Here is a 63,234-nt window from a genome sequence, read left to right as displayed (position 1 = left end):
TGGGGGTATCGCCTAGAAGCCAATCACCTTCGAGGAATTTAACAGTGCCCAATGGCAGTGCCAATGCCATGGGCATGCTGAATTTGCATGCGTAACTCCGCCCCACCTCGTGGGTATATAAGGAAGTACGCTGGCAACATCGCATTATGTATCTGCTGCGGAGCCAAGATCTGAACTCCGCGTTCCATCAGCACAGCTGACGTGGCAGAGGAACGTACGTCTCCGTTCCCTCCTCAGGGAACGAGGGTTACATACGTAACCGAGACGTTCCCTTTCGTTCAGTCACTACGACGTACGTTAGTGACTAACGAATGGGGGTTCCAATATAACAGCGCCACTCAGCTGTCATCCAGTGCCCTGCGTAAGTGTGAGATCTCGCCACTTAAGGCCATAGGACTCCCACTTAAAGGTCCTGTTCTTCGTGATCCCATTTTTCAAACTTTAGTTAGTGTGTAATGTTGCTGTTAGAGCATATATAATACCTGTAAAATTATAAAGCTCAAAGTTCAATGCCAAGCGAGATATTTTATTTAACAGAAGTTCCCTTTCAAAGCCTACAGCGAACGGCCGGTTGGGACTACATCTCTGTACATCCTGCTTTAATTACGTCAGTAGAGCAGTTTGTCGACTAACCTCCGCCCACAATAGTACGCGAAAAAGGGGGCGTGGTCTTGTTGCTCCCGCGTGGATAAGAGGAAGTGTTGCGTTCGGTTGCGTTTGTGTAGTTTGTTTGTCGCCATGTCGTCGAGACGCTGTTATTTTCATCCCGGAGTCAAGTCACCTTTGTTTGGCTTTCCCAGGGCAGCTGTACTTAGAGATCATTGAGCGCATGCATCCCCGTTATGGTGAGAGGCGTGACCTTTCCGGTAACGTGCGCTCTGCGTGCGCTAAGCTGCTGTCGAATCACAACACGGGAACCGCTGACACAATCAGAACTCGTTACGTATTTCTGAAGGAGGGACTTCATAGAACAGGGAAATCTTTCAAGCCGTTTTGAGGACAGTGAAAACAGCAGGATACAGATAAGTAAATTGTGTGAAAAATACTGTTTTTTTACACGCGAAACATGAACACGTTATATTGCACACTGTAAACACAATCAAAGCTTCAAAAAAACACGAAAAACGGGACCTTTAACACAGGAATACCAAGGTACACTGGGAAGCATATCCCAGTGAGGGAATGCCAAAATGCCTACCCGTGGGGAGGACTTAGAGAGTACACATATGACCCGCTGAGGGCTGCATAAGGGAAACTCTAGGGTACCAGCCGAAGGTGGATTTTTAACCCTAGGGGAGGCAGGGACTTGCCAAGGGAATGACACCTGCTCACTGAGGAGGCTTACGGTGGAAATACTCGTGTGGGGGTCGCCGGAGGGGAACCATGCACACGGGGCACCTGGCCGGACATGAGGGTCTGGGCTCGAGAGACATCCTGAAAAGGACGTGCCACGTGTAAGCTCTTTTAGGAGAGGAAGCTTCGCAGAGACGCCGAAGAGCCCAGGGACCACACATCAGCTGTCAGACGGACCACTGCGCAGATCAGCAGGCAGGCAGTATGCGATCACTGGAACGCGCCGTAGACACCAACGCCTCTGGAAAGCTGTTCGTCTCGAAGGCTGACAAAGACTCAGTTAGCAGGCTTGAAGGAGTGAAGAGGTACTCTTGGCTCCAAAGCAGAAACATAATGCGATGTTGCCAGCGTACTTCCTTATATACCCACGAGGTGGGGTGGAGTTACGCATGCAAATTCCGCATGCCCATGGCATTGGCACTGCCATTGGGCGCTGTTAAATTCCTCGAAGGTGATTGGCTTCTAGGCGAAACCCCCATTCGTTAGTCCCTAACGTACGTCGTAGTGACTGAACGAAAGGGAACTCACTTTCAGTGGACTCATAGTAGTAGACTGTGGACTGTGTAGTAGATTATGTAGGGAAGGGGCAGGTCCCCTACATACCATCTGCTAAATTAAATAATTTCTGCAAAGAATAGCCTCAACAGTATGATTTTGTGTTATGTTCAGTATGTTTTAAATAGTTCTATTCAATAAAAGTAAATATATCTAAATATATATATATATGTATGTATATTGTAATATTGAATGATGTTGAAAAGTCTGTCTATTAAAATTGAAGCAGTTAATAGAGATGTAGGTTAGAACATTACATTCGTTCATTAATAAGGAGTTCATCTTTGTGGCATAAAAACTCATATGATAGCATATACTGTACAGTATTTGCCTACAAACCAAAACAGTTTAAACTAGTACTTATTTTGCTTCACTGTGTATAGTCTTGCATGCTGTAATACAACATGTATGCAGCACAGGCCCAAAGCCTGGGGCCACAGTGATTTTGAGTCCAGGGGGGCTCACCCTTAGCATGGCAAAGCCAACACATTTATTGGCTTCTGTTCAGGCACTCTTTAACTCACTAAACACCCTTATGATTGGTTTAGGCTGCCTTTTTTCACTGACAAAAGCATTATATTACACTTCCACATGATCTCTTGTGAAAAATTAACCATGGTTTTGCTACACTAACCATAGTTTAACCATAGTATTTGTGTTAAAACTGTGGTTATACAAATGGAAATCAATCCACCAAAAAAAAAATATTGCTACACTTTTACTATAATAAAACCATGGTTAATTTAAGGGATATTGTATTTTATGGATCATGTCATGTATTGCTGCTTGTTATATCACTAACAAAAAAGTACCAAAAAAATATGGTAAATCCATACTGTGGTACTATTGTAATTTACTCCATGTTACCTCTATATTTTTTTGTAAGGGAATGTATTCTTAGTTATTCTGTTTATTATTCGTATTATTATTATTATTATTATTATTTTAATGCAACATGTTTAAATCAGTGTTGATTTATTGTGTTATGGACTCATGAGGTTCTATTTACATATTGTGTAATCATAACTGTTACTGTTATTGCTATGTATTCAATTATAATTTAATTCAAAATGACACTTAATTTGTTCATATACACATGTAGATTGTGAATTATATTGTATTTTACCACCATGTGCATTTTTGCAATTGTGTAGCCTAGATAATATGAGCGACACTCCTAAAAGATTAAACAAAATCATTAAGCTCATAATTTGATTTGCTACACAGCAGTTAACATTAAGCCAGCTTGTGAAATACAGACTGTGGCACAGTGATTTTATGGCTGGTGCATTAATGGTTTCCATTCATAGGTTGAATTGCCTTCATCGCCAGGCAACACGACTCTTAATCCCTTAGAATTAGACAACGATGCCCCTGGTTACTTGGTTACGTCATGTATTCATGTACTGATAGGTATGTAATAATAGGCATGATGCTGGATCATTAAATAAACATAATTGCACTGTCAGAAGCCTGATATTATACAAAAGGTAAATTATATCACAAATATGTAACCATAATATCATATTGTTGATTGTTCTGCCTTGATGTTTTCTTTAATGCATTTGCCTACACATCAAGACCATACAAACATAACATTTCTATGGACATAATCAATAACAGCAGTCCAGTGAGGCTGGTTGGAATGGTTAGGGGACCAGTTTTCCCATTTTTTCCATCATGCATGCCTCTGTTTTAGTATCTCTCTGAAGGTCTAACCCCGGCCTACTTTAAATACATATGCTTGCGCTGCACCATAACTATGAGCTGTATCACTGATTGTTTTGTTTTTCTCAATAAAAACAACGAAAAAAGCATTTTGTTCCTGTTTCTTTTTAAACCTTTCACTAAAAATGTTTGATTTTTTTTTTTTACTGAAAGTATTAGCCTAATAAATATTTTAAATGTTATAAGTCCCCTCAAAAAGGAACATTCTGTCATCATTTACTCACCCATAATGTTCAAATCCACATGGCTTTCTTTCCTCTTGAGAAAACGCATGAAGATGACCCATTCCTTTAAAGAAATATCAAATATTACAATTACTCTATTAAGATATTGATTATTTTTTTATTTTATTACAGCCAACTGAGCTACTTACAGCTATGTTGTCTAAAACAGCAAATGTTGGCAATATGCATTACATGGAGATATGGAGCAGGTAAGCAGGGCAGGTGTTTTTAAATAGGTTATATAGAGAGAGGCTGGCAGAGGGGGTTGAGGGGACAGCATCTCTGCAGTGTGATTAACTCTATAGCTACTGCTGGAGAAAATTGCTGCACAGGCAAAAGTGTATGCAAATATACACCACAGATATTTATCAAAGTGCCAAAATCAGCCAGACTACAACATTGTGGCAACTTGAACATTAATACTGAAAATAATATAATTATCAAGCATTCTGATAATCTGCCAACAAATTAAGTTAAACAGACCACCATGTATTAGATGTGTGCATCTTTTGATCAGGACTAATACTCCAATCCAGATAAATAAAGTTATGTTTTAATGTTTAAACGTAGGCTATTGTATTTAAATGAATCAGAGGTGAATTTGGGGGTGCTGCCACTACAGTGAGTCAGTAAGACGGATGTAAATTCAAACATATGGTATAAAACCCCTTCGGCAATTAAATCGTGCTGTAATTAGTCCGTTTTTAGATGTGCTTGTTTTTCATTTTCTTATTTCTATTGGAAATTATGTGTATACTCAAATTATGTATGTACAGTGTGCCCACTCTTACCTACTTATTCTGACTCGTATGTGTTCTTTTTTGGAAAAGAGCAGATAGTATGTGTGTACAGATATATTTCACAATTAATTTCAATGTTTCTTTTCTCATCAATTTCCCATTGTATAACTCTTTCCATAAGGATTCCTCTTTAGTTCTTTAGTCATACAAGAGTAAATGTAGAAATGTTTCTGCAATGCTTGGATTCGTGCTGGTGATGTCATTTTATCATTTTTTTTTTTTTAAAGCTACACTGTGTAACTTTTTTAGTCTATTCTTAGCTAAAAACACTTACTTCTTTCAAAAATATATGTGCTCATTAATGTATATTTACTTCTTTCAAGTAATAAAGTATTCTCGTAAGTTTATAATATGCCATTGAAAATACATAAGGTAATGGGATCTAACGGTGGTCGCCATGTTGCCCCTCCATCTTGAAAGTACATTAGCCAAAGAGGGACATACCCGTAAATTCAAGCTTCGCCTTTGGCGTTTTAACACTCGATGGCACTGTACAAAATTCCCTGCCTCGCGCATGTGCGCGTCAACTTGTTCAGACTTGTCTGGTGCATGCGCAGAGAGCTTTCATCTCAGCAGCGTCCAGTAACAGAGTTATACGGAGTTTTCCTGGCTTGTTTATTCCTCAAAAGTCTGTTTTTCCTTGTGTGGTATTTCTGTGCGCTAATAACTCCGTAAGTAATAATAGTTATTGTCATTGTAGATGTGTTTCAGAGTGTGTCATCGCGTAATTCAGTTGATGTCACCTCAGAAGTATTTTTGTGTCAACATACAATAGCGTAATGCTCACCTATTTGAATAATCATTCAGTTATTTTGTTATCAACAATGTTTATTCGTTTATAGAAAATATTTGCTTGTAATGTATGTTGATGGAAATATGTATCAGGTCTGATCGGCATATTAACAATTGTTATACAGAGCACTGCAGTGCTAACGTTAAAGCGGCGCACACACTTTAGTAACCGGACACCGCTTGCTAGCAGCGGCAGCTCCGCTCCTTTTAATGCAGCTGCATTTAGCGCCTATATATGGTGCAATAAGCTCTGGTTTACGGTTACATTATACAAATGTAACTTATAAGTATAGTTATACAGTTCTTAACTGTGTATGTATATTTACCATCCTTACTTGTTCTCTCACAGAAACCACATTTATGTACATATCCACGCAAACCTGTTTATGCCTTGCAATTGGATGACTGAATAAACATTACTATCATCAAAGTTCACTCTGGATTAGCTGCAGTTCTTTCTAGCCGAATAATTAGGCCAGTTGAGTTCCAACCATCCCACTGCGCACAGAATATCCCACAGGCACCGTGTCCAATGTGGACGAGGTCGAACTGGAAGCCATGTTAATCTTGGACTAAATCGGCCACCGTAGGAGTTGAAACGAAATCGGAATTGAGAGGAACAAAAACTAAAATTCACTGGATGGTCATATACCTTTTCACCACTAGATGGGGGAAAATATCACACAGTGTAGCTTTAAGTAGTTTTGTCCGTTCTCTCTTTTTGTCCCTTTCAATTAATTTATAATTAATCAAGATGCCTGAAGTTCCATTTTGAATGGGACGCTAGGATGTTAATGGAGAACACCGCAGCATGACTGGTGTCTGAAGCACGTGTTTAAATGCAAAGGGCTTCTAGAGAACATGGCTGGATTTCTTAAGTTATACCTTAAGGTGTATCTTAACATTAATACGTGTTTCCAGAAACGATCTTAGTTAAGAATACCTTCTGTAAGTCATTCTTTCGTAAGGTTGGTCTGGACCACTCTTAGCTATCACTATTGACAGTTCATTCCGGTAGAGGCCACCACTGTTTCTTTACATCTCAGTCTATACGAATATAATTCTGCGAATTGCTTCCATGTTTCATGTACAATTATCATTACACTGATAGTTGTTAGCTTTTTAATTATATTATCCAAAGGTACATCAGCTGGAAAACCATTATGGAGTCTATTTAAAGGGAATTATTGTGGAGGGGAGTTTGTTCAAACTATGGCAGCGATACAGCAAATAGTTGGGCTAAATAAAAAAGACGGCGCCGTCCGCGGAGCCATTTCTATGTGCACTATTTATGTGCACTAACTTCCTAAGATGTAGTTCGGGGAACAAACCTAGAAATGGTATACCTTTAGAGTCTTCGTAGCGCGCTAAGAGACAACGTTATCGGGAAATGCAACCCATATCATCTTCATCTTCAGTTTTTGTTTGAGCAGTAAGAAAGCATTTACTATGGCTTGTGAAGTTTTAAGAAGTGTATGGATCTGTGACCAAGATATTTGTGGACAACTTGTGTGTTATTTGTTTGGGCGAGGAGCTCAGTCTTCGAGGGGGCAGTTTGCGTGCACTGTGAGCGTCATTCTTTGAAAAGCTTGCTGAGGAGTTTGAGAGAGGTATAAATATGTCGCACTCCTGAGCGGCTGACGAGAGTGAGCTGCTGGAGGAAGATATGTTATCTCTCACATCTCATTGATGGACCTTTTCTGCTAGAGTTCTTGAGTCGCTATTGAGTTTTTGGTCCACTTTGGGCCTCCTTGACAAGCAGATTTCAGGTTGAGCTTGTTGAAGTACATCCCCTATTTTAGGGGTCATTATGTTAAGTACTCTGCTCCCTAGAACTCTGCAGATTGGAATCAAGTTATAGGACTCTTCAGGAGCCTCCTTGATAACTTTTTCCAGAGCTTGGCCAGTACTCCCCTTGGTCTAGAGCAGTGGTTCCCAAACCAGCCCTGCACATTTTGTCTGTTTCCCTCATCAGACATACCCAATTCAAGTCTTGCAGGCTCTACTAATGAGCTGATGAGTTGATTCAGGTGTGTTAGATGAGGGAGACATGGTGCACTGGTGGAGGGCAGGTTTGAGAACCACTGGTCTAGAGGGTAGTTATGTAGAGTACACCACTCCTTTAGCTATGTTGAGGCTTGTTGTAAAACAAACTGAGCCTCTTTGACAAGCTGTCTTTGTGATCGAGCTTATATAGTACTCCTTTCGTTTGAGAGGGTCGGAATGCAGAGTACTTTGCTCCCCGGGGCTGGGAACAGTAGGCTTTCTTATGGCCTCCTTTATAAGTAAAATGAGCATCACGTTGAGGGATTCTCTGTAAGCCTCCTTGATAGACTGATTTTAGTAAGATCTTGGTTAGTACTCCCCTTGTTTGAGGGTCGCTATGCAGAGTAGCCTACTCAGCTCCCCCAGAGCTATTTTTAATGCTCTGTAGGTCCTGAAGGACCCTTTTGGGTTAAGCAGTGTCACTCCCGTTGCTTGGAGTGTTATTATGTTGAGTCTTGCTTGTTTAAATTATTCCAAGCCTTTGAGCTCTGCCTTGGGTCAAGTCCTTACATTTGACCTTGCAAGGTGAATGGTAAGAGTGAACTTACTCATTGAGGCATGTAGCTTGGGCAGTGGTCGTAGGAAGTAATGTCACAGACAGCGAAATACAGGTGTATACCTTTGGGGAATTTGACTTTGATAGTTAGGTAATTTGAGTCTTTAGAGCTTAGTCAAAGCTAATCTGGCATGCATTGCCCTCAGCATAGTGGAGTGGGCATTTGTTCCCCATTAGCGTCCTGCGGGTTCCCAATCGAAAAGGGAACATCTCTGGTTACAAATGTAACCTTGGTTCCCTGAGAGACTGCGTCTCATTGCCATGCTTCTGGGCTGACTGCATGGTCCCTTCAGACGAAGAAGTGGATGACATGTTTTCAAGGTGCCCTTCTTATACCTCACGGTTGCACTAATAGTGACTTCATAGGCTGTTGCCGGCCAACACAATTGTTACATTTAGCACAATTAAACATGTGCTTCAGACACCGGTCATGCTGAGGCGTTCCCCATTAGAGTCTTAGGACGCAGTCCTAACTTCTCAGGGAACAAAGGTTACATTTGTAACCCGAGACGTTAGTCTTTTTTCATGCGCAGAAAGAAATGTGACTATCACATAAGTGTAAGAACACCATTCGAGGCTTGTCTATATCAAGCTTAAACTGAAGCAATTTATGTTTTACACAATTTTTTTTTTTTTATTATAATTGTTTTGCATCCTACAAGTACATTGTACTTCAGTAATGCATTTTATATATTTTTCAGATTTAACTTTGGTTATGCACAGATTACAATAATTGCAATACCAAAAATCACATTAAAATCACATTTTTAAATAAACTAAATAAATAATAATGTCAATTGAAACTCTTATTTGATGAGAGTTTTAGTACGCAAAATAATCTCTTGTACACTGATATTTTGCAAGACAAGCTTTGTCACATCAAAGCCTCCCCTTCAACTCTCAGTACAAGTGTATTTGTTTGTGTAATAATAATAATTTATTCTATAATATAACCATGCTAAATTTCCCAAATTGTAAGTGTAAAGAATTGTAAAGGTGTATATATATGTAATTTACGAAGTTCTGTCTGGAAACCTAAAAATGTGCTTCACTTGGTAACATCTAAATTAGTAACATCTAATTTATTTAACGTCACTGAATCACACGTTACACCAACACACGTCATTTTTAAGTTTCAGATCAGGTACAAATAGTTCCTTAAGGAAACAACTTCACAACTTTTTATAGCACTAAAATAAATGATAATGTACACTGACACAACACATTTACATAGATATTGGTATTAGTGAAGAGAGTTTAAAGAGATTCAGATACATTTATTCACAGTACAGCAAGATAAAATTACTTACTTACCCAGTTATGAACCATCGAACAAGAAGTATCTGCTCTTAAATTGTAAAGTACATTTCTGTAAGTGAATCCTGTCCTGCCCACAAGTCCAAACTTATCCTCTGCTCTCGGGCCTCAGAGTCACTGTTCACATTCCACGCATCATAAAATTGTAGAGAAAGAGGGAGGAAGAGAGAAACGGAGGTAGAGAGTGCTGCATCCTCCTGCAGACCCTCTTGTAGTTGTTCCTGGGACGCTAAAGGTCTGAAGAAATGCAGCATTGTACTTTAATGCAGAGTGAGTGAGTAAGAGAGAGAGTCTGGGAGAGAAACACATAGAGGGAGATTCTAAGGTCACTGTATGCACTTCAAATGCAGAGACTCTCTTACTCTCTACCTCTCCGGCTTGCTTTCTCCCTCCTCCTGCTGTCCTCCACACCTCTTCTACTCCACCCCTCCCCATTCCTCTCTGCCTTTCCCGTCTGGCGAAGTTTTGCAACATCATGCTCCCCTTGCTGGTGCAGTCCAGGGAGTCCAGCATCTTCGCTATCACGTTTGTTTTCCATTGACAACGTTTCACCTTGAGGATGCTTTCCAGTACTTGCATATCATTTGTTTTATATAACTCGGCGTATGGCGTCACGTATGTGACTTCCAGGTGAAATCCATCCATCCATATTAAGGTCACATTAATAGAACATTCTTTTCTATTGAATGGCCATTCTCAATCCGAAGCCAATGATAGTGTTTCTTGCTCCAAAGTGCCACCAAACTCCGTCTTGTTAATACCTTCCTCCATACTTCAACTATGAATGGATCTCTCTTGTCCAATCTCTCTCTCTCTCTCTCTCTCTCTCTCTCTCTCTCTCTCTCTCTCTCTCTCTCTCTCTCTTTCCCTCTCTCTCATTCTTACTGGTTCTATACAGTAAGAGTAAAGTGCAAAATGGGAATTGCTCTCTCTCTCTCTCACTCTCTCTCTCTCTGAAACTCCACCCTCACACAAGCACACACACATATGCTGTGATATGGACTCCCAAGGTCACATTGTCCTAAGTGTGTGTGTGTGTGTGTGTGTGTGTGTGTGTGTGTGTGTGTGTGTGTGTGTGTGTGTGTGTGTGTGTGTGTGTGTGTGTGTGTGTGTGTGTGTGTGTGTGTGTGTGTGTGTGTGTGTGTGTGTACAAGTGTAACCACAGGGGGTTGATATCGAGTGCTATCCTATAAATCACAACGGCCCCCACAGGACGACATTCTGTCAGTCAGATATTGCCCTGTGCGTGTGTGTGTGTGTAAACGTCTCCGTATCAGATGTCTGTGAAACAGCTGCTGTCTCTTTTTGGTATCACATCTGCATCGAGCAATGATGCTGTTCATCCGCAAATGTTCCCAATCAAACCTAAAGATTTACTAGCCTGACGTCGTCATACTCAATTCTAGTCAGAATATGAGTCTGATACTGCTGATACTGGACTGTGATTATGGGGCGTGTTTCAACCGAACAAGGAAAGACCTCAATTGGATAGACCTACAACCAATCAGAGCAACGGAGCGACACATAGTTGTCAACAGAACTCAACTGCATGCACGCTGGAAGAAGTAGAAGAAAATGAGTATAAACGATCTTTGCCAGTGTTGTAAAAAAGAATTTAAGGATACTTACCAACACGATCATCATTTTTGAGAGAAATAGTAAAGGTGAATGCATATACGAACAAGTTCTCTGTTTAGGATTAGAACGAATTCAACCCAAGCGCTCTTTGGTGACGTGAATGATTACTGTTGATCATCTGTCCATCATCGTATAAAGCCCCCCCTGACAATTTCATTGGTCCGAACGCTTCTATTCGCAACGGATAAAGTCCAGACCGAATTTCCTGAACTCAAATGTTGTGGGCGGGGCTAGATTTGGCTGGCATCCAGGCTTGTTATATTATAAAAATGTTATATTATAAACCAAACCCATAGGACACTCAGAATATATGTACTCTTACCTATATGAAGGGGGTGCTATCCTGTTTGGTGCTGTGATTTTTTTTATTCCATTAGATATAAAATATCAAAGCAAGAAATATTTTGTTAAAAGTAAAAAGCAATTTTTAAGCAAAACATTTCAATACAATTAGTTTGTTAGGTTTTAAATAAAAAAAATAAAGTTCTGGCATGAACCTCTAGATGGCACAGGCTGATAGGTATTTAAGGTACTCTGTTAAAGGTTGCTGTTACATCAGGGGCCAATGAGCTGCGGCTCAACATTCAAACAAATACAGGTAATGTTGTTGTTAGCAGTCTGCAGCGCACTTTCAGAAACCCTCCACCTTCCCCAGCTCCACCTGTATAGATCTGCTGCGGAGGTTAATTCATGTATGTTACATGTGCAGCAGCAGCAGCATGTCTTACATGCTCACAGCAATGTCTGTAAATGTACTGGCAGTAGCAAGTGTCTGTACTTGCTCTGCAGCAGCGTAGCAGATCTACTCTGTCAATACCAAATACATTAACATTGCCATATCCATTACCATGCCAATCTCTATTATCATACCAATCTCAACGAGATGACAGAGATACTGGTCAAAATTGAAGGTGCGGTATGTAGGATTGAAATGGGTACTGCAGTCCAAATTCAAAATATTTGAGAGAGTTATTTCCCCCGCCCCCTCCTCCTCAGACTCGCCGCTCACGCAGGTTGCCAGATTGAGGACACGCAACAGGAACGAGCGCAATTGACAATGAAAGCCACACTGTAAGTTGATGAGTTGATTTATCCCTATTTTAATATGCTCTCATTCATAGAGATTTTTAGATGGATGCTGAGGCTTTTTAGGTCGGATAGGTCTGCGATCTCTGACCCAGTTTTTTTGCTGGCTTCCATTGCAGTAATTTGTTTTCCGCCAACTGTCTACCTGTGGTGTCTAAATACTATTGGGTAAACTGGCAATGTGCAGTATCAAAACAAACCAAAACCAAAGTATTTGGTCACAGACCAAAACAAAAACAGAGATTCCAACACGGAACGCACATTTCAAAGTAGAAGTAGGCTGTAGCATTGTTTTTCTGAGAAACAAGTAGATGAATTTAGCATGTTTACTACATACTGTTTCTGCAAACATATTGTGACTCATTTTTCATATTGTGACTCAAGTGAAAAACTTACATACAGCACCTTTAAGTAAACAATTTGGGCACCTCGTAATGTCTTGAAGCTCTAGCATTTACAGACCACGCTTGATAAGTTGTATCTAATGTAATACAAATAATAAATAAAATTTGGGGCTGTATGACTTACTCGTTTGACAGGTGAGTCATAACTGATATGTTGCTGCCCCTTTAGACCACAAGTCTAAACCTCATATGCCTTGAATGACCAAAGCAATTGACTAGTCAAGTGTCATATTCCATAAAACTCTGACCACAAGGTCCCCTGACCACTTCCCCATGTATTAAGCTTTCCATTTTAACAGCTGCACGGCTGACTCAATCCAATTGTTACAATTCTGGGGAGATGAGACCCAAATAATCAAATAATCTATGGGATATCATGCTTCTGTAAATTTCCATCCATTAGCACAAAAACCGAAAACTAATGACGTGGTCAAAAGGAATTCTGCGTGAAAGCCTTTTCAGCCTTTCGGTGAAGTTCTTTTAATTTATTGATATCTCATTTTAAATCTGACTCCATTAATAATTTTATCTGACTCCAATTCTATCTGACTCCATAAAGTGTATTACATTTAGAGTTTATCAGCTGATTTGAAGATTAGTTGCGATTTAATTTAGATCAATGATTTTTCGTAGTATCACTTATTTTCAAATATTAATATCCTCCATGGGACACGGAGTCGCAAATAGGCTAAGCGTCCGGATTTCGCTTGCTCTAACGGTCACAGATTAGTCAGTTCTGATATTACAGAGGATTGCAGGGTGAACTATCTTACCTCTAAGTGAGTCACACATGTGCACTAATACTAAAACATGTAATTTTAGTGATAGTCACGGAAACTGCAACTTATAATAACAGTGGCAGGTCAGAAATCAGGTTTTCCCTCATGCATGGCTCAATGCTCCCGCTATGGAGTTCCCAGTATGGCCTGCCCTGGCAGAGAGATCTGCGGTAACCCCTACAAAACCCCGCATGGACATGAATAAAATAATGATTTCAGAAAGATACAGAATAAATCAAGATTAACATTTATTTTGGCCAGACCGGAAAAGTAAATAAGTAAACAAGAATCCATGGTACACAACTGATCAGCGTAAAAACATAAAACACAATTGCAAAGCAATATGAAAATAATTTAAAAGAGTCATCATGTCTGGCACATCTACATGCAGTTTGCACGGGGGGTCTGATTGCAGAATATTCCCCCAGAGAGTTAGAACATCCAGCCTTAAATACTCCAACTAGAACAAAAGGGCTGCAAATATTTGCAACACCCCCACCTGGTTTTGGGGGAGTGGATCAGATATCTTTGAAGAGACTACTCAAAGGAGAACTGAATTCTCATTAGTTTTCCAATCTTTCTAATACTACCAGTGACTGCAGTGAAACTGAGACCATTTTACCAAGACCTTTGAGACCTACCTGAGACCTTTAAAAAGACATCAAACATGAAAAGGACAAAACAATAAATTTACAAATAACATCATCACTGATATATCTGCATTTGGTGACTTGAAACCAGGACAAGGAGAGGGCAAAATGGGGAGGGGGGAGGAATGTTTGTCAGGGTGTTGTCACAGTTCCTGTGAGATCTTTTCCTCAAGATTAGTGACTTTTATTGTCCAATTGCTGAGGTATGTATCTCAGCTTTGTCTTAGCACCAAAACCGACTCTTACACTTCAGATAGATTTACAGAGCCAGGCTTATTCCACTGATGACATTCTGGACAAGAACCAACAATTCAGTTAGGAAGACATGTGGATGGCATGTAAAGCAACCAACCACAACACTAACAATCAGAGGTGGACAGTAACGAAGTACATTTACTTGAGTACTGTACTTTAGTACACTTTTTGAGTATCTGTACTTTACTGGAGTAGTATTTTTTAGGGATACTTTTACTTTAACTTCACTACATTTGAAAGACAAATATCGTACTTTTTACTCCACTACATTTCTATCAAGATCCTCAAAGTCAAAAGTCGTTTCTGTAGCAGCTTTAAAAGTCAGTGGATGATTTTTTTTCTTCTTTAAAAGTGTTTTTTTTTTTTTTTTTGTGCAAAATGTAAATGTCTGGGATAAAGAGAAGCGCAGATATATGGATGAATCTGAAAAAGCCTGATGAAAGAGCTCAGTTCAGTCTGTTTTTTGTGCCTCTGAGATGAGCACGAGTACTGAATAGAGCTTTCTTTTGTGTTTTTTTCGCACTTAAACAGACCAATACACACAAAATGTAAATTTTCATTTTGGAAAGTATTCTCGTAAACAAAGTTGATTATGTCTTAAGTGAACGTAAACATTTGGGGGAATATCGGATGTGTATCAGTGTGTAGGATTTGTATAATCTGCCTTAAAGTGACAGCAGCTTTGTAAAAAGCTTTGTAACTTTTAAGTATTTAAATTAGTTCAAGGTGGTCGTATGCTAACATGTCGGATGGAGCATCGCTGACTGGCATAAACTACCATGCATTTATACAACAATGCAACAATAATAAAATAATGCATTGACAAAAAAAAAGGAAATTTACTTTTGATACTTAAGTACTTTTAAAAGCGAGTACTTCTGTACTTTTACTTAAGTAAAAATAGTTTTTAACAACTTTCACTTGTAACAGAGTAATATTTGACCAGTAGTACTTTTACTTTCACTCGAGTAATGGAGTTGTGTACTTTGTCCACCTCTGCTAACAATACCACAAAAACAGACATCTTCCAATGGTTACCAATGATGGCTAATAATAATAATGGGGAAAAAAACACCAAAGATCAAAAAATCTGTCTGCACTAATATAATAAGTACTTAATATTTCATTCAAAACAATTCACAATATAAAGTTCTCATGGATATCTATTTAGTATGCATCTATCCCTCAAAGATTTGATGACACCAACCTTACAAATGTTAATGAGCACCCTCACTCGGGACAAAGTTTGCTTAGCATCCAGCCAATCAGAGCTAGTGATTTCAGCCAGCTTTTGCCATGTTTGTGTGCAATATGCATGAGACTAAATGAAAAGACTGCGGTCTGTGGGTGTGTTGTATAAAGCTGAGGCTACAGAATGCTTATTTTCTTAAGCTCGGACTATCTAGTTTGTAGCTTGTGGTATTCGTTTAAAATATTAAAAGTTAATTGAAGCATATATTCATTTTTAGCTAAAATAAACAATAGCCATTCACCTAAGCAAAAAAAGTGGCATGGTATTTTATTCATGAATGTTTTTTAATAAATAACATTCATGAATGCAATCTAAATTATTATTATGGGGACCAAGATATAAATACTATCATAGAGGGAAGATCTGCACAAATCAGCCAATCGAGTGTTCACAGGATAAAATAGCCACTATGGAGAACAAAACAGTTTAGATGCATTACAACAGATTAAAACGGCATCATAAATTATGCACATAATATATTTGATATCCTGAATGAGCGCAGCTGGGAAACTCACAAGTGTCCACTGTCCATTACTCCATTTATCATGCATATTTAGTCTTTCAGTCAATCGAGGCAGTGTTCGATTTAGCTTCTCTTCCTGGAACTTTAATCATTAATCCAGCCCTGCATTGTAGGGTGGTTTTCTGGCTGGTTTTACTCCAGACCTGGCGAAGCTCCAAAGAGAGAAACGGACTGAGAGAGGTAGACATCTATAGGAGGGAGGAAAATCACAAAGGGAATCTTTTTGATATATTAGTTGTTTTCCTGATAACAATTAGATTAAATGGAGATGTCTCCAGCTTCTCATATGTTTTCTCATTAGAAAAACACCCTATAGCAAGCTTATCTTACTGCATCTGTCTCCTTCAGAGTCTCAAAAATGTCTCAAACTATGCACTGATTTTCCAAGAAGTCATTATCTGGGCAATTCCATCCCTATTAATTTGCTAGCTCCATACTATTACTGTATGTTGACAATTGTCTCATATGAGCATTTGAATTTCTCTGATGTAATTTTATCGGAGGCAAACTGCCCAGAGCATCATCAGAAATTTACCTTTTTATTAAAGGGTCGACCTTTCCCCTATGGAACCCCACACTGACAGCACTGCTGGGCCAAATTGCTCACTTGTTCAATCAATCACTATTCAATGAATGCTACATAAAGAGTAAGGACCAATCTCAGAAATAGCTCTTTTCCACATGCTCTAAGTGGACATGTTTCTAATTTTGACATGCAGCCCATCTACTCTAACCATTTTAGTATTGCCATTTATTAAACCATTTATTATTGCTATGACTGAAATAAATTTGCAAATATAAAAATACATTATACTTATAATAATGAAAGGCTTAGAATACAACTTGAAACTGAAAACTGGAATATATTTTAAATGATATATAACAGATAAATAAAAGGGAATTCATCACAGGGACATTTTGACCCTGTTTTAAATATCTGGACCATTTTTGTCACTTTTAGTGGCATTTTTGCCCCAAAACATGCTTAATTTCTGACTTTGCTGTGAAAGAGCAACCTCTGAGCAATAAAATATTCTTGTTGGCAATGTAACACGCTCAGACAGAAAAAGTGAGGAAGATGAAATACGGAAGGCGGCAGTAAATGAACAATAATTCTAGCGTACGCAGATATAAAAAACAGAAATGGGGCAGAAAGAAAGAGTCCTAGGTGCTCACAGGCACGGGCTATAACTGGACACACTGAAGGTTTTACGATCTCCACAGATGTGATTAGTCTAAAAGACACCCCCCCAACCCCTCCACCCACCCCACAACACACACGCATACCCACCTCGTATACTCTCCCACCCTCCCTTATTTCTCTCCTTCTTTCTCTCTCTCTCCCTCTCGCTCGTCCCATACCTCTGCAGTGGCTTATTCTTTCCTGCGCCGGCTACAGACACACACCGCCCCCCTCCACCCCTCCTCTGGCCACTCATCCCAGCATGCGGAACCTATTCAGGGGTAAGACCGACAGCCTCTTTCCCAGACTGAAAGTGGATCTCTGCGCTGCAGCTGCTGCTAAATGAATGCAGCATTTCCTGCGTCTACAAACACACTGAGTGAGAGAGAGTGTCAGCGAGACACTGCCGGCAACTGAGAGCCACGAATCAGGTGCTGCCTTCGTATTTCTTGCTCTCTAGTTCTTTCTCTCTCCCTCACCGGGACATACTGCAAAGGGGGATTGAGGACAGGAAGGTAATCCAAAAGCCTTCCCTAGCTGAAAGACTTTCTGTTTTGATTTCGGGTCTCCCTCAGACCTAGAGTATCCTACCCAAGACACAGCAGAAGACTCGACCAGGGAAAGACAGACAGACAGACACAAGAGGGCAGACGGTCTGACATGGAGTTTCAGCAAGGTAGATCAGTCCTGCACAGGTGTGCGAGGTCAGGCGATGTAGTCCACGCAGGTCTGGTCGTCACACTTCTGATTGGTAAGTCTCTTGCAGTCATTCCCTACTTTCCCACCCTTAAACCCCCCTCTTTAGCTGTTCACTCTAAAGCCCACCGTCCTACGCTTTCCAAGTGGGGCGGCTGCCAAAATGCATGTCTTGCACAACTCAACTCCTACTTGTTGCTTTTTGTGGAGCTTGTTTTCTTGAAAGATCTCAGGTTTCTAAGTCTCGAGAGGCTACAGTCTGGGAGGACTAGGTTCCGTCTCATACCAGAGTCAAAGAAAGGGATAGAGGGTGAAACAAATCACGTAAAATCATGCATGTCAGTCTCGGAACAGGGTACATATCAAGAGGGCATAATCAAGTTGGCATCAAATCTCGATATTGACTGTGATAGCATTTTGGTCTATTGAAGGTCATTCTTAAACGTCTTCACCTCCAGTGCAGTAAATCCATCTCATTAGGATACTAAAATAATCAGGTGACTTTACCCTTTCTTTTCAATCACCATTTCAGCTATGTCCGTTGTTCTCTGGGCCTGTAGAGCCCTCCCCAATATTTCAATTATTGACCAGTTAATGACTGATTCTTGAACTTTTACATTTGGTAGCCCAAATCTTGATAACATTCTTACTAAAAGACCTTCATATCTCTTTTTTCTGCAAAGATTTTTAAATCAATATCCGATGATCTTACTGTAAAGAGCATATGATTTACCTCAGCAGCAGGATGTTTGTGGGACGCGTGGCTTCCTGCTTGGAGTGTCTTTATGATGTATTGCGCTGTGTGAGTCTTGCGAGTCTGCACAACAGTATGCTGAGCTCACTGAATTTCGCCACTGAATTACATTAATTATTTTTGAGCAGGTAGGCCTGATTCTTCCAAGCAACCCCCCCCCCCCCCCCCCCTTTCCCTTTACTGCTTGTGAAGGTGAATTAGAGGCCGTTAAACTAGGTCATTTTCACTCTCTCCTTCATATTATGAACTCGGGACAGTTAATATTCATCCTTTGCAGAGTTCCCGGTAGACTCTGGGAGGTATGATGTATTGTTATATGTTCACGGCACATCCATCAGGTTATGAGAAGGTGCACCACTTATAGGGGCGAATCGTCATTTTGACAAACGACACAGTTTTGCTGATGGTTTGATTACAATTTATTCTGTTGGTGTGCCTGCAATTGAATGTGAGGTTAATTGCAATATGAACGGCTCTCATTCATGTATCATCAGATCTATCTGGATCTTCTCAGATCTTCAATGGATAGAACATTCTGTCCTGTGAACTATTGTTTACTACTACAAGCACCTACACCATAGTATTTCACACTAAATACTTTCAAAACCAAAGAATGAATTATCCATCAGGCCTGCGAAAGAAGAGGCTTTACTTACTTATTAGGGGAAATGATTCATCTTTGACAATGATTATGCGTTGAGACTTTTAGGTGATACAGGGATTTGCAGAGGCCTGGGAGATCTTAAAAGACAGAGAAGATAAATGGTGAAAATGCTTCTTAAAACAGTTATTTAAACAAGTGACCAATGCAGTTTTCTTATAATGCCATTACATGCTTCCGCACTTTGTTATATTACTAATTAAATTAAAAGTACTCACATTTTTCCTGTGTACAAATGGATAAGACTAGGGCTCTATAAATAGTCCAGAAGCACATGTGTGTAATATCATGGCATGCAAAGCGTGTGAAGAGCAGTATCTCTTCTAGTCACTAGTCCCTCACAAATGTCATTAGGAGCTCACACGTGTACCCTGAACAGAATCGTTATTAAATATTATAACATTATTATATGACTATATAGGACTCACCTGATTACAGGGAGAATAGGCCTACCTTTATTTACTTGTGGTTGCTGTCAGTGACGCCAACTAAAGCCGGGTTCACACTACAATTTTGGCCATGATTTGGACGCCTGAGACAAATTTTGTGAATCCTAAAAGATTCCTCCTTTGTTCGGTAGTTTGACATCTTCACCGGCAGCAAATTAATGACCATTGCGATCAAATTTGATCTCAGATGAAATTCTGGCAGTGACAGAAGATTTAACGCACTTTCCTGCAGTATGGCTTCTCCTACGACAATTGTCAAATCAAAAACTAATAGGAGCGTCAAATCTGATACAATGAGTGAGACAAAAACAAACCACCACTTGCTCAAATCACACGTCTTCATAATTAACGCCAGAGATTGTTTTTGTTTGCTAGTCTCCATTTCTATCCCACATGTAAATGCAGTCGTCACTGAACGCATCATTGTTCGTGCGTCAGTTTTTGACGTGTCTTGACTGCCGTACAGTCTGACATTAATGACAACTGAGATCCTACTGTGTGTGACATGGCTCGCAGCAGGGGTCATGTTCGTACAATCTGACAAGTACCGCAAATGTACAGTGTACGATTCATAGTCCTTTAGCAACTTTTTAAATAAGCACCTAACAATACATCTAGCAAGTTCTAGGACAAACCTTAGCTATTTTCAAAAGAAGAGACTGAATAAATGGTGAATATGGAATATGGAAGCGTGTTTCCACCACTTAATAAAACATAAAAAAAGTAATCCCACAATTTTGACTTTTTTTCTCAGAATTGCATGATTTAAATCGCAATTGCGGATTACAAAGTCATTTTTAAAGTTCCAATTGTGTGTTATAACTTCATAACAATTTGTATCACAATTGCAAGCTCATATCTCGCAATTCACTTCTTTTCTCATAATGGTGAATGGCCTTTTTTGTAAGAATTGCAAAATATAAACTCAATTGCGAGGAAAAAGTCAGCATTGCAAGAAAAAAGTTAGAATTGTGAAATAAAAACTCGCAATTGCAAGAAGAAGTACATTTTGCAAAAAATGTTCTCGCAATTCTGACGTTTTTTCAACAAAATGCAAGATATAAACTTGCAATTGCAAGAAAAAGTCAATTTTGCGAGTTTATATCTCGTAATTCTGACTTCATAACTCGCCTTTGTGAGGTTATATCTCGCAATTCTGCCTTTTTTGTAAGAATTGTGAAATATAAACTCGCAATTGCAAGAAGAAGTAAATTTTGTGAACGTTTTATCTAGCAATCTGACTTCAAAATTATGAGATAAAAAGTCAGCTTTATTGGGTTTTCAGCTGTATTAAAATGTATGTATTCCTTAGAATTTCCATTCATCTCAACTGTAGTTCCTCAGATGCATTCTTGTGTGTATGTGACCCGAACAGTGCCATCTTTGTGTCATGGGCACTCAGTTACGGAATATTTTTTGTGAGACAATTAGTTCCACTGATGTCTCACAAATTGTCAATAATAACTTTTGAATGGCCCTTATTGTTTTGATGATGTAGTTACATCATCTACCGGCATGGGCTAAAGGCCGATATAAATTAAACTTCCCACCCTTGCAATACTAAATTTTATGTGTAAAAGGTTTGTGTTTCAATGTAAACAATCAAACATATTACTTGTAGAGGTACTGCGTTGAGGATGACCCAGCTGTACTTGCATGACTTCAAAATAGAAGTCCTATGGCCAAAAAGTGACAGGCCTTAAAGGTACTTTGGTTTAATCCAACAGTAAGAGCTGTTGGCTCTGAAGTTTGTGCATGATACACTGATGTCACAGGCTGTTCTGGGCAAAACGTGGAGTCCTGTTACAGAGAGCAGATATTGCTATACTCACTCAACTTCTCTGTTTCTTTCTCTCTCTACTCCCCATTTGTCCTATTAAGTAGCAATATGAACCCCATACAGTACACATTAGTGTTTGTGGTGTGTATTATGGGTATTGATTATCTCCCAGGGGATGAAAGGTGGGGTAGAGAAATTTCTAATGGTGTACAATTTTTAAATATGTTTAGTTACGTAATTCCAGTGTAGACCAAATTTTACTAGTCAATGTTACTTTTCATTAATATTCATAATTAGTTACTGTTTTGTATCTGTATAACTATTATTATTATTTTTTATAATCATTTATAATCATTGTATGCTTTATTACATGTATGTGAGAGAGCATGGGAGAGTTAACTTTGGACTATGGGGTTCCATGTGTGCACACGGTGAAACAGCATGTAACTTCAATGTGTGTGTGTAAGTTTCAATGCATATGTGTACATTCAGTTAATGGAAACCGGATGTTTTGGGGGTGCATAAAAGCATAAGCTTTTGTCCGGGAGGGCAGAGAGAGAACTAGCGATGGACGACAGTGAAGCTGCGTTATAACATCTATCCAGAACTGTCTCTCTCTCTCTCTCCTATGGGCTGACAATAACCACAATTATTTAAAATAAAGAGATCTCTTGACAAAACAACTGGTGTCTGGTCCCGTGAATTAAACTACGGGGGAAAGAGGCAAATTCCAAGTCTACACCAATAATCAATCTTTACATTTTTATTTTTAAGAAAATGTACACTTAACTATGGAAGCCTGTTTCTGCCATAGAAAAAAATATTTAAAAGATAATTTTAAACGTTTTAGCTCACAATTCTGATTGTTTTTTTTCTGAATTAATTATAAAGAGATATCAATTCACAATTGCGAGGAAAAAAATTCTGAATTGTGCGATAAAAAGTCGCAATTACCTTTTAATTTTTTATTCAGTGGTGGAAACAAGCTTCCATATCGTCGCTGCCCGATGAAACTCACGTATGTCCAAAACGGTTACTTTTCAGGAAGTGAAAAAAACACCGTATTTCAAAAGCAGTTGAATGTAGCGTTGTCATACTTGGTACGGCATCTTTACATGTAACCATATTCTTGCCAGTGTAATGATATAATCCACATTTGACCAAAATTGAGTTTAAATGGACATACGTGCATATTTTACAGTAACGGTGGTCGATACGTGTTCTTCAGATCATTAATTAGAATGGCCAAGTCGCGTTTCATATTGACAGAGGAATACGTGCTGGACATTCTCAGCCTCTGGCAAGCGGTGATAGCAGTATGAGTGAGGCATGTTCTAGTGACAATCATGACAGTAGCATTACAGGCTATAATTTGATCAGTTTGACTAAGAAAAAAAAAGTTTGAATCTTATCAATGAGACCGAGTTTATTTACATACTAGCAAGCAAACTAATCTGTGAAGAACTAGATTAGAACTAAACTCTGGAGAGCTTCAATGTCGTACTTTCGGCTATCCAGTGCTGAGCTTCGATGAAACTTCACGAGACCGGCGAGCCGCTTCCACAGGGCGGGAGATATGCGGCGTGATTGACAGCTTTGACATCAAATGGATAGACGTGAAAATCAGATGACATGATTTCACAACTTTTCATTGGCCATTTAGATATGTGAAGCATACTGTATACGGAAATGAACCTGGACATTCAATCCGTTGAAAAATCGGCAAAATGGACATACGTGGTTTTCATCGGACAGCGACAATATAGTTAATGTATACATGGAGCGAGCTACAAATCAAGAGCTTGTGAATCAAAATTTGGCCCTACATTTGCCACCCAAAAACACAGAGGCCGTTTGAGCAATCTCAAATTTTAAGTTGCATGGAGGAGCTTGCAATAAAAGTATAAATGGTCATAAAGCCACATATAAACAGACATGAACATGCAATTTATTTCATTTCGGGTTTTAGTTCTGGAAACCTACAACTTCTTGACATTTTGACCCTTTTAGAACCTCTATAGCAGGGGTCTCCAAACTCTGTCCTGGAGGGCCACTGTCCTGCAGAGTTTAGCTCCAACCCCAATTAAACACCTGAACCAGCCAATCAGTGTCTTACAAGGCCCTAGTTAGACACTGATTTGCTGGTTCAGGTGTGTTTATTTAGGGTTGGAGCTAAACTCTGCAGGACAGTGGCCCTCCAGGACCGAGTTTGGAGACCCCTGCTCTATAGTATCATAGCACACCAATATAATATATCGAGAAAAGAGAAAAAAACACAAAAACCACTCACAACAGTAACGTTATTCGCTATCAGTCCCTGACATTGCGATGAGGAACTTTAACTTATAGTCAAGGGAATCGTTTGTCCGGGAGAGAGATAATGAGATATGATAGCTGACTGAAAATTGATGACCTGAATAAGGGAAAGAGAAAGACGCTTATGAGGGGCAGAGTAATGGGAGAAAGGGGGATTGTTTGCTTTAATTAGTTTTGTTCTCTAGAGTGATAGTCAGTAGAATGGTAGGTGTAGATTTAAGGGGAAGTTATTATGTGGATCAGATCAATGACAGAATAATATAATTTCTCTTTGAAAAAGTGATCAGTTGACTTAACTGAAAAAAAGTGAGGAAACCCATTGCATTAAAATGATTAAAGGGTTTTCACACCTATAGACTGCTTGTTTTTTTCCGAAACAGGGACTTAATCTGTTACAATGTTGCATTTTTTTCTTGGTTCGGTTCGCTTCACAAGGCAACTTTTCAAAGCGTATCAAAATGTGTTCACGCAAGTCACATGCGAGTACAACTGTCCTCTTATTGGTCAGAGTTTCCTCTGCGTCATCAATCAAGATGTTTGAAAAGTTTGCTCCATGAGCTTATTGTGGCTTTATTTGTAACTGTCGAGACACACGCAAAACTATACCAATGTAGCCGCCATTTCCGCTGTTAAATTATATAGGCTACTACATTCATATTAATACTGCAACAAATTCAAACATGCTCTCTCTGGATCTCCCAGCGCTGTTAACTGTGTCAAGACACATGCAAACACTATCCACTTTTTTCCGGGGGGGCGCTACTGTAAAAAAGATCGTTGGTACAACTTCCGGTGAGGCAGCGGAAGTAGTATACCAATGGTATTTTGTTTGCTAGTTAGTGAAGAGGCTAAGGGTTTTTCGGATCATTGGCAAGGTTCACATCAAAAAATGCTGAATGGAAACGCCAAGATGCGCATGAATTCTATAAATGCGCATAAAAAAACATATGTGCTCATTTGAGTTGGATACATTTTCTATCCGATACGATGCGCATAAACTATGATGGAAATGCATAATGTCTCGCTTGTTTACTTCGAACCGGAAGACGCTCTCCCACTTTTTACGCAAGGCTTCATGGGGCATAGGAAACTTGTGGAAACTAATGTTATAATGCAGCTAGAGCAGGAATCAAGGCTTCATCGGGACAGCATTCTCACACCGAGAAGTGCAATTACACAACATTTTAAGATGAAGAGGTGCTCTTTTGGTTTTCAACTTTGATAACTAATGTGCTCACTGACAGAATCAGACACTACTGCTTTTTATATAGCACATTTACCGTTATGAATTTGTTGGGTCAGATTGCTTTCACACCTCAAGTTAACCGTCCCAGAGTTCGTTTCCAACCGGGCTGAGACCACCTCGTTCAGGTTTTGATTCGGATCCGAGCACAATTGCTGTGTTCACATATGCCTAAACGAACCGAACCAATGGAGAAAATGCACCAGATTCCGAAACAAAAGGCAACGGGTTTCCTCACTTTTAAGTTATCAGTCAACTGATCACTTTTACAGTGTAGGGTTTTTTTATAATGCCTAAGAATTTATCTTATTTTATATTTTCAATTTACATTTTTCTGGCCTAAAATTGTCTTTTGGACCATTTTTTATCAATCATTTGTTGATTTATTTAATTTACTAAAGTAAAAAAATAAAAAAGCTTATTCTCAAAATTCACAATTTTACATTATGATAATATATCCTGGGCCCATGTAATTTTAGTATTATTTATATACTATTGTTGTATTTAATAATATTTTGAATTATCTTAAAATAATCTTTCGATTTTTAGTTGTCATTTTTAGTTTGGTTTACGTTTTAGTCAATTTGTTTTGTGCTTTTATTGTTTTATTAGTTTTTTTGTTGTTGTTTCTATTCAGCGTTAACTTACATTTAAAGTGCAACTTCGACGATTTTCTGCCCGCATTATATTGTTAAAAGGTTGGTAGAATATGCAAATTAACAAAGTTTACTCGTTCCTCGTGTTACTTGGAGCGAGAAATTCACATTTATTTGACAGATCCGGGTTTTTCATGAAAAATACAGATATACTTCTGCATTTGTGTATCCTAGCCCACGGACAGTCAGATCAACAGAATGTTATTAACAGAACAGTTATTATAAGGGTAGGTTTATCACAGAAAATTTTATTTAAACAACATTATGGTAAAAATGAAACACTATGCAAAAGCTTTCTTACCTGTACACGACAGCATTTTGCTTTAGGCGTAACTGACAGAACAGCAGTTTCTTTCAGTTTTTCTCCGCCGTTTTGTGTTTATTGTCATCCAGTTTGAAATGTTGATTACAAACACAGAGTTTTTTCAGATTTTCCGTTGTGGGGTTCTCTAGATATTTACCTCTTTTGCAGCCTTTAACACACTGCCTACAATGGAAACTGAAAATAACTCACTCCCGCTATACATTTACTCTTTGAATTCCTGCACCTGGGAACAATACAAGTTGACACCATTATGATTATAAGTTTGCTACGAAGTATTTCCTACTAAAGCAAGGTGGTATTTGACTCTGGTCAAGCTTATCCATAGCAGGTTGGAAATAAACTTTCCCAGACAGTGTATCCCCAGGAGCAGGGTTGAAGACCTCTGATGATATTTATAATTTCATACTGAAATATCTGACTTATGATTTCAAACTTTGCCATTTGGCAATTCTGAGAACAGTTTGAGCCAATGACACACTAAAACTCTAGAGGAGACACATGTGAGATTGCTGAGGTATTTTTCACAGGAGAACAATCTGGGCGGCTGAAGCAATATAAGATTCTAGAAGATGTCCATAAAGGCATCTCGTTTGTAATTTTTTTTTCTTTCCAGTGGGAATCTATGACTAACTTAAAGGGGTGGTAAAACACATCCTTTTGAAGGCTTGGCTGTGTTTGTGGGGTGCACTGTAACATGTGTTCATGATTCGTTTTAAAAAAAATTGCCTTATTTTTCATATATTTGACCTTTATTCTACACTGCTCTGTCCCTCCTTGTAAAACGGTCTGATGCTTTCCGGGTTGTATGAAGCCAGTCCCTCAAAAATACGCAGTGGGCTCTGATTGGTTAGCTGGCCCAGTGTGTTGTGATTCGCTAACCGCAGTGCACGTCGGAAACGCCACGCCCCTTACCGGAGGCTGTTCAGTATTAGAAACAATGGCGTCAATAAAACCATATGAGCTCGAATCAGACCCAGAACATTTGAGTGAAGATGATCGAGCAGAACCTGCTCAGTCCTCGAGAATAAAGACTGCGGATCTATAATGATCGCTACTGAATGGCACTTTAACTTTTGTATTTTTAGAACGATTATAGCCAAATATCTGTCGCAAGAACTAACGTTAACCCAAAACGAACACTAAGCACTGGCTTTAACTAGTAAGTTAGCCAAATCACACACAGAAGCATGTTTAGCAAGCCTGTAGATAAACAATACATAAAAGCTCTAATCAAAGAATCATTTACACTAATGCCAGGTTCGCTGTTGAGATTTTAACGTTAATGTTTGTAACGTTAGGTGTTCGTCGGATAACGTTAAGTATGAATGAGCATTTAACAGACTGGTTTGCAGAACAGCGTTGTCATCTGTTTACTTCCTTGCTACAACGTACAATTAACCTATTACAGGAAAACACATAGATGAAAAATAAATCAGACTTACAGGTTGTGGCCCGTAAACAGCTTCTGTTTGTAAATCCAGCTTTCAGGACAAGCCGTTGTGCATATCCTGCATTGAACTCGCGAAGTTTGTGGAAGTTTGTGTTGTCCTCCGTGAAATGCGCACCGGCAGTGTTTTTTTCACGCAGCTGACGTTGTGCAAATCTGGCATTGAAATCGCGAAGACGGTGGATGTTTTCCTCTGTTAGATGTGCTGCAGCCAGGGAGCCCTGCGCGCGCTGACTCAAACACATGTGCATATAACATGCTGTATGTTAAACGCTCTGCAACGCACCCCCGTCCCTATGAAGGCTGAACAGAGCAAGTACCCCAGACCTGCAATCCGGATGAATATAACAGCGTTTCCTCTGCATCGCGGCAACAACACTCCAGCCTACTATACCACAACAGCGCCGCGATACAAAATGCCCCCCCCCCCTTATTTAAAATTCTCGGAGGAGGGGTTTATGTAAATATTGAGCCTGTTGATGTCACCAACCCTGGAGGAATGTGTGTAGTCGCCTGCTGGCCGTTTGCTGTAGTCCTTAGAAACTGATTTCTTTAAAAGCAAATATCTCCCTTTGCTTTAAACTTTGAACGTTGTAACTTTGCAGATGTTGTTTATGCTCAAGCAGCAACATTACACGCTAGCTAAAGTTAGAATAGTGAAATCGTTGTTTACCACCCCTTTAATGCCCATCCATAAAAAAGCTAAACAACCTGGGCCATCTGCTCGCAGGTCATCCATCAATAAAAACGGAAACCACTTGACAAAGTGCTTGTGGTAAAATTATCAGAACAATGCGCTCCCCATCTCAGCACAATGCCGCAGTCTACATTAAGTGAGAAAGCATTGCTGCAAGCCGGAGCCCCTCCCTCTTTTCCTGTAGACTGCACAGGGTCTCTCTGGGGGAATTATGGCCGATGGAAGGAGATGGGGTGAATGAAGTTACAGAGAGAAGATGGAGGGATGGAGAATGGGTGTGGAAGAAAAACATCACTTAGTATGGTTTTTGAGCTGTTTTCTTCATGGGGACCTAAAATATGTCCCCACAAGGACACGGATTTTGGATATTGGCATCTTTGTTGGGACATTTTATCCCCATAACATAGGGTTTACCAGGGCCACACACACACACACACCAGGGCCACACACACACACACACACACACACACACACACACACACACACACACACACACACACACACACACACACACACACACACACATACTTGTTTTTGTGGTATAGAAGGACTTTGATGGCCAAACCAGTATGGTGGTGGTATAAAGGGACACCCCTTTCCCAATGCCCTACAGTGGTGATAAAACTATCAAAAATTTTGTTTAATCTGCAGATCACAAATCTGACTTCAAATATTCTATACACACAACAGAACAGAAAATATGACAATATGATATTTTGGTGGTACACAAGGACATTCCCGCCCATCCTGAAATGTTCCCGCCTATGACATAATTGTGATTTTTGGGGCCCGACCGTATTATGAGGACACTCGTTTTACAATACACAAAATATGTCATTTCAGTGGATTACAGGGACCAGTGTGTTTTACAGGCACATGACCACACACACACATGCGACAACACTGCGTATTACCAAGACTAAGGTGATTTAAGAGGACTGGATCTTAAACACAATACACAACTGCACAATACAACATTACGGGGGCCAGTGTGTTTTACTGGTACATGACCACACACACACACACACACTAACCTGAAAACACTGCGTATTACCAAGACTAAGGTGATTTAAGAGGAATGATCTTTAAACACAATACACAACTGCACAATCCAACATTATAAGGACGTGTGTGTTTAATGGTTCATGCCCACAACACACACACACACACACACACCTGAAGATATGGTGCATTACCAAGACTAAGGTGATTTAAGAGGACCGGATCTCCAATACATTACACAAAAAAACTTACAACATTACAGGGACCAAAGTGTTTTAGAAGTGCTTTAATTATGACTTAAAATATTAACATAAACATTGAGTTTTTCCAGTTTTACCATGTGATACCATCATGTCATGCCATTTTAAGAGGAAAGTGACAGCCTCAAACATAAAAACATGTTTCAGAAAGCATACAGCATCATTACAAAGCTTCGGAAAGATAGACAAAACAGCCCATTTGGAAACAGGCACATCTGAAATCAGTCATTAAACAGCTTTGATATATATTAAATTAACCCACTCGACATGCAATAAATGCTGCAGCATATAGAGAAACGACTTATAAGAGACGCTTTACCCAAAAAGACAATTCTTCACAATTGTCGAGTCAGAGTTTCAAAGCAGCTTAGAGGAAAACAGTGATAACAGGAAAATGATGTATTATTATTACATTTATTAAAATGATATTTGATTATGAAGTTAGTTTGGGCTGTAGAGCAGCTCTAGAAGAGTATAGTGTTGTCGTTCAGTGTTGATTGAGTTATGTTGTAGAAATCATCAGTTATTCCTTTAGTTAATATCATCTATAGCATGGGCGCCGGAAGCAAAAAAAAAAGTGGGTGGGTCCTCTCAGAAATTTTTTAGAGTAGACGGCATTTACATTAAGTAGAAATATACCGCCTTGTTTGCTAAACGTCTGGTTGGGCCAGACAAAAAAACGGAAATCACTGTATCAGTGAGAGCAGCAATAGTGCCGGGTGAGACGCATGGCATCAAGCTGACGCAAATCGACCCGCGGTTCGAATCCACCTTTTGCCGAACTCACTCTACTCCCTTTTTCCATCACATATCAGATCGGAAAGGCATTTATTTCCAATAGAAATGAAGAATATATTAGAAAAGTTGAAATTAATCATCTAACATGTGTTTAATAATGGTTAGAGGTTTGTGCACAGACGTGCTGAATTACAGACGGTAAAAGTGAGTGGGTCCAATATCATTGATCGTAAAAAGTGGGTGGGTCTTGTCCCGCACACATACAATGGTTCCGACGGCCATGATCTATAGCAGCTCTGGAGAAAACACTCATGTCATCGTCCAGCTCACTTCAGTTCTCATATAGTGCCAATGCAGTCAGATCAATAATAGTTTTGAAACGTATAATAATACTATTTCTTTCAAGAACAGTTCAACTTCTAGATGTATAGAGTGAGCTCTTAGTTTGTTCTGCTGCTCTACATAAGTTTAGCTATAGAATGAACTAACAAAACCAACAACCAAAGTAATAATCCAGCATCAAATGAGACACATGATGTAACATCACTTATTTTAGGCTTTGCTTTTCAAGGTAATTCCACGATTTCTTACAAAATATCTTTTGTCCTCTGTGCTTTCCCAAAACCGGATCCTCTGCGGTCTTACACTGTGGTCTTTCAGTCAGTGTGGCCAGTTCTCCTTTGGCTATATGAGCCTTAAAATGTTCAATTACAGCCGTAACTTCAGCATTTGACCAGCACACGTTTTGTCCTTTCAGTTTCTGCCTCACTGTCATTGTCTGTACAGAAGAACACATGCTTTAGTAAGCTCTGACTATATGAGAGCTCCTGTACTTACACTGATGGAGGTATTCTGATTTAAACCTCAGGTACCTTGAGAAACTTCAGTGGTTTTCTCAATGGGCATCTTCTGAACACCTGGAAGAAATCAGTTATACACTGATCAGAAACTCAGATATAACGCAAACCTGTATCTAGATCTTAAAACTGAATATACACCTGATATCTAAAAAAATCACATTTCAAATGACATTCAAAATATTATTCTGGAGAAGAAATGTTATATTAAACACCTCCTTTTTAAGTTTTTGACCAACATGAACATGATCAACTTATTGGTATAAGCCAGAATTACAATGTTGGTGCAACACTGATTCCATTAATGTTCTTCTAGAAAAGTTTCACTATATAAAAGTGCAAAAATCTGATTATTGATAACTGATTATTACAATTAATGGCAAAAGGAATGTTTAGAAATGTAAACTGATATTACCTACTGACACACTGCAGCATTATATATTATAGATCTATATATATATATACACACACACACACCGTATATAACTGTCTTAAAACCACTGGCTTCTAACGCATCATCTTACTCTAAAGGTACAAATTCTGTTGTGTACCTTATCAACATTATTTAATATTAAGCCATTGATTTTGGGCTGTTGGCAAACATAATTCTAAAGTGGAAACCATCTAAACATCAACAGACAGGTTGTTCATGTTTATACGCACTTTACTATCATTACTAACATTCAACAATGCATGTATTGATGGATTTTGTTACCCTTGTTGTAAAGTGTACACTATTTCAACATTACCTGATGTGTTATTAACATTTGTAGACTCTTTATCAACATGACTTGTCATTAACAAAGCATTTATTATTATTTAATGAACCTACAAATGTTAACACATCAGTTAATGTTGAAATAGGGTACACGTGATAATAAGGTTCTCAAAATCCAATAATATACATGCTTTGTTTAATAATGTTGATAAGGTATACAACAGCATTTTTACCTTTAGAGTAAGATGGTGAGTTAGAAATATTCATCCATAGTGTGTGTCAACTGCTGTGTAAACTAATGTAAATATGTACAGTAAGATAAATTACAAAAACAGTAAAGCTACAGGAATTGTTCATGATTAGTTCATGTTAACTAATGCATTAACTAATGTTAACTAATACAACCTTATTGTAAAGTGTTACCATAATAACTATAATACTTTTAGATCACTATTATTAGAATTGTTGCTAAGATACTAATATACTACTACTGTCAATGAAAAATGTATATTTTATAATGATTATTTTATTTTACAATACTTCCTTCTTAATTTCTTCGCTTAAGCTGTTATACTGGCAGAAGCCTGCAGTTTCAGTGTTTCTTATTACAAATGGGGTGAAATACTGTAAATCAACTGTCCACAAAACTGTTGGATATAATGCAAATGTGCTAATAGAGTGTAAGTTGTGCTCGCTGCGTGTTAAGCTCAAGGCACATGTAGAGATGGAGTTCACTGCATTCATTGGCTGTGAGGCGTGAACAATGCCAGATCATGAGCTGATGGAGTGAGGAAAGTGTGCGGTTCAGTTTGAAACACGCAGCACAACAAACTGTAGACTTACTTCATTATCGTCTTGTGTGATTTGATAAGGGCACGAAGCTATATCGTGCTTTTGATTTTAATTTCATTTTAGAGACGCTTTACCAAAGTGCATGCCGCAAGATACAAAGACAATTTATGTTATTACACAAACACATTTGGAGACGGAATTAAATCCGGTGACTCAAAGCACTTCAGGAGGTGGTCTGAGACGCATTCCAGATGAAACTGGACAAGTGTAAATGCAGATGGTTGTTGAAACCGCATATTGTTTACCACAACTTTACTCCTCACAAAACCAAATTATAAACAAGTGAGTGCGTGTTTTAGGCTATATGACATGTTCTAGTCAGATATGACAGCGCTCATCTTCATTATAAGTAGTGAGAATAAATTATTTAACCAGTGCTGATGCTACTCTCTCTCCTATTGATCTTGAAATTAGCTGATGATAAATAAAATGCTTCTCATAGCGGTAGTTTTACGATGACGTGAACACCGTTAAACCAGCGTATAGCATGGAAATAAAAAAATGGATATATATCCGTTTTGCAAAGGCCCATTTATGTGGCCAAGTGTAAATGGAATTGTTTTGACAAATCATATCAGTAAAAACACATGAAAAGGTTCTTACTAGACTAGCATTTTCTAAAAAGATGCAAAGTTCTTTTTATTACCATCTCAGCACAGTCTTGATCATCCAATGAGAACTGGTCCTTCTCAGGGCTCACCTGAAAGCAAGATAAAGAAAGAAGAGATAAACATTCAACTACAGACAAAGATTCAGAGATGATCCAAATGAAGCAGCACAGACACTGGACTCCATCTGATAATAACAATGAGGCCGATATATTAAGACCAGGGCTTAAAAACGAAAAAAAATATCAATCGGTTCACTCCGAGCAGAATCGATATTATAGCGTTTCCGTTTTTGCGTTCCTCAATAAACATTACTGTTCCGAAAACGGTTTGATAAAAAAAAATACCGGTTAATAACGTTATTTTAATTTAGCCTATACTTTAAACAAATATGTATAAATAGACTTATTTTCACTCAATAATAATATAACGCATGGTAATTAAACTTGAATATTTATTTCATAACATTTTTAAAACCACAACAGAAATACATGCATTAATTACAAAGCATAAACAGCGGGACAAATATTGACCTGTTTTAATGGAGCGTTAGACAATCGAAAGTGGCCCTCTATATGCCTAATTCTTTTCAGAAGAGTGATAACATTCTTTGTATGTACTTTTTTTCAACACGACTTGTTTAAAAAATTGCATGAATAAAGAATAAATAAACTGGATAACCATTGCTCTTTTAATGTACCGTCAACTGCTAATTTCAAAGCAAACACTGCGCAACACGTCCTGCATCACATAATCAAATTCAGTCGGCTAATAAAGCTTGATCATTTAATGCAATATAACACCATTTAATACGAAGCATCAACCGTCTATATAGAAAACATTGAGCTGTCCTGTATTGGCAATCTGAAAGACTATAGGAAAAATGTTTGATAGATGCTATAGCCTACTTGGATAGGCTTAAACGGAATCCATAAACTAGCCTAAATCAGTCTATTTGAGCTTAAAGTCCGAACTGCTTATTTAAACGTATGAAAAGAATGTCCTCCAATACCTGCGCTTTCATTGTAGACCTCAGTGAGGAGAGAAATGTACTTGAGGCGTGTAAATGCGCGCTCATACTGACAGTAGATTCATAGATGACATTTCACTCACGCTTGATCCGTCACATCACATGTTGTACTACTCTATTCATGATTGGTCACTGCCAAATAAAAATATTAAAGAGAACGATAAAATAACGTTATTAACCGGTTAATGGGCATTTCAAATTAACGTTTCTGTTCAGAACGATTCAAATTGATTTTGATTTCGTTTTTGTTCCTCTTAAAATTTCGTTCGTTTCCGGTTTTCGTTTTCGTTCCTTGAACCGGTTCGGAGCCCTGATTAAGACTAATAAATAATGGATTATTTCCTTGAGCTTCAGATGTGTACTGTTCACCATGATGGTTGTGAAATGTTTGAATCACTTTGAAAAGGAAGACACAGTCAAGGTGCATCACAATCAGCGCGGTGTTACAGGGAGAGTTTGTTTGTGCATTCGCAGCATTTTGTGGAATTATGTAATATTTTTAAAATGTTGTGTATATCTGATTTATCTCAGACAGGATGAGTTACTGAACGCTGCAGTAAAGTGCTTCACTGTAGGCCAACTGGTGATCATCTCTTCCACACGCGAGCTCAAACAGCAATGCAGGACAATAATAACTGACTGTCATATATACATAACATTATAATGAGAAGACTATTGCAATAAGACGCTGTGAATTCTTTGGGACTAGTTTTTACTATGAGTAAAATAATTCCCTTATTGTCCATTTGATTTGATTTATCCATGGCACAGGCATTTGATTCTTTATGTAGCCTAAGTAATGTTGCCCATGACTTGTTTGCATTTTAATTTCATTTTATTTATTATTATTTGTAAGGCAATAGATGTTTTGGGTAAAACTTTACAATACATTTGTTATTGCATTAACTAACATGAACTAACAGAGCAAAACTTTTGTTAATGTGAGTTAATAAAATATGTGAGTTGATGTTAGTTCACAGTGTGCACTAAATGACAGATACAACACTGGATCCTAGACATGTTGAGATTAACGTTAACTAAGATTAATAATCCTGTAGAAGTATTGTTCATTCATTGTTAGTTCATGTTAACTAACACTAACAACATGAAAACTTATTGTAAAGTGTTGTCATTTTTTTTTTAATAAAGAAAGTTAATTAATTTAATTTTTACAATCATATGATAGCCAATAGAATGAATGGCTACTGTACTGTATAGGTTTGATTTATGTTGAAGTGTTTGAGTCATGGCTTTTAATGATGAGCCTTTTGTTTTTGTAATCAGGCTCTCAAAGTATATAAAATTTGGATTTAGATTAATCGGCCAATATATCAGTTATCGGCTTTCAAATATAAAGAACGATCAGTTATCGAACTCTGCCCAAATGTTTACATTGGTGCATCCCTAATTTTAATTTCCAAAAAGAAAAAGAAAAAAAACAATACCTTCTGTACTCTCTGTATCTCTGACTTCTGACTGGGACAGAGTGAGGAGGGATCAACCTCACAGAGAGTCTACAAAACATCAAATTAGACATGAAACACTGATGTAAATATGTGAACAGCCTAGATCTCACACGTGTGTTTGCTTGGTTTGCTCATTCTCTTACAGCACAACTCTCACTTACCTTGTGTAGTCCCACAGTAAGAGCAGCACAATCATCACTGCCTGATGACAGTTGGGTCTGACGGCTTATCTGAACATATGAAATAAAGCGTTACATACAGAAACACTTCACCTAAAAACATAATATATGGAATATAGCAAAGGGATAATGTACAGTCAGCCAGTAATTAATACAAAATAAACATGGACAGGATAATCAGATAATCATACATAACTACCCATCAATAAATATTTGCACATGAAATATTGATTTGAGATAATATACAAGATTACAAAATAGTTCAATTTCAAATCAATATTTCAAGGTAATGTTAATGTCTTTTATGCATCACATTAGATGCGTGTTCATTATAGTATGTCATGTTGTGTGTGTGTGTCTTACAACAGTTTTATGAGGACACCGTTTTATGAGGACATCATAAGAACATGTTCTTGATGTTTGACTTTGACTCAGTGTGTTGTTAGTTTGACAGAAGTCTGGTCTATGAGGACACTAGTTTTACCGGGACACTGGTCACTACACACATTTGGACGGCACCTGAGCTCCAGTATTTGTGTGTATGAGAGTGATACGAGACACTGCGTCTGTGCTAGTTGCACAGTAAGTGATCCTGACTCACTTTTTACACACAATCATAATTCAGTGACTGATAACTCTGGCAAACGATCGGTTTCTGAGCTGAAATCTGTTCTATTCTTTAAGGAATAACTCAATTATTACATTACCTTATTGGATACCTTTAGAGTTGCTGTATCTTGTTTGGTTTAATCTGATTCTTCTCAGTTATCATCTGAAAAAAAAAAGAGCAAATCAAAATCAAAACAAAATAAAGGCAAATAAATATTCATTTTAGTATTACATATTGAAAGCCAATTTCAACCGAGGGTCCTATTTTTTTCTTCTTCAATTATTATATATATTATAGTAATTATAATAAATATTTTTCGATATTGGTATTAGCCGAAATGAGCTGTGAATTATGGGTTATCAGTCTCGATCCTAGTATTCCATATGTGCACCACAGTGTCCCAGTAAAACTAGTGTCCTCATAGACCAGGATTCTCAAACTAACACAACACACTGACATCCTTCAGTCAAGTCAAACATCAAGAACATGTTCTTATGATGTCCTCATAATACGGTGTCCTCATAAAACTGGTGTAAAGCCACACACAACCTGACATACTGTAATGAACACACATGTAATGTGATGCATTAAAGCCATGAACATTAACTTGTAGGGCTGCACAATACATTGCTTTATCATTCATACCTATTCATGGTAGTGACATTGGAGTATAGCCCTATGTGAAGTCAAGTAGGCTATATGGATCATAGTGGATCTCTTATAGTGAAAACAGCCTAATAAACTGCTGCGGACTGTCATTAATTGCAATAAAACATCCAAATACAAAGAAAAAAATCAGTTTTGTAGCTTTAACCAGGAATAATTATATCTGATGTATACAGTAAAGACTATGCAGTGTTATTTTACAGTTGATTACTCTATATACCCTTATTACTGTTCCTAAATGCTATTAGACTTACCTGGAAAACATGAGGCACTGTTTATTTCATATTTTTGTTCCATTTTTGTATCTATGCTTGCAGTTTATTATTTTCTATGCAGACGCACACCCCTACAAAATCACACCAATCATTCTAGAATGATTAGTTATTTCCAAATAAAGCTATTTAAGTCATCTGGTGAAGTTGTTTTTCATATTGCATTATATATTGCAGGGGAAAAAAAACAATATTGCCATATCATTTTTTTTTTTAATATTGTGCATCTCTATTAACCTGGGTAACATTTAAGCTTTAATGTTACCTTTAACAATACTCTGTAAATAAAATATAATGTACCAGCTTTATTAAACAAGTTTTAAATGACGAGCATCGCTGATTCTCTGTAAACAGAATCACTATAAGTGCGCTAGCACCGTTAGCATCACGCGCTAGCTGCTTTCTAAGTGTAAAACGAGCTGGGAAGAGCTAACAGGACATGCACAAATAAGACAAACGGACCCACAGGCTATTAGAGAAGCATTATAACATTATTAAACAGTGTTATAACTTACCTTTAAATAACAGTTGCCTTCATCAGGTCCGCAGTCCTCTCATGTCCGGTCCAAACAGGAAATTAACTTGCCCCATACACCTCTGACTACACCACACTTATCATAATATAAACGGGATTTTATCATATAATTAATATATTACTTGCAAAAATACTTAAATAATTAGTATTTTGCATTATGTTGCTTATTATACAGACTTATGCTGAAGCTGAATGAAGCTCCGCCCACCGGCGCCATCTTGTTTTCACGATTTCCCGCCTACCGGAACCGATCTGTCCAATCAGAGGCCTCAAAACTTACACTTGTGTGTATTATGCAAATGTTTGATGACGCAGGTGTTATACCGGGACCTGGCTCCAGGGGCGCACTCCCGAAATCAGGGATACACTGTGTATAGTAAAATTTCTGGGTTTTGTGGTATGTAAGGACATCGCGCCAAAATTGGAGAGGGTGCTTCTGGGACATAGTAAATGTGATCTACACTGCCGGAATTATGAGGACATGGCCCCTGTCCTCATAAACCCAAATGTCCCCGTAATGCTGGTGCGTATTCAGGTCAAAAGTCCTCGTAAACCACAAAAACAAACACACACACACACACACACACACTCTCTCTCTCTCTCTCTCTCTATACATATATATATATATATATATATATATATATATATATATATATATATATATTTCAATCTACCAATTGAAAGTTTGGAATATTTAAGAATTTTTTATGTTTTTTAAAGAAGTCTCTTATGCACACCAAAGGTGCATTTGTTTGATCAAAGATACAGCAAAACAGAAATAGTGAAATAGTTTTATAATTCAATTTTAAAATATTATAATAATAATATATTTTAAAATGTAATTTATTCATGTGATGGCAAAGCAATATATTTTCAGCATCATTACTCCAGTCTTCAGTCTCACATGATCCTTCAGAAATCTTTCTAATATGCTGATTTGCTGCTTTATTATCAATTATTATCAATATTGAAAAAAGTTGTGCTGCTTAATAATTTTTTTTTTTTTTTTGTAGAAACAGTGATATAACAAGATTTTTTGATGAAGAACAGCCATTTGGCCAATCTGTGAAATATTTGTGGAGAAATACATACTGCTGACATGAGACAATAACTTTTCAATGTCTCTACTATGTCTGACATACAAAAATAATAAATAAGAGATCTCTTGGCAAATGACTGGCATCCATCCGATCCTTTGATTCAACCATAACGGGGACAAAGCTTTATTTTCAGATCAACAGAATATTAACATTATTAAATGTGAATGGGTCAAATATGAAATGAACAATATACTTTTTTTTGTTTATCAAAAGTTTAATAGGATTTTTACAGTCCAGAAAAAGCATTAAGTGAAAGAGAAATGTCTGGATATGAAGAGAGGGATAAAAGCGAGTTAGCAGGAAATTTGGCGAGAAACAGGATGTAATGGCTTTGGGGAATGTGGAGGACTTTTAAGTCTATGTGGATGAAGGAAAGACATCACTCAGAATTTCAGACAGTTTAAAGACCTGGCATAGAAGGTAAAAATAAAAGGCAAATCAGAGTGTTCCCCACATGCTGACCTCACCCTAGGGTAAAAGCAAACTCATCCTGAAACAGTCCTCTCAGCAAATAAAGAGGTCTGAGTTGAGAAGATGAATTATTCACTGATGTTTATCTTTGCAACTACAGTATAAGGAGGGGCCATTGTTCAGGTAGTAGGCATTTCAGTTCTATTGTATTTCAAACTAGACTTTTTTGTCATTTTAAGAGGCATTAAGTTCAGGTTTTAAAATTACACAACTTCACTAAGGTAATTAAAGGTGCAGTGTGTACATTTTAGCGGCATCTAGCAGTGAGGTTGCAAATTGCAACTTTTTTTTCGAAGCACAAAGAGAAGCTAAGGTGGCCGACACAGGACAAAGATGTTGTCGTCTGAGACAACAGAGAGTAGCTTGCGCTCTGTAGAGCAGTTTGTCCATTAAGGGCTACTGTAGAAACATGGCGGCACAAAATGGTGACTTCACTGTAAGGGGACCTGCGGTGTATGTAGATAGAAATGGCTCATTCTAAGGTAATAAAAACATAATGGTTCATTATGTAAGGTCTATACACCTCTGAAAACATAGTTATGTGTAATGCATTGCATTTCTGTCAATATATCCTCCTCGATACTACACACTGCACCTTTAAATCATAAATGGCCATCCAAAGTAAAAACGCATATTACTATCAAGTGTATAAACAGCATCTTCTTTTGGCCGAATGATTACATGTTAGGCAGTCCTTTGACATTCTTGATATCAAACAAATATTCACTCAAAAGTGTATTTTCTGTAATACCTGAATCTCTTTGGAATAGAAGTGTGCGTTTGTATCGTTCTTTCCTGGCACAGCAGCACATGTACTAGCTCTCAATGGGACATCTGTTCCACAGTCAGAGAGCATCTAGGTCTTTCGCCTCCATCTGTTGCCACCCAAACTCACCCTGTCAGAAGGCAAAAAGTGTAAAGATGACTGTGAGTGTTCTCCCCTGGGAATGTTCGTATGTGTGTTTGCCGGTCAGGTTGACATCTGCTCTTAAATATGGGTTTAAGAGATCTGATGCAAAGAATAATGGGTACAGAACAGTTACCTTTAGGGGCAAGGTGAAGGTTAGAGGCATTCTGCATGAAATCAAATTTGAAAAATGTATGCTAAATGCATGTTATTGATCTTATTGTGAACAATTCATCCGTATAGGTTTCATTTAAAAAAAATTTTTATCAAAATGTCAAAACTAAATCTTTCCGTGAAAAAACAGACTTCCCTCTGGTGACGTATGCCAGTCTTCCCTATTCATATAGTCCCCTTAAATCCGCCCCTTTGTTAAAATAGACTTCAAGCTCTCATTCAGATCTGCCTCTATCCAATCAACAACCGATGGACAGAACCAAGTTCCAAACCCACATATTTATTTTGATAATTCACATCATTCATATGTACTTAACAGTATGCCAAAATAAAAAAAGATTACCATGCTACATGGTACTATTGTAGTAACTTTAAGATATGGTGATTTGGGGATAAGGGTTTGAATCTTTGGTTGACCAGCAAGATTCATACATTTTTCAGGGTTAAAACCTACACTAGGGCTGCGTCCGAAACCTGGAAAATGCTGCCTTCAGAGGACACATTGCAAGGCAGGAAGGCACCAAGGCACGTCCAAATCTAATGTTAGCTTCACTTCCTGTCTCCAGAGATACCTTCATCTGATCGATTTTTGAAGGCAGCATATTTGTATCCTTCGCTGCCTTTGATATCCCACAATTCTGTGCTTCCCATTCTGTGACAGTTGAGCTGGAAAAAAAGATGGTGCCCGAAAGTTGCGTTTGCTGGTCAGTTTGTGTGTAAATGTTTTTGCCAACATTTTCCACTTCTGATGTAGTAACGTAGTAATTAAATATTTGTTTAGTTCTCACCAAAGCTCTCTCTATTTTGCTGAAGATCATTAAACAGTTACACTTCCCTTAGAAGTCTGTCCGAAATTAGTTTTGTGAGGTGCCTTCATGCACAAACGCTGCCTTACAAGCCATTGCCTGATAAGGCAGCGAGGCAACGGGTCAGTTGCCTAGGTTTTCGGACGCCAAAAGTATTGGGACACCCCTCCAAATCATTGAATTCAGGTGTTCCAATCACTTCCATGGCGACAGGTGTATAAAGTCAAGCACCTAGGCATGCAGACGCTTCTACAAACATTTGTGAAAGAATGGGTTGTTCTCTAGGTTGCCACCTGTGCAATTATTCACAGTGCACAGAAGTCGCCAACTTTCTGCAGAGTCAATAGCTACAGACCTCCAAACTTCAGGTGGCCTTCAGTTTAGCTCAAGAACAGTGTGTAGAGAGCTTCATGGAATGGGTTTCCATGGCCGAGCAGCTGCATCCAAGCCTTACATCACCAAATTACTAAAACTTTAACTAAAATTAAAAATGAAAACAGAAAATTAAGAAATAAAATTAAAACTAACTCAAAATATTAATACAGACTGTAATAGTATCTGGATGATACTAAAATAACACTGCAATGCACATGATATTTATATTATGTATACATAATAAAATCATACATTTGCTTTTAGGATGCAGAACAAATTATCAACTTTAAAAACAAGATGTAAGTTAAAGGGTTAGTTCACCCAAAAATGAAAATTCTGTCATTAATTACTCACCCTCATGTCGTTGGACACCCGTAAGACCTCCGTTCATATTCGGAACACAAATGAAGATATTTTAGTTGAAAGCTGATGGCTGAGAAAGGCTTCACACAGGCCTCCATTGGCATTCAGTACATTGACACTTCCAAGATCCATGAAAGGCACTTAAAACGTCGTTACAAAGTCTATCTCACCACAGTGGCTCTACAATAATCATACAATGCGACGACAATAGTTTTTGTGCGCAAAAAAAAATCAAAATAACACCTTTATCCAACTTGTTCTCGACTTCCGTGTATGCCTCCACGACGCATGCGCGAGAATATGACGCAGATCCGGCGTTCGGACATATGACCCAGAAGCGATTTGTTTACGAGCAGAGGAAGACGCGCGTGTCTAAGCTGTTGGATTCTACATTGATCGTGCTTTAGGTATCGGCGTAGTGCTCAAAATGGAGCTTAAGTGTGTATTTCATCGATTCCCGAACACCGGCGCTACGTCATATTCTCGCGCATGCGTCGTGGAGGCGCACACGGAAGACAAGAACAAGTTGGATAAAGGTGTTATTTTGATTTTTTTTTGCGCACAAAAACTATTGTCGTCGCATTGTATGATTATTGTAGAGCCACTGTGGTGAGATAGACTTTGTAACGACGTTTTAAGTGCCTTTCATGGATCTTGGAAGTGTCAATGTACTGAATGCCAATGGAGGCCTGTGTGAAGCCTTTCTCAGCCATCAGCTTTCAACTAAAATATCTTCATTTGTGTTCCGAATATGAACGGAGGTCTTACGGGTGTCCAACGACATGAGGGTGAGTAATTAATGACAGAATTTTCATTTTTGGGTGAACTAACCCTTTAATGCACCAAAGATTCAACCAGAGTCCAGATGTAACAGTGATCATGAACTTTCTCATTCTGGTTTGGTGTTGATAATGCCATCATGGCACAGAGAATGGCTTGTCAGCCATGCTAAACAGGTCAGAGTGAATATACAGGGTGCCTCGATCTACTCTATAAATAACATAGCACCCCAAGGACAGCTGTGGCCAACTGTCGGCAGACAAAGACAATAAATAACATGGGCCACCGAAAATGCACTGTTCAGCAAATCAGAGAGATAGAGAGGGAGATGAGGTTCAGGTATTCCTAAAATGAGATTGAGTTTTAATTAAATTCCACAGCGACTGAATGAAAACATTGTAGGATTTAATAATTAAGTTGAGGAATTTATCCAAACACAATGGCAGTGAAAATTATGAAATGTGATGGAGACTGTGGGGAAGGTAAGAGTTTAATTAAACCAGCTTGTAGATTAGACGCACCAAGTTCTATGATGGACACACACAAGTAATCCTCTGATTTAGTCATCATTTCTTTCCCAGAGGTTTAAAGGGTTAGTTCACTCAAAAATGAAAATTCTGTCATTAATTACTCACCCCCATGTCGCTCCAAGCCCGTAAGACTTTCGTTCATCTTTGAAACACAAATGAAGATATTTTTGATGAAATCTGAGAGATTTCTGTCCTTCCATTGACAGCTACGTAACTAACACTTTAATGCTTCAAAAAGTTCATAAAGAGATCGCAAAACGAATCCATATGAATCGAGCGGTTTAGTCCAATTCTTATAAAGAGACACGATCATTTTATATGATGAACAGATTAAATGTAGGCTTATAAAAATATACATATAAATAAACAGTGCATCCAGAAAGTATTCACAGCGCTTCACTTTTTCTACATTTTGTTATGTTACGGCCTTATTCCAAAATGGATTACATTCATTGTTCCCCTCAATTCTACAAACATATAAAGACAAAATGAAAGAAGTTTGTTTGTATTCTTTGAAAATGTATTTAAAAAATTTAAAAACGCAAAATATCACATGTACATAAGTGTGTTCACAGCTTTTGCTCAATACTTTGGCACCTTTGGCACCAATAACAGCCTCAAGTCTTTTTGAGCATGATGCTACAAGCTTGGCACACCTATTTTTTCCTTCTTTGCAGGTCTTCTCAAGGTTCTCAATCAGGTTGGATGGGGGCGTCGGTGCACAGCCATTTTCTGATCTCTCCAGGGATGTTCAATTGGGTTTAAGTCTGGGCTCTGGCTGGGCCACTCAAGGATATTCACAGAGTTGTCCCGTAGCCACTCCTTTGTTATCTTGGCTGTGTGCTTAGGGTCGTTGTCCTGTTGGAAGAGGAAACTTCACCCCAGAGTGCAGGTCTGGAGCAGGTTTTCATCAAGGATGTCTCAGTACATTGCTACATTCATCTTTCCCTCGATCCTGACTAGTCTCCCAGTTCCTGCCACTGAAAAACATCCCCACAGCATGATGCTTCCACCACCATGCTTCACTGTAAGGATGGTATTGGCCAGGTTATGAGCGGTGCCTGGTTTCCTCCAGACATGATGCTTGCTATTCAGGCCAAAGAGTTCAATCTTTGTTTCATCAGACCAGAGAATTTTGTTTCTCGTGGTCTGAGGGTCCTTCAGGTGGCAAACTTTTGGCAAACTCCAGACTGGCTTTTACTGAGTAGTGGCTTCCGTCTGGCCACTCTACCATACAGGTTTGATTGGTGGAGTGCTTCAGAGATAGTTGTTCTTCTGGAAGGTTCTCTTCTCTCCACAGAGAAACGCTGGAGCTCTGTCAGAGTGACCATCGGGTTCTTGGTCACCTCCCTGACTATGGTCCTTCTCCCACAATCACTCAGTTTGATTTAAGATCTCCTTATGAACTTTTTGAAGTGTCAAAGTGGTAGTTGCGTAGCTGCCAATGAAGGGACAGAAATCTCTCAGATTTCATAAAAAAGATTTCCATTTGTGTTCCAAAGATGAACTAAAGTATTATGGGTTTGGAACGACATGAGGGAGAATAATTAATGACAGATTTTTATTTATTTTTGGTGGGGGGTGGGGGGCGGGGGGTGTTTAGATCCTAGGTTTAAAGGATCTAACCCTTTCACGTTGGGATTCTTCATAAGTCTGCTAAATGTATAAACATGCAGAGCCGGAACAGCACAGTTTGGCAGACTTTCCCTTAATAATCATTTAGTCTTGTGTTCTTTGGAATAATAACATCTATTCTGCTTCCTTACCATGATTGGTTGGAGACTTATTGAGGTGTAAATGTAAGCAGTTGCAAGCAGATTCACACTGCTGAAGGTGTGCTATCCACAGCAGTGAGAGGACTTGTTCGGCACTTGTTCCACAATGCTGTGGTTAGATTAATTATCAAAACCACTGGGCTGTTAAGTCATTATTTGTTTTCTATAATAGAGTGATGAAAAGCAATACAATTATTTTCCAGATTGCAGAGGAACATGTCTGTTCTGCTTTCCACTTTCTTCTGCTCTTTCTCAAGATAGAATGTTTGCAAACACTTCCTTGCCATATGTGCAAGTAGACTATTATTTCTCATTTTCTGCACTAATACTATAATAGCAAGCCTAATACAGTTTAGTTTAGAATTATGTTGTCTTGACAACATGCCAACAATGCAAAAAAATATTTTACAATCATTCTAAAAGTGCGGCAACATTAACCGCTGTTCTGCGAATCACAAGCTGTATTTTATACATCGCTACACTATTTACAAAATACAGTGGACCATTTTTACATGCAAAATTTTGGTAATTATGTGGCTGCACCAATAAATGCGAAAAAACCCAGCAAACAGGGAACGTTCTCTGAACTTTGGCTAACATTCTGGCAAGGTTCTCTCAACGTTATGAACAAACATTATTCCATTACCGGTAACATAACTGTTCAGAGTTATCTGGTCTTTAATAATGTTTCCAACGTTAGCACAAAACATTATTTGTACATCATTCGTGGAATTTTTTAGTTGGGCATTCATCTTGCATTTTTAAAATCTTGTTTCAAAATATTTAGAGAACTCTCAAAAAAGGAGCTTTCAAAAGGAACCCATACTATTTGCAATTTTTTCAAATGGAATGTTCCCTTAATGGCCGTATAACCAAGAAAAAAAGTTTGGTTTTATTATATTACTTATAATTCACTGACTCTTGATAAGGGACAAAACATTTTAGATGTTATAAAATAAAAACTAACACTACATTATTCTCAGATAATGAACTATGTAAGGGAGCAGGTTTATTTCTAAACCTTTTTTTCTAAAAAAAAATATATTTATTCACTCCATAACTTAATTTGTCATCTCCGTCAGACACACTTAAACATGCTATAAACCTGTTAGTAACATGATCAAACATTTTAGCAATGAAACATGCTCTGAACATGTTAACAACATGCCAAGCATGCTAGGAAATAAGTTATGTTAAAACATGTTTTTAAACATGCTAGTAATGCTTAGCAATGTAGGCTGTCATCAGCTTGCTAAAACAAATTATGCACAATGCTAAAACATGGTAGAAACATGCTGAAACATGGTAACCATTTTATTGGTTTTCCTGTAATCATCTGACCTTTCTTACAGTAAAACCTTCAATCAATCTTTAAAAACTTCAGCTACAATACATTTATTTGTATGGCTTAATGACTGTTTTGGGCACAAAAAAATTTGTGTAGAATTATAAATTGACCTCTTTATGGTATAACGTAAAGGAGACCAACATATTAGTTGATTGAAGGAGAGAAGAACAACTGAAAAAAAAAATCTCCAAAAGGAGGAGAATGATCATGTCAGCTGTCCATTTGACAGCATCTTCTGTGCATCAGTTAAGTCCGCATGATGACAGGCTCAGAAATGAACTCTCTGAGCTTTAGAGTTGCCTCATCGATTAATAAGTGCACTATAATGGCTAGTCGTCCATCTATGAGCAATGCTACAGGGATCAATAGCCAGAAAGCAGCAGACTGGAGGCAGGCATATGATCTTGGTAAAGAGGCTGTTATCTTCCTTGAACCCTGGATCTTAACAACCAGCATCATCTAAAGTGCCACTCAAGACTATTTGATCTGAACCTGCTTGTCTTAAGTTTGACTTCTGCCTACCTAAGTTGCTGTTTAGGGGCATCACAGCCTTCTCTGATGTAAAGTCTATCTCAGGTTAAAGGCTGAACAATTATTATCTTCTGAGATATCCTTTATGATTAAACCAATCCCATAATGCATTTTGAAGAGCTTAGAATATATTCCCTCCAAAATGGAAAAGAGCAAACTTAAAAATATATCAGATGCAGTGATAATACTGGACAACACCGATATTTTAATTTATAATGTTTTCATTTCATTCATATTTTCATGATTTTTATTCAAAGTTACACTATGTAACTTTTAAAGGGTTAGTTCACCCAAAAATGAAAATTAGCCCATAATTTACCTCAAGTCATCCTAGGTGTATATGACATTCCTTTTTCAGACGAATAAAATCAGAGTTATATAAAAAAAAAGATGAACAAAGATGTCATCGTCTGAGACAGCAGAGAGTAGCTTGCGCTTTGTAGAGCAGTTTGTCCGTTTAGGCTCATTCTAAGGTAATAAAAACATAATGGTTCATTATGTAAGGTCTTTACACCTCTAAAAACATTTCTGTCAATAGATCCTCCTAGATATTACACACTGCACCTTTAAATCATAAATGGGCATCCAAAGTAGAAACGCATGTTACTATCAAGTTTATAAACAGCATCTTCTTTTGGCCGAATGATTACATGTTAGGCAGTCCTTTGACATTTTCTTGGTATCAAACAAATATTCACTCAAAAGAGTATTTTCTGTAATACCTGAATCTCTTTGGAATGGAAGTATGTGAGTTTGTATCGTTCTTTACTGGCACAGCAGCACATGTACTAGCTCTCAATGGGACATCTGTTCCACAGTCAGAGGCTAGGTCTTTCGCCTCCATCTGTTGCCACCCAAACTCACCCTGTCAGAAGGCAAAAAGTGTAAAAAAACAAAACTATTAAAAAAGTCCTGGCTAATCCAAGCTTTATAATGGCATTGATAGTGGCTCTGTTTTTGAAGTCCGTAAAAGTACATCTGTACATCACAGGCACGTGCCGGGGGGGGTGGGGGGCCGGGTGGGGGGACAAATCGTACGAATTCATATGAGTGAGGTATTTTTAAAAGAACAAATATCATTTGATATATCAATTGATGTATTCTTATGATACACAAACTGCACATGTAACTATACAATGAAATATAGAATTGGAAAAAGTTTCCAATAAATTATAGCATGTTGCACCACAGGACAACCACTTGAAATGTCAAGTCATCTACACTTATACAGTACACAAAAAAAGGATATGAAAAACATAGGCCTAATTCACCCTAAAACAGTTTGTGCTGTGTATTTTTGTGTATCACATGATAACCTAGCTACATGCTACCATCAGAGTCATCTTCTATGCTTGTGAAATTAAACACTGAGATGGAAGCATTTAAAAATAGTCCTTCCCGCAATGTCTCTCAGCTAAGACACATGCTGCGAATATCAGAGCTGGGTCAGAAAACAACTCTGCATGTCATATTGAATGGCTCTTTTTCTCATTGGGAATTCAATGTTTATGAATTGTTATGGCTCAGGTGCATACGACACAACTGTCCTGGAATAATTTTCTTAAAAACGAAACAACAAAAACATCTTTGTGGGGAACCATGTCTCTTAATCACTGGTAATTGTTTGCGCTTGGATAAAAAGTCTTAATAATCGATGTTCATCTCTCCTCCATGTCTCTCAGGAGTGTGGTACGCTCAGGCTTTGGAGGTGAATACAGCGAAGATCAATTTTGTTGAAGTGATGAATGGAAGTTCAGTGCTCTTACCCTGCACTTACAGCAGCTGCATCGGCATTAGAAACCTCTACTTCAACTGGCAGTACAAGGACAATGGGACAATGGTTAAGGTGAGACATTCAGCCGTCTCTCAGTCACTAATTTTCATGCAGCTCATGCTAAAAGAAGAACATTCTTTACAGTGATTTTTATTTTTAACACATGCTAAAAACACATTTCTCAATACTTAGGCCACTTTTTCTTCACACAGTTCTTCTAACTTTTAACTTGGCACAACAGTTAATTTACCCTTAAATGCATGAATGTTTCACCAGTTTCACCATTATTACATATCCGGGTCTTAAGCGACCCAGATCTATATCTAACTGTACCTGCCGCGATAATATAAAACTCTCCTGGTATTAGAGTAACAATTAAAGAAGAATAAAATAAAGCATATTTTGTTACCTTTTGGAGCTTGGAAGGGTTCAGTTTGAGCAGATGTTTTATACCATCATCACTGTCCTCATCAGAACTAATTTCCCAGTACATTCAGCATCTGGCTCATATTTGCCATCTCAAACATATCATGTGACACTGTTTGATTATGTTCAGTACTTGCTCTGCTGTAAATCCTTGAGCCATTTCAAGTTTTGCTGATGATACTTCCTATTCTTTTGTTTTCTGCCTGCGGTAACTATGAGTGAAACGTCACTACATCATTGTGTATCAGACATTGCCACCTTGTAGAATCAAGGTGAATTGCACGTATTCAGTCATCAAAGATTCAATCATTGTTGTGTAAGATAAAAATACTTACACTCTTACACACCTCGGGTCGTTAGCAACCCTATACAAATTTTACAAAAAAAAACAAAAAAACAAGGGAAAACATGCAAAGGGAGTGTTCTTTGACCACTTTCTATATATAATTTAAGCAGTTTAAATAAATTATTTTCATCCTACTAAGAGAAACATTGTGGAGTTGACCATTTAGTCACTGGTTTGATTTATTGACACATAAACAGCAATACATGATTTTGAGACAAAGGACATCTGACTGACTGTACATGCATCATTACATATCAGAAATCACTGGTCACCTATGAGGCAGTATAATTAAAACAGTTACTTACATGTTGTGGCATTACAGTCGAGTCCAAGTTTGCCAAGCCTGTGCCGAAATTGCAACTGATTTACCAAAGAATCCAGAGTGAATGTACCGAATACAAATAAATAATGCTCATACTGAGACATTCACATTGTTGAAAATAAATACCCACATTCCTAACATTAGGATGTGGAAGGTAATGTTATTTTTAGTCCAGTGATCCTGTATCACTCTTCTCTCCTCGTCATCTCACTAAAACACCAATGGGCAGTGCCAAAGTTGCAATAATTAAGTAGGTATCTTCTGCAGAGGCGTTCTTTCAAATATCTATGACATCATAAATTGGCACATTCCAAAACTAATTATTTTCAGACCGTGGTTTCGATAGAAGCTGTTTTGGACTAATAAGGTTTTCAGGTTTTTATTTAAAGTTTTCAGTTCTGAAACTTAAGCCCCGTTTCCACCGAAATTACCCGGAACAATTTGTACCAGGAACTTTTTTTACAGGAACTTTTTCCCCCCAGACCTGCTACTGTCTGCGTTTCCACTGCGGTCTAAAGTACCGTGAATATTAGGCAAATTAGTCCAGAGACGTGGGACTGCCCGCGGCTGCTCCTCCCAGTCAGCGACAGACAATAATAATTTTTGTGCAATACTGTCTGCAACAATAACAAGTGGAGGAGATGCAAGCAGCGCTGCTTTAGTTATGTATTGGTTTACTAAAGAGGTAATTAACAAAACGGCGGAAAACAGACGAGCACTGATACTAAAGTGTATTCTGAAAGCTCATAAAGCTAGATTTAAAATAAGACAACGTATTATCAGCTACTACGGACATTGACCGTGCGATTGCTGAGACAACGCGCGCCATCGGACAGAAAGAGCAAGACTGATATTTACTGAACGCAGAACGAACCTTGCAAGACGTTTAAAAATGCCGGTTGAAATAAAATGCTGCGTGAGCTCAACCGATCAGCATGTTCAGCGCCCAAGTCCCACCCCCGAAAGTTCGAAAAGTACTACCTCGCGAGCAGGGCCATTTGGAGGGGGAAATATTTACCCGGAACTTCATTTAGACCCTGGTTCCTGCGGTCGAAACACACCGAGTACCACCCCAAAGTCCCTAGTTCCTGGGGAAAGTTCCTGCGGTGGAAACGCGGCTTTACATGATATTCTTATAAGTCAAAAGTTCAAGGAAATTTTGATTTCTCAGTTTATTACCCTTTTTATCAGTATATATATATATATATATATATATATATATATATATATATATATATATATATATATATATATATATATATATATATATATATATATATATATATATACTGTATATATGAAGACTTCAGATGCAAAAGCCTCTAAGTCTATCTGATGTTTTTCTTTAAAATAAGCATTTTTGTCAGGCTTTTGTCATGTATAGGTTTCTACCTAAGTACTGATACTTCTGAATGGGCAGAGGCTGGGACTCAGTGGGTTTGAACTGAAAGTATTTTATGAACGTATACTATATGCGGAGAGCATTCACTGAGTATCATTATCTCATTTTTGACCAAAGTGGCTTTTAGAGGCTTTTGCATCTGAACTCTTCATATATATACTTAAGTGAGAGAGAGAGAGAGAGAGAGAGAGAGAGAGAGAGAGAGAGAGAGAGAGAGACAGAGAGAATTATTCAAGCAAAAATAAATACACAACACTTAGTTTGATATTTTGTTTCTAATTCTGTGATATTAATGTATCTCCCTGTGATCTATTCCCTCAGCTTTGTGAGGCCATTATCCCAGCAGAAGGAGTAGAACCCAACGTGAAAATCTATCATGAGCGTATTGAGTTTGTTGGCTCCAGCAAGAATAATAACATCTCCATCTTACTGCATAACGTCACCTTCGAGGACCAGGGAGATTACATCTGCTTCGCCCGCAACCCTAAGGAGAAGGAACGCAACCATAGTGCAATTTTCACTCTTTATGTGGTGGACGAATGTGAGTTTCCATTCTCAGTTTTGCAAAAGGCCTCAAGTGTATGTATTTAAAAAAAATAGTGTATGTATTTTAAATTTCTTATAGGATCAATATTCCGCCTAAAAGTATTGCGGTCACAGATCAAAAATAATAACTGAATCAAAAATTTAAAACACATGTAAAAATATATTGCACAACACAAACTGAAAAAAAATAATACAAAATGATTAGCAGAATAGCAAACAATGTGGTCACGGTTCAAAATATAATAAGCGTGAATCAAAAAATTAAAAGCGCATTTAAAAAAATAACAAGCATGAATCAAACTTCAAACACTTAGTACACAAAAAAATTATATTGCACCCTTAGGGCCCTATCTTGCACCCAGCGCAATTGACTTTGTACACCGACGCATGTGTCATTCCTATTTTGCACCCGCGCAAAGCGCGCTTTTCCCTCCACAGAAGCACGTCGCTAAACTAGTGAATGAACTTGCGCTCCCTGGGCGGTTCAGCGCAAAAAAGGAGGCGTGTTCCGGCGCAAACAATCCCTGGTGCTATTTTGCTGTTCCATTAAACAATTGCGCCACTGACCAGAAAAAACCTAGTCTAAAGTCAGTGGCGCGTTGCGCGTTGTTCATTATGCTATTTTAAGGGCGCATGCTTGACCATAATGTATAGCGTGCACAACGCGCATACACTTTGCTCATGTAACCTACACAGATGCAACAGTTATTTTTGCAAATCATAAATTGTTACACTAAAAAAATATTAACACATGAGATGACGGAAATCATTGTGGTGTGCCACGAAGATGTGAAAAAATAGGCATAAATCTAGCTTACAAATGATTCAGGCTAATTGTAATAATTAAGGATAAGACCTGTTTGCCCAATAGTGGCAAGACATATATGTATATAAGGACATCTGACAAATTGGTTTGTCCGTCAAGAACCAGGAAAAAAAATCGACTGAAAAACTGAAAAAACTGAAAGACTGAAAAAAAAAAAAAAGACTGTGAAATCACCTTTACCATAATGTACAACATTACAACTTCACTTCTCTGTCTTTCACTGCTCTTACAAGAACATCAGTCTCCTCGGCTGTGAACCGCTCCTGGCGTGCGCCTGGTAAATACGCCATAATAATAGCAATCCATAATGGAACTTGCGCACCTGCTTTTAAAGGGAATGTTGGATGACGCTCGGATTGGTTTATTCACGTTACGCCCAAACCACACCTATGAATAATGAAGCTACTTCAGACCAACCCATTTTAGATTTGCACCGGGCGCAAGAGCCATTTATCCCGCCGGGAAAATAGCAACAGCGCCGAGACCCGCCCACAAAGTTACTTGCGCTTCGCGCTTTGACACTTGTGTTTCAGATCGTTAAAATAGGGCCCTTAAACTTATACTTATGTTTATGTTCTTAATTGTTGTTTTTCCTGGTTTTATTACATTTTCTGCTCATGTTTTACTCCTTTGTATGCTTGTGCAGTTATTCTCTTCCCTTTTCTTTCCACATTCTGCACTTGCTTTTCCAAATGTTGCAGTTCGTGTTTCATGTAAATTAGGGCGGGCTTAAGCGTCACCATTGATCAGTTCTAGATTGACGGCTCATCCTGTAGCCAGTCAATCGAAGAGGGAACTATGGACATATCTGAACTATGGACATATACAAATAATTAAATTCCTCTTTTTGAGATACATGAGATACTTCTCTTTTTAATGTGCATGCTTGTTAGGATTGTTAATATTGTTAAATGGGTATTTGGTGTTAAAAAAATATTACATAGCTCATGATGTCAATATGCTAAGGTGAAACACCCTGCAGTTTTGAACCCCTGTTTCATTTCTTTGAAAAAAAAAAAAAAAGAGTTAAAAATTGCAGACTTTAGGAATTTGACCTGTCACTGCTACTCATAACCTATCTGGTGATCTGTTGCAATAAGGAGGTTCAACGAACTCTGAGTTAAAATTGAGTTAAAACTTGACACCCTGAGATTGGGAATTCTGAGTTCCCTTTTGATACAGTTCACTTGTACTGCGACTGTAGACACAATGGGAAAACACATTTTTCTCCAATTACTGAAGATTATAGAGTAACGCAGTAAAACTGCACAGGGGAGAAAGCCTGCCATAGCCCACCGAAATGGTCTATCCCTCTGTATAAGCAGGCATTCTGACATAGGGAATCAGATTAATTATCCTTCAGCAACGATCATCTTCTCTTCCTGCAACCCTGCAGCGGATCAAGCTCACTCAGTGCCGGCGACGACAACTTTCACATTCAGATAGCCCCTCCATCACAGACTGTTCTTGAGATTCGCGTTCGAGGGGGTGGCCTATCAGTATACGGTCCTTCCATTTGGACTGTCCCTAGCTCCACACACTTTCATGAAGTGCATGGACATGGCCCTCTCCCTTTTGAGACAGAAGGCCGAACGCGTTCTGAATTACATCGACGACTGGCTTGTCCTAGCCCAGTCAGAGGCCGAGCTTGACACTCACACCCCTTAGAAGGACCCTTGTTGGTTCCAAATGGGATGGTCTCCAGAAAGAAGGTGGTCTCAACAGACGCTTCCAACACTGGTTGGCGAGCTCTGTGCGAGGGCAGGCCGACTTCTGGCTTCTGGTCGAGCATCGAAAACTGCTTTATATCAACTCCCTGGAAATGCTGGCAGTCTTTCTGGCCCTCAAAACTTTCCTGCCAGATCTGAAAGGACACCATGGCGGTATTGTCCTACATAAACCACCAAGGGTGACTCAGATCAAGGCCTCTGTACAACCTGGCGAGATGCCTTCTCTTATGGGCACAACCCATTCTGCACTCACTGAGAGCGGTGCACGTGGCAACGGGGCAATGTGTCCTCAGAAGAATGGACACTTCACCCCCAGACGGTTTGTATGATCTGGAGTATCTTCGGGAAGGCAGAGGTTGACCTCTTTGACAAATCTCAATGCCCAATATATTTCTTGAAGGACAGGGATGCGCTGACCCACAATTGGCCCTGCCTTCCCCTAAACGCCTTCCCTCCAGTCGTGCTGCTCCCTCAGGTCATCAGACGGATCAAGGAGGACAGACACGCAGTTCTGGTGGTACCCCTCTGGCAGAAACAACCATGTCTCCTAGAGTTGACACAGCTGCTCTCAGCAGCCCCTTGGCTGATTCCCCTGAGGAAGGACCTCCTTTCTCAAGCAAAAGGAACAATCTGGCACACTTCACCTTTGGCCCCTCAACGGGAGCCGATGGACCTCCCCGCGATGGTCCTGAACACTGTTTCATAAGCTAGAGCCCCTTCCACGAGACCCTTAAATGGTCTGTCTTCTCCAACTGGTGCGCAGATAGGAGTGGAGACCCGACGTCCTGTGACATTTCACTGGTACTGTCGTTCCTTCGGTAGCTGCTGGATAAGGTTTGCACCCTTTCCATGCTCAAAGTCTATGTGGTAGCCAGAGCAGCATTCCACACTTCTGTGGCTGGCCAGTCCATAGGCAAATGTGACCTGACTGTTCACTTTTTAAAGCAGGCTAGGAGGCTTAAGCCGCTCCGCCCCATTCACAGTTCCCTGTATGTCTAAAGTCTATCTGTCTACAATTCTCAGGTCCCTCAAGGGCCCTCCCTTTGAGCCACTCCACCTTGTCGAACTACGGCTCCTTTCGCTTAAGACCGCTCTCCAACTATTGTTGGCATCGGTCAAGCGGGTGAGAGATTGTTTTGGCTGTACATGAGCTCTAGAAAAAAGTTATTGTCCAGCTTTGGCTGTACATGAGCTCTAGAAAAAAGTTACTGTCCAGCTAAAGTAAGTTTTTGATTGATTAATTTCCCTTGTAAAAAATCATTAGTGTCCAGTGGTGACATTTGTGTGGTGGCCGGTTGGTCCTCGCCATCTACTTTCACCTGATTCTATAACCTGGATGTCCCTGAGCTACAAGCACGGGTCTTGTCTGTGTAAACTGGGCATTGACCTCTGCTTGAGCTCAACTCACTAGAACCCTCCATGCGGCTCTGACACGTAGTCCGAGTCCATATTTTTCGGGCTATACTGCTCGTCTTCCGTATTCAACTTAGGGTGTAGCGCCGGCGCCTCTCACTGTTCAAAATGCGTTCATTGTTGTAATTAACAATTCATTTAATTTTTAATTCCATTTGAAGCAGATTTGTTACGTGACAGCATTAATTAAAGTTTCTTAAGGGTCAACATCAAGTTATCTGCATCTCCTGTGCTGCATCAAACCATCCCATAATATCTGTCACCACTGAAATTAATGCACGGCTCAGAGTAACTGTACAGCATGTGTGTAAGACTCCAATAACATTATAAAGTAATTATTCCATCAAAAATAAATCTCTCAATCAAGTGGCTGTGTCTATAGTATTATACACAACATTATAATATTATATATGATATTATTATCAATATGATATTGATATGAGTGATCACCCAGATTTAGACCTACCTATATTATATTTGCTTTATGTATTTCCCCAGCGTCGAAATAAGGCTCATATTAATGTCAGGAAACGCAATACCTGGCTGCATGTCAATATCCATGGATCACTGGAGCTTTGGTAAGATGTAAGGAACACTATATTGAGTCCAACCTTAAGTTTAAACTGATAATTGCGTTTTACCCATGTTTTCGCATTTTCCCCTATTACTTCCAGTCACACAGCAGGCTCTTTTTCCACTCAGTCCCGGAAAGTGATGTCAATGCATACCCTCTATCGATTAAATATGAAAGTAAAACGGCTAGTAGATGAAGAGTGTAAATATTCATGGGTTGTCGTACGCAACTATCTCCCCTATACATGACTGGAGCTTTTCCATGTTTCGAACACTGTGAGACAGTGGGCTGCGTATTATCATGCTATTGAGGGAGGACTGGATCTTTTTCCATGCCCTGAGTCTGAACTTTGAGACAGTGGGCTGCATATGTCCTGTGGCGGGAATTTGTCTTCTGTACATGATAGACCGCTGCACTGAGACAGGGGGCTGCTTGTATCGTACAAGTGCCAAACTTTTTTGTATTTTTGTGAATGCCGGGACTTTGTCCTTTGTACCCAAAGGACCGCTGCACTGAGACAGGGAGCTGTTTACATCATGTGAATGGCGGGAAGTTGTCTTCTGTACACGACAGACCGCTGCGCTGAGACAGGGGGCTCTTTACATCTTGTGAGTGGCGGGACTTTATCCTCTGTACCCAACAGACCTCTGCACTGAGACAGGGGGCTGTTTACATCTTGTGAGTGGCGGGAATTTGTCTTCTGGACAAGTGCAGCACATGGAAAGAAGAGCGAAGAGAAAAACAGCACAAGCATATAAACAATTAAAATATGAACAGAAAATGTAAGAGCACAAAATACAGAGTAATAAAACCAAGGAAAACATATTTTTCAAGAACACATTACATAAGTTTAAGTTGTGTGCAATATATTTTTACATTTTGAAATCACCCTCATTTTTTGATCTGTGACCACAGTACATTTGGCTGGAATTGAATCCCATAGTTTCTTCCTGTTGAGTTATACCAGCATCTCAACACGTGTTTGTCTTTGCAGTGAAAGAAGTGGACAACACATTGACCTTAATCATTGTGTCCGTGCTCGGAGGGGTCATAGGCCTGATTATTCTCATTATGGTGGTGAAAGCTGTAGCCGTCGCCGTTCTAAGCAAGGTCCAGGAGAAGAAGTAAGTCAGTTTTATCCTGTGTCAAAAACTCTGCCCTTGGTTGTGTTTAAAGATACATCAGAAGTATACTTCAAGATCATCAGGGCTCTACATAGCGACCATTTTGGGCGCATTTGCGCCTATAAATTACTGCGTGCGACTGCGAAAAAATATTTAGGCGCACCGGTGCGAGTGACCCGATCGCTTCTCGTGAATAAATGTATAATACAATCGGAATAAAAACTAAAAACACTGACTGACTGAGCAACTGTTACGTTTCGTGCTGCAATCAACTGCTTTTCATGCCTTCTGTCAGCGGAGCAAGTGCAAAAAACGTGTGCGACGGACTACACTTCACAGATTAAATGGTGAAACCACGGTCTATGGATAAAACAGGCGTGACGCGGCCATGCACTTACCAGACGCCTCGCGGCTCGCGCTGATGTTTCTTTGCAGCCAAACTTAACTAGAAATACCACATTTGGATTATCATAAACAAGGTCAGAAATTAACAGGGGCTTGGGGCAAAAATGCCACCAAAAATGAATTAATATAAAATAATTTAAAAACGCTCCTGTATGAGTTCTTGATTTAAATCTTTATCAGCTGCAGTCCATAACATTTATTGAGTTTAAAAATGACTAGATGCATATGAGTGAGTACATCATGAATCCAGTTTCCAAACCGTGTTTTTATCTTACCCTGAATCACTACGGTACACATATAATAAGTGTTTCTATTCTGACTATTCCAGTTTGGTTCGCAGCGCTGTGGAGGAGCACAGTCCCTGTGTGACTCCGACTCGCCAATCGCCATAGACACACACAGAGAGAAGTAGATCCGACTGCAGTGTTCTTCCGCAAGATGCACGCAGTTCTGTTTATTAGCGCCAGAGCGCCAAAAGTTACGGACTGCTATTGCTCCGACTCGAGTATTGGCATGATTGCAAATGTGATACTGATCTTGTACAAAAGTCCAATAGACAAGTTGATATTAAGTAACAACGTTTTAGCCACAATTTTTATTTTGTGAAAATCAAAACAACACCAGTTGTGCATCTCCAAGCGGTTCGATCGAATGAATCTGCGTTTGAACGACTGAATCAATGACTCCCACATAGACTTGACGCCACCTACTGGCTGTTTTATTTTCATATTTATACTTTGCATGGACTTTTTATTTAAAATATAAATATTTTAACTAAGTTTAAGTTTAACTTGTACATAGCCTATTTCTAAATTCAAAAACTTATATTTAAAACATTTATACAACATTATTTACCCATGAGCTGCATGTAAATGTATCTAAACACCATTTCAGATAGAGCTTCTGTGCCACTTCTACTTTTGATGCTGATTTAATTTGATTGGTAACAGTCTGGTTGTGTCTTATTGCTCTAACTGAATTTATTGTTTAAATTAACATTTTAAAAAAAAACTTTTCTATTTTAAATGAAGAAATTGACAAAAGATGATGCATACATTTAATAAGATTAGAAAACATTGCTCTTATAATGGTAAAAATGCCCCTGGACATTAATTTAAAGGGACAAAGATCATCCTGTAATGGGAAAGTTATAATTGGAATACGTGTTATTGATCAGAAAGTGCTCCTAAATTTTTGACTGTGCTCCTAATTTTTTTTAATTAGGAGCACAAGTGCTCCTCAAGAAAAATGTTAGCGTAGAGCCCTGATCATGTTATCAAGTATACTCAAGTAAAGCTCAAGTATATTTTTATGTATACTTTATGTAGCAAGTAAACTAATATCAATGTATACTTGTAAGTGTACTATTTCAATACTACTCAGGACTAAATTGACTAAATAAGTTTTGATTTATACTGTGTAATGTCTGATGATCACATTAGATTACATGCACATAAGCAATGACTCTATCGCTTGTTTCTGCTTCTTCTTCACCTGGAGATTCTGTATTTTCAGAGCATGCATAATAGCGCCTCCTACAGTATAATAGTGAAAACATGGATTGCCGGAAAATTAGCAGGGAAAGAGTTAAGTAGATTTGAAGGACTTGCCCACACAAAAATTCAGGTACTCATAATTAGGAATATATCTGCTTTCTTTATAAATCTATATTTTCAAACAATCCAAGTCTATAAGACAGTGTATATAAAACTATGTATATATATATATATATATATAAAGTATTTAATAGGCTACTCAATCAAATTAGTAACTACAAGCCAAGTATACATAATTTTTCTTTTAAGTATATTTCAATCAAAAGATAGGTATTGCCCATATATACTTATACTTATACACATACAAATATACATTTATTTTCTGTCAGTATAATTCAAGTATACTTAAGTGTAATTTTAAGTACATTTCTGAGAAGTACATAAAGTATGTTTTACATGAAGTACATTTTAGTTTAAAAGAAGTCCTATTAGATAGATAGATAGATAGATAGATAGATAGATAGATAGATAGATAGATAGATAGATAGATAGATAGATAGATAGATAGATAGATAGATAGATAGATAGATAGATAGATAGATAGATAGATAGACGGACGGACGGACGGACGGACGGACGGACGGACGGACGGACGGACGGACGGACGGACGGACGGACGGACAGACAGATAGATAGATAGATAGATCACGAAGAAATATGCAGAGTCATCCTCCTTCTGTTCTCTGTAAATTGTGGCATGTGTTCTGCACAATAACAAGCAGTGCTCGTCTGGTGACTTTGACATGCTGGCTGTTAAAAAAAAAATCCCTGTGAGACCAGAGCAAATGTCAATAAATATCATTCTGTCATTTTGAGTAAATGTCAATAACAAGGCATTCTGGGTAATGGTGATAGGGGTCATCCCTCCCAGGACAACATTTCCCTATCCTCTCTCTGAAATAAAACTCATTAAAATCCTGAATCATACTTAAGAACACATTCTCAGAGTAAAGAGTAAAATTATTGAAAAGAAAACTTTATTAAGTAGTTTAAAATTGTAAAACATTAAACAAGAAATGATGTCATGGGGATAGGGAACGGTCACATTAGCAAAAATGTAATGGCCAAAAAGAGGTCCATTGTCTATTGTCAGTAGTGCATGAAGCACAGCTCACACAGAAGTGAACTTTCAGTTAATCGGCTTGGTGAATCCATGTGATCAGCTTGAACCAGTTGTGAAATGTACATAGGAAAACTTTTGTTCTTATGCAAAATTCCCAATCTCAAGTATTCCTAGTGACATTAATGACTATTGAACACTCTCAGAACACCAGTAAATGTGACCACACCTCGACCCTCATCCTTCCCTCGCAATTTGTTACAAATCTTTCCCTTGCGGGTCAAAATGACCCGAAAATGACTTCTTTTTAATGGGTCTTCTTGTGGTGCCCCCTCAGCACTTGGTGGGAGTGCCGGCGCTGTTTGACGATCTCTTGTGGAAAAAAGATATTATAACATGATATGTCATGGCTCTTGCCACGAAATGGCCTTATAGCTCTATATGGAGCAAATGAGCTGTTCCGCTGGGCCCTGAAGTCATTTTCTCTTCAGTATGCATTCAGACATTTATAAAATAATTTTTGGTAATGTTTTAGCATTTTTAGTTTGAATTTTGAACATGAACAGTTTTTCTATGTGCACTGAAGCATTCCTCGCATTCCATTCATTCCTGTGGGGGTCAAATTGACTCGTGAGGGAAGGATTTGTTTAAATTTCAACCACAAAACTCGATTCCAGTCCATTTGTTTGTGCATTCGTGGTTCAAGTGCGACAAAAGTCCTAAGGCCTTGGACCACTCCGATGAACTCTCAATGTTTTATCTGTCAAAACGACCCGAGGGATGGATGAGGGTTAAAGTAGTATCAGATAAATAGTATAAGGCGAAGTTAGTTTCCTTTTCTTTGTCATGGACACTTTTAATTGTCATTGATCCTACAATGTCTGTCTTTTTTTCCTCTTTCTTATAGTAAAGAGTGCCTTGTGAGCTCTTCAGGGAATGACAATACAGAAAATGGCCTCCCGGGATCCAAAGCAGACAGCAAACCAACACCAAAGGCATGAAAAAAAGCATGTATGTGTACATATATGAGCATATGTATACATGCATAATTATAACAGATTGAAGGAAAGTCATAACAATGGACAGTTTTATTCTCTTTATCTCATAAGAAAAATGCTATATATATAAAAATATGTGAACATATATATGAAATATATTTTAGACTGTGCTTGAGGAAGAATACGAAGTGCTGCAGGGCTGGATCACACACCCTTTGGTGGACAGAAACGCTAACAGAAAGCAGATGATGGGTGACGCTTTGGTGTGCTTGCATTCTGCTCTATCTTGTCTGTGAGACACAGCACACTCACACTGCCTTCTTCACAAACTGCCATATCCCTTCAATGCTCGAAAGCACAAGACCCACATAAAGAAATGTTTGCGATAAACTTTTCCTGTGCAACTTTATATATCTTCTTCACACTGCATTCCAAATGATCCTGAGGTCAACAGAAAACAGTAACAAAACAAACACACAAACGCCTTTATGGAAAAATACTAAACAATTTACGCATAAAACCATGGGTGCCTCTTGAAATTGGAATATGTTTACCACCAATTCAAGCAGCTAACCGATTCTGAATTATTAACCACTCCCGCCAATTTTACAAATGATTATGAGTCATAAAGAGCAGGATGTGAGTGCACTTGAAGGCCAGAAACACCCTCTACGCAATAGCACCCCTTGTGGCAATGCTGATAATACAACACCAAGTTCATTGGAAATTGTATTCTGACACATTTTGTGTCTGAAAATGAGTTTGCGTAGAGTATTTTTCATGTCTAATAGCGTTCTTTAAAGGGTCAGAAGGGGAAAAAAGACTTACCTGAGATGCAGATAAGGGGTGTATATCCAGAATTCAGCCAAGCACAGTTTATTCTATTAATTTCTTTTTAATTTCTTCTGCTTTAGATAAAACACAGGTGCCTGTAAACGCTTCAAGCTCCACATGCTTCCTGGGAGCCTTCAAATGCTATTTAAATATGTTAATTCTACAATGCTCACATAAAAAAAGGCAAAAAAAAAAGAAAATAATCACATTAAAATATAAAGACAATCCCCAGAAACCAACTCCCTGTAGGAAATGAATGATCTTCTGATGCTGCTTTCAACAAAAATAACCAATAACTTTTCTTAATGCATGTGAACGTTTTATACAGTACATCTAGTGTACTATGTATCCATTTATCTGAATCGTGTCTTTCCTCACGTGATCTGAACATGACCAATCTGTGCTCGTCGTATACAACATCACCCTCGCTAGTTCATACCATCATACCATCCAAACACCACACGGCTATTGTTGCTAACTGCTAATGTTGATTTTTTGGCATCTGAACTAGCCAGCTAGCAACGTCTGTGCGCTAAACCAGTCCTTTCAGAATACTGTTTTCATATCATCATATAATACAGAAACAAGTGAAAAACTTTTGTGACAAAATATAATGCATTGCAATACCTCACATGCCTCTCAATGGCTACTTACAGTTAACATGTGATTAGCATTAGCGGGAACCCATCAAATCTTCTCATATATCAGTTTAGCTTGATGCTTACCCACGAAAACACACAAATGGCAGAAAATACGTGTGGGTTTTTGTTCCATTAGATG

General features: G+C 38.5%; 1 protein-coding gene across 3 annotated transcripts; it reads left to right on the top strand.

The window, feature by feature from the left end:
- The first annotated feature begins 14,560 nt into the window (after window positions 1-14,560).
- On the top strand, window positions 14,561-62,732 carry scn4ba (sodium channel, voltage-gated, type IV, beta a). Of its 3 annotated transcripts, none has more exons than XR_013817092.1 (6): window positions 14,561-17,892; window positions 48,801-48,964; window positions 51,710-51,929; window positions 57,472-57,601; window positions 61,530-61,872; window positions 62,265-62,629. XR_013817092.1 is itself a non-coding variant. In XM_079824000.1 (6 exons), the coding sequence occupies exons 1-5, from the start codon at window positions 17,802-17,804 to the stop codon at window positions 61,621-61,623; spliced, it is 699 nt and encodes a 232-aa protein (XP_079680126.1). In that variant the 5' UTR covers window positions 14,561-17,801; the 3' UTR covers window positions 61,624-61,633; window positions 61,785-62,629. The 3 variants fall into 3 exon arrangements, 2 of the variants coding, with proteins under 2 accessions (XP_079680126.1, XP_079680125.1); XM_079824000.1 differs by having other exon boundaries at window positions 61,530-61,633; window positions 61,785-62,629; XM_079823999.1 differs by having other exon boundaries at window positions 17,345-17,572; window positions 17,717-17,892; window positions 61,530-62,732.
- The last annotated feature ends 502 nt before the right edge of the window (window positions 62,733-63,234 follow it).

This window comes from Gobio gobio, assembly GCF_949357685.1.
Source record: "Gobio gobio genome assembly, chromosome: 8".
Lineage (NCBI taxonomy): Eukaryota > Metazoa > Chordata > Actinopteri > Cypriniformes > Gobionidae > Gobio > Gobio gobio.
This window is presented reverse-complemented; position numbering and strand designations above follow the sequence as displayed.

Excerpts from the sequence above, each read along its gene's own strand:
- scn4ba (XM_079823999.1), top strand. The coding sequence starts at position 17,802 with ATGGAGTTTCAGCAAGGTAGATCAGTCCTGCACAGGTGTGCGAGGTCA. Across the intron at positions 17,893-48,800 it reads GGTCGTCACACTTCTGATTG|GAGTGTGGTACGCTCAGGCT; the intron begins GTAAGTCTCTTG and ends CATGTCTCTCAG. Across the intron at positions 51,930-57,471 it reads TCTTTATGTGGTGGACGAAT|TGAAAGAAGTGGACAACACA; the intron begins GTGAGTTTCCAT and ends TTGTCTTTGCAG.